We start from the raw sequence: 72,089 nt of genomic DNA on the forward strand, positions 1-72,089 counted from the left end.
TTAAGTTCTTTAATTCTTAAATTCTTAATTCTTTAATTCTTAAATTCTTTAATTCTTTAATTCTTAAATTCTTTAATTCTTAAATTCTTAAATTCTTAAATTCTTAAATTCTTAAATTCTTAATTCTTAAATTCTTAAATTCTTAAATTCTTAAATTCTTAAATTCTTAAATTCTTTAATTCTTAAATTCTTAAATTCTTAAATTCTTAAATTCTTAAATTCTTAAATTCTTAAATTCTTAAATTCTTAATTTCTTAAATTCTTAAATTCTTAAATTCTTAAATTCTTAAATTCTTAAATTCTTAAATTCTTAAATTCTTAAATTCTTAAATTCTTAATTTCTTAAATTCTTAAATTCTTTAATTCTTAAATTCTTAAATTCTTAAATTCTTAAATTCTTAAATTCTTAAATTCTTAAATTCTTAAATTCTTAAATTCAAATTCTTAAATTTTTAAATTCTTAAATTCTTTAATTCTTTAATTCTTAAATTTTTTAATTCTTAAATTCTTAAATTCTTTAATTCTTAAATTCTTAAATTAAATTCTTAAATTCTTAAATTCTTAAATTCTTAAATTCTTTAATTCTTAAATTCTTAAATTCTTTAATTCTTAAATTCTTAAATTCTTAAATTCTTAAGTTCTTAAATTCTTAAATTCTTAAATTCTTAAATTCTTTAATTCTTTTAATTCTTTAATTCTTAAATTCTTAATTCTTTAATTCTTTAATTCTTTAATTCTTTAATTCTTTAATTTCTTTAATTCTTAAATTCTTTAAATTCTTTAATTCTTTAATTCTTTAATTCTTTAATTCTTTAATTCTTTAATTCTTACTTAATTCTTTAATTCTTAAATTCTTTAATTCTTAAATTCTTTAATTCTTAAATTCTTAAATTCTTAATTCTTAAATTCTTAAATTCTTAAATTCTTAAATTCTTAAATTCTTAAATTCTTAAATTCTTAAATTCTTAAATTCTTAAATTCTTAAATTCTTAAATTCTTAAATTCTTAAATTCTTAAATTCTTAAATTCTTTAATTCTTAAATTCTTAAATTCTTAAATTCTTAAATTCTTAAATTCTTAAATTCTTAAATTCTTAAATTCTTAAATTCTTAAATTCTTAAATTCTTTAATTCTTAATTCTTAAATTCTTTAATTCTTAAATTCTTAAATTCTTAAATTCTTAAATTCTTAAATTCTTAAATTCTTAAATTCTTTAATTCTTTAATTCTTTAATTCTTAAATTCTTAAATTCTTTAATTCTTTAATTCTTTAATTCTTTAATTCTTTAATTCTTTAATTCTTAAATTCTTTAATTCTTTAATTCTTTAATTCTTTAATTCTTTAATTCTTTAATTCTTTAATTCTTTAATTCTTTAATTCTTTAATTCTTTAATTCTTTAATTCTTTAATTCTTTAATTCTTTAATTCTTTAATTCTTTAATTCTTTAATTCTTTAATTCTTTAATTCTTTAATTCTTTAATTCTTTAATTCTTTAATTCTTTAATTCTTTAATTCTTTAATTCTTTAATTCTTTAATTCTTTAATTCTTTAATTCTTTAATTCTTTAATTCTTTAATTCTTTAATTCTTTAATTCTTTAATTCTTTAATTCTTTAATTCTTTAATTCTTTAATTCTTTAATTCTTTAATTCTTTAATTCTTTAATTCTTTAATTCTTAATTCTTTAATTCTTTAATTCTTTAATTCTTTAATTCTTTAATTCTTTAATTCTTTAATTCTTTAATTCTTTAATTCTTTAATTCTTTAATTCTTTAATTCTTTAATTCTTTAATTCTTTTAATTCTTTAATTCTTTAATTCTTTAATTCTTTAATTCTTTAATTCTTTAATTCTTTAATTCTTTAATTCTTTAATTCTTTAATTCTTTAATTCTTAATTTTTAATTCTTTAATTCTTTAAATTCTTAAATTCTTAAATTCTTTAATTCTTTAATTCTTAAATTCTTAAATTCTTAAATTCTTAAATTCTTAAATTCTTAAATTCTTAAATTCTTAAATTCTTAAATTCTTAAATTCTTAAATTCTTAAATTCTTAAATTCTTAAATTCTTAATTTTTAAATTCTTTAATTCTTAAATTCTTAAATTCTTAAATTTTTAAATTCTTAAATTCTTAAATTCTTAAATTCTTAAATTCTTAAATTCTAAATTCTTAAATTCTTAAATTCTTAATTCTTAAATTCTTAAATTCTTAAATTCTTAAATTCTTAAATTCTTAAATTCTTAAATTCTTAAGTTCTTAAATTCTTAAATTCTTAAATTCTTAATTCTTAAATTCTTAAATTCTTAAATTCTTAATTCTTAAATTCTTAAATTCTTAAATTCTTAAATTCTTAAATTCTTAAATTCTTAAATTCTTAAATTCTTAAATTCTTAAATTCTTAAATTCTTAAATTCTTAAATTCTTAAATTCTTAAATTCTTAAATTCTTAATTCTTAAATTCTTAAATTCTTAAATTCTTAAATTCTTAAATTCTTAAATTCTTAAATTCTTAAATTCTTAAATTCTTAAATTCTTAAATTCTTAAATTCTTAAATTCTTAAATTCTTAAATTCTTAAATTCTTAAATTCTTAAATTCTTAAATTCTTAATTCTTTAATTCTTAAATTCTTAAATTCTTAAATTCTTAAATTCTTAAATTCTTAAATTCTTAAATTCTTAAATTCTTAAATTCTTAAATTCTTAAATTCTTAAATTCTTAAATTCTTAAATTCTTAAATTCTTAAATTCTTAAATTCTTAAATTCTTAAATTCTTAATTCTTAAATTCTTAAATTCTTAAATTCTTAAATTCTTAAATTCTTAAATTCTTAAATTCTTTAATTCTTTAATTCTTTAATTCTTAAATTCTTAAATTCTTAAATTCTTAAATTCTTAAATTCTTAAATTCTTAAATTCTTTAATTCTTAAATTCTTTAATTCTTAATTCTTTAATTCTTAAATTCTTTAATTCTTTAATTCTTTAATTCTTTAATTCTTTAATTCTTTAATTCTTTAATTCTTTAATTCTTTAATTCTTTAATTCTTTAATTCTTTAATTCTTTAATTCTTTAATTCTTTAATTCTTTAATTCTTTAATTCTTTAATTCTTTAATTCTTTAATTCTTTAATTCTTTAATTCTTTAATTCTTTAATTCTTTAATTCTTTAATTCTTTAATTCTTTAATTCTTTAATTCTTTAATTCTTTAATTCTTTAATTCTTTAATTCTTTAATTCTTTAATTCTTTAATTCTTTAATTCTTTAATTCTTTAATTCTTTAATTCTTTAATTCTTTAATTCTTTAATTCTTTAATTCTTTAATTCTTTAATTCTTTAATTCTTTAATTCTTTAATTCTTTAATTCTTTAATTCTTTAATTCTTTAATTCTTTAATTCTTTAATTCTTTAATTCTTTAATTCTTTAATTCTTTAATTCTTTAATTCTTTAATTCTTTAATTCTTTAATTCTTTAATTCTTTAATTCTTTAATTCTTTAATTCTTTAATTCTTTAATTCTTTAATTCTTTAATTCTTTAATTCTTTAATTCTTTAATTCTTTAATTCTTTAATTCTTTAATTCTTTAATTCTTTAATTCTTTAATTCTTTAATTCTTTAATTCTTTAATTCTTTAATTCTTTAATTCTTTAATTCTTTAATTCTTTAATTCTTTAATTCTTTAATTCTTTAATTCTTTAATTCTTTAATTCTTTAATTCTTTAATTCTTAAATTCTTAAATTCTTAAATTCTTTAATTCTTAAATTCTTAAATTCTTAAATTCTTAAATTCTTAAATTCTTAAATTCTTAAATTCTTAAATTCTTAAATTCTTAAATTCTTAAATTCTTAAATTCTTAAATTCTTAAATTCTTAAATTCTTAAATTCTTAAATTCTTAAATTCTTAAATTCTTAAATTCTTAAATTCTTAAATTCTTAAATTCTTAAATTCTTAAATTCTTAAATTCTTAAATTCTTAAATTCTTAAATTCTTAAATTCTTTAATTCTTTAATTCTTTAATTCTTTAATTCTTTAATTCTTTAATTCTTTAATTCTTTAATTCTTAAATTCTTAAATTCTTAAATTCTTAAATTCTTAAATTCTTAAATTCTTAAATTCTTAAATTCTTAAATTCTTAAATTCTTAAATTCTTAAATTCTTAAATTCTTAAATTCTTAAATTCTTAAATTCTTAAATTCTTAAATTCTTTAAATTCTTAAATTCTTAAATTCTTAAATTCTTAAATTCTTAAATTCTTAAATTCTTAAATTCTTAAATTCTTAAATTCTTAAATTCTTAAATTCTTAATTTAAATTCTTAAATTCTTAAATTCTTAAATTCTTAAATTCTTAAATTCTTAAATTCTTAAATTCTTAAATTCTTAAATTCTTAAATTCTTAAATTCTTAAATTCTTAAATTCTTAAATTCTTAAATTCTTAAATTCTTAAATTCTTAAATTCTTAAATTCTTAAATTCTTAAATTCTTAAATTCTTAAATTCTTAAATTCTTAAATTCTTAAATTCTTAAATTCTTAAATTCTTAAATTCTTAAATTCTTAAATTCTAATATCCTAAAATTTCAAATTCTCAATGCGAAAAGTTCTATAATTTATAATTCTAAAATTTCGATTCTTAAGTTCTAATTTGTAATATTCAAAAATTCTAAACTTATAAAATTCAAAATTCTGAAATTTAGATTCTTTAGTTCTTAAATTAAATTTAAGAACTAAAGAATCTAAATTCTCAAATTCTAAAAATGGTATGGGCTGTTCGTTTCTTGGTTGTTGTCACATTAAAGGTTGACAGAGAATATTTAGTTGAGTTCGTTGAAGAGATTTTTTATATTTATAACTTGACAGAATGCTGCAAAACAACAACATAAACCGTTTTAATTTATATTAGTAGATCTAGTAATTAACATTATTTTCGTTTTTACTTTTTTCCGTTCCCCGTTTTTTTAACTCGTTTGAATCTTACGTTGCCACGTGTGTTTCATCCCAACTGAAACGAACCTCGATTTTGATGTGCTGCCCTGGACTGCCCTCAAAACTGCCAACGACCCATCAACGATGTGTGGACACGAAATCGAACTTTATCTCATGCCTGTTCCGTTCCCGCCTGCCTGCCTGCCTGCCTGCCCGCTGATGTTGTTGTTTGCGTGTGTTTTCTGGCTTTTATTTTTGTTCTCTTTAATAAAAACTTTTTAAAATCATCGTGAAATAAAAAAAAAACAATACACGCAAACACGCTCTCCCATGACAACACACCCACAAAAAAAATGATCAAATCCCACAGCTAATCGCAAACGACCCTCAATTGTAGACAGCATTAAGATCAGGGTGGTGGCCAAGCTGGAAGACGTGACGGTGGAGCTGCAGAACGACAAGCGGTCCATCGCTGTGATGGAGGTGAGTGCGCTCTAGCGCTACCCTCTCGGAAGTTCGATTTGTAACATGCTTTCCATTGTCCCAGGTTCAAAATCTAACCAGCAGTGCCGTCGTCAAGACGTCGTACACCGAAGTCACCGTCCGTCTGCAGGACATCATTCTGACCGACACCAATCCGGCGACGATTCACACCAAGGTTAGTTAGTGGTGGAAAGATTCGCGATCCAATCTCTAAACCATTTTCTCCCGTCCCCAGATCCTCTCGATCATTGGCGACAACGCGCTCGAGGTGAAGGTCGTCCTGTTCGATCTGGAGGCCACTTCGGACTACAACTCGGACGACATGCGCATCGAGGTGACGATGGGTTGCGCCCGGATCGTGTTCCTCAACTGGTTCGTGACTTCGGTGCTCGCCTTCCTGGACAACTTCCAGGCGGCCCAGCAGCGCATCAAGGACGCCAGTGCGGCGGCGGCCGAAGCTGCCAAAAACAGTGCCGTGGAAGCGTACAGCAAAGCGACCCGCATGAAGCTGGACATCAAGGTGAAGGCGCCGATCATCGTCATTCCGGTGGACTCGCGCAGCCTCAAAGCGGTCGCGATGGATTTTGGCCACCTCAGCATCACCAACAACTTCCGGGACATTGCGACCGAGAACAGCCACGGGCCGGCCGTGATCGACGAGATGAAGATCGAGCTGAAGGACATGAAGCTGTCCAAGGTGGACGTCTGTCCGTCGGAAATGGGCAACCTGTCGCACGTGTCCAGGTACGGCTCGGAGGAGATTATCTACGGCATCGTGCCCGACCAGAGCGCGGTGCTGAGTCCGACCAGCTTTGCGTTGATCATGAAGCGGAACCTTTCCTCGGGGTGGTACCGGGAGCGACCGGATTTGGACATTTCCGGGCGGCTGAAGGCGGTTGAGGTTTGTGGAAAAGCTTAAACATAAAAAAGTCCAATTTTTAATTGTTCTTAACCTCCAGCTCAATTTTATCGCCACCGATTACAGCGTAATCATGCAAATCCTTTCGAAGAATATGACCGAAGGCCAGGACGAGTTTAAAAAGGCCGAGGTCAAGCTGGAGAAGTCACCGACGAGTCCACAAAGTAAGTAGCACCGTTTCATTTGACTGTATTTCGTTTGATGTTTTGTTTTGCCGTTTAGTGAAGGTAGTCGATGAATGAAACACAGATTTGCACAAATATTGTGTCCTAATCAACACAGAATAAGCCAAAAAAAAATTACTGTTTTGAAAAAAAAACTTCCTTTGAAAAAGTTCTTCCTAGCGTCGTGCTTCGGTGGCATCATATCAACATAATTAAATTTGAAATTATTAAATTATTATATTATTAAATTATTAAATTATTAAATTATTAAATTATTAAATTATTAAATTATTAAATTATTAAATTATTAAATTATTAAATTATTAAATTATTAAATTATTAAATTATTAAATTATTAAATTATTAAATTATTAAATTATTAAATTATTAAATTATTAAATTATCAAATTATTAAATTATTGTTATATTTTTTACTTTTAACATCAAATTCGAATTATGCTTTCCCATTTTTGTCAAATTTAAATGATTGGTTGCCTGAAAAATTACCAAATGCATTTTATCAATTTTTTACCATCGTCATTTCGACGTCGTCGTGCTATCTTGTCGCACCCGCCATTTTGACGTTCCGAGAAAAACGCGTTTTAATGTTTGACCTTGAATATTCAAAAACGAGAGCACGCAATGTAAACAATAACAAACACGTTTTGTTTGGCTCACCATTCTGTGCATTGTCCCAAAGTTTGGTTGAAGTTGGTTGCTGGAGTCCCGAGTTATAATTACAAATGTTTACGGTAGTCTAGCTTGTACGTGCGACAAACGCATCCTGACTTTCCTGACCTGAAATCCCTTTGGCCTTTTGTCGCACTTACATCAATTTTCATGGAGTGACAAGATAGCACGACAAGATTGAAACTACTTTCATAAGTAAAGTGACAAAAATGCACGGAGTTTTTTCGGTTTTAGTTGAATATCTCAGGATTGAAATCGAATTTTGGGGATCTGTGAAGGTCAAACGGTGAGGCATAGTTAGCTGCACAAAATGGCGCTCTTAACTCAATTTGGCCCAAAATGCACGTACGACAAGTTAGCACGATGGCGACGATTTGTCATCTTGAGCATAAAAATTTTAAATCACTTTAGAGTAGTTTAAGGTTCAAACTTAAGCTCGACAATCATAAATAAGAAATCGAAAATTATTTTTTTCTGGTTCGATTATTCAAAGTGTTTTTTTTTTCGATTCAAACTCAGTATTCAATGAATGAAGTCAACTTATACTTGCTCCCAGAGGTAGGAGAGAACTTATTTGACAGATGATGTTATCATAGGCGGTCTATTTGAGGCGATGCCACCCAAACACGATACGAACAGGGACATGATCGAATGTAGTCTGTTGTATGAAATGTGTGCAAGTGAAGATCTGTAAAAAACTGCCAACTTTGCAAGTTCATGCTGTTAGTTTATTTATCGACACTTTTTTATGTTTTATCTTTTGTACAACTCTAGTCTTAATTGCCAATCGATTGCTCAATTGTTAATCGAATACTATAAACATGATTTGTTTGCTTTCATTTTGTTCCTCACCATGCTGCTTATGTTTCCCCTATTTATATGCACCTGCTGCCCATAATCGCACCTGTTGAATATTGTCATCATCATTGCTCGTTACTGCCTTGTGTTGATCCTGCGTGTGCCACCTCACAATCCCAACTGTAACCTGTGTGCTTGAAAATTAAACAAATCAAAATGTAAATTGTATAGTCACTGATTATACTTGTTCCAACGCTGACAATTCTGCTACTGATGGTAAGCTATGCCGTTCGAAACCGCTAGATAGGATTGCACTTATTTCGTCAATAATAATTCAAATTGGCTTGCGTTTGCAAATTCTTACTCAAAAATGCTCTTAAGGATATGCCAATGCTGAGTTTCCAAAATGTTGCACCCATCAAAAGAATGTTTACAAAGTTGTTGGGAAATCGCTAACGCGCGAACTCCGTTATTCTTACGCAAGGTAAAACAACCTGGTCTTCCGTAGCCAAGAAAGCTACCGCAAAACCGTTCGGGTTGGACGTGGCGGAACTGCGCGCCAAGCAGGAAGCGGCCGCCCGCGAGAAGGAGGAAGCCGCCAAGCAGAAGTTCGACACGTTTCTCAAGTTTAGCTTCCAGATCGACAGCATCAACATTAAGCTGTTTACGGGTGAGTTTGGGTTCAAGCTGCCGTGAACAATTATTCATGGCATCGTGAATGATCGCGAATATTTTTTGACGTTTGCAGCTCCGGGCGAAGGCCTAGCCGGGTTCGAGATATTCTGCCTGTCATTGCAAGGCAAAAAGCTGACCGACGGGTCGCTCAACACGGCCATCATCCTGTGCGACATCCGGCTGGACGACATCCGCCCAAACAGGGAGAACATGCTGACCCGGCTGATGGAGCGGCGCTCGACGGCCGAGGCCAACATCAGCATTCTGAGCGGGCGCAGTGACGATGCGGAAACGGCCGCCCTGACGGCGCCGCTGCACTCGATGATCGACGTTACGTTCAACATGAAGGAGAACGACATGTTTGCCGACGTGAAGGTTTCGAGCTTCAATCTGATCCTGTCGGTGGACTTTTTGCTCAAGATTCAGCAGTTTTTGCAACCGGAAGAGCTGGTCGAGCAGAAGGCGCTGCAGGCGGCCGAGGAGCAGGCTCGCAGGGAGCGCAAGACCAGCACGTCGAATGGTAAGTAGGTTGAGGGGATTTGGCAAGCAGGTTGTTTTACTAAAGATGCATTTTTCTTTCAGTCCCCGCGGAGAAATCCGAACCAGGTCAGATGACGGTGATTATTAAAATCGAACAACCGGACATTATTCTGGTGGAGAAGATGGACGACATCAACTGCTACGCGTTGATTTTGAACAACGAAATTCAACTGAACGTGCGGCTGATCGGCGAGCGGCAAATCATCAAGGGTGAACTGAAGGATCTCTGTCTGTATTACGCCGAGTTCAACCCGGAGCGTCGCAACGATACGAAGCACTTTGTGATCCATCCGTGCTCGATCAGTCTAAACGGATCGACGCCCGAGGGCAAGGGACTGCATCTGGGGCTGAACACGACCAAGATCAAGATAAGCGTGTCGCCGGCCGTGATTGAACTGATCAACAACGCGCTAATGACGCTGACCGCGAACGAGCAGGTCAAGCTGGACGAAACGCAGAAGACGGTCAACTATAGCGATCTGTGGGACATCAAGGACTACAATCCGGACGATTTCTGGTTCATCAGGCCGGAAATGGCAGAGGATGCGCTGAGTTTGGAGTCGGTTTGCCGCGAGATTAAGGAGGAAAAGTGCATGGTCGAAGTGCCGTCGATTTCGTTGATCATCGAAACCGGGCTGGGCATCAACACGATCCCGATGCTGTTCATCGAGACGAACATGCAGGCGGAGGTGTCCAACTGGAGCTCGGAAATGAAGATCAACAGCTCGTTGCGGCTTAGCATGTCGTACTACAACCAAGCGCTGGCCTTGTGGGAGTATGTGATCGAACCAAACGAGGTGGAATTGCCGAATGGGAACGTTGAGCACGTTCCTTGGGAGCTGACGCTTGAGTTAGAGGTCGATCACCACGAGGATCGTTCGCGGGATCCAACGACTCGAATCAACGTCGGTTCGCGAGACAGCTTAGAGATGAGCGTTACGAAGACTTGCTTGGACGTGTTCCAGAACCTGGGTAAAGCATTTTCCGAAGCGATCAAGCGTGAAGGTATCGTCAAGACGGAGACACAAGCACCGTACATGGTTCAAAACGACACCGGCCAGGACATCAAGATCAACTTTGTGGGAAGTGATTTCGTCATTCAGGCGAGCCATTTGCAGTCGGGTCGCGAAGACGAACTGATCGCGATCGAGCAAACCGGCAGCCAGGAAGTAACGAGCTGTATCGTGATGCCAAACGGACGGCTGAATCTGGAACCGCGTGAAAAGGACAACGATCTGTCCATGGTGACAGTCATGCAGGACAACGAAAACAGCGCGACGCACAAATTCCTCAAGGTGATCGTGGGCGACACGGAGAAGGAACTGACCCTGCCCGTTTACAAATCTGACAAGCGGTACTTCCCGCTGTACCGGAAAACCGACCAAGAACCTTGGGCCATCATCTCGGAGGTCAAGATCGAACACGGCACCACTGTGGTCGTGCTGCGAGGCATCGTCCAAATCTACAACCACTTCACTGCCCCAATCTACGTGCATCAGTTCGTCGATCACGAAAAGTACCTCGTCGGAGAGGTCCGCTCCGGAGGATTCTTCAACGTCCCGCTCTACTTCCTGTACAGCGACTTCAAAGAGCTGCACTTCTCCATGAAGGGCTACCACTCGTCAGCCCAGGGCATCAGCTGGAAAGAATCCCCCAACCACACCGAACTGATCAAATCGCTCCAGTGCGATCCGATCAAAACCTTCGAACCGTTCCATATAAACGCCGTCCGCGAACGGCACGACGTCTTTCACGAGGTCACCTCGAAGCACACGATGCTGAGCGCCTGCTACGAGATCCACCTGCGGCCGCCGCTCATGCTGCGCAACGCCCTCCCAATCGGGCTGACCATTTCCGTGGCCGGTTGCTCGGTACGACGCGAACTGGACGCCGACCTGGTCACCAGCACCGAGAGCCTCTCGAACGCCTCGACGATCGTCGGCGAGGACTACCTGGACTATGGCGAGAAGCTTTTGCGGCCGGGCGAACTGCTGCATCTGCCAACGGTGAAGACGGCCGCTCGGACGGCCACCGAGACGACCTACATTGTGGCGAGGGTGAGACTTTGCTTAATCTAGAAGGGAGAACCTCAATTACAAGAGATTTCCTCCAACAGCTGGTCAACTACCTGGAGAAGGACTGGTCCTGCACGACGGAGATCCCGGCCCAACCGCCGGAGTTTGGCGTGTGGACGTTCAACGCGTACGACTCGGTGGAGGTGATGTCACTGCAGCTGGGTGTGAAGTGAGTCGTTCAAGTGTGTTTCAATGCAATGAAAAATGTATGATTTTCGAATTGATGTTAACAGGTACGAGAGCCGCACCGACGGGTTGACGCTGATTGTGTACTGTCCGTTCTGGATGCTCAACAAGACGGGACTGATGCTGAGCTATCGGGTAAGCGGGATGTTTTATTCTTCGTCTTCTTCTTCATTAATCTAGAATAGAATTGTAACTGAGCAAGCGCGCTAGCACGAGTTGATTGAGTTGAGTTGCATTTTGCGGTTTTACGAAGCAATACTTTTGTATCAAAATATTTACACACTGGTCAGTTTGGAGTTTACACCAAAATAATGCACATGAAATATCTTGTCTACTAAATAAGTTGTTTTACAAAACGTTAATATATTAAACAAAAAAAAAACAGTTCAAGTTAAATAACATGGTATAATATTTCGTAATTTGTAAATCAGTTAAAACAGCAGAATTTTTGGTTGATTTGTTTGACGAGTGTTCAGTTGTGCTATAAGACCCCGTACAACTCAGCAAACCTCGACGAAAAAAAAAATCCTCTGACGTTTGAAGATCCATTTTTTCTAATAAGGGGAAATTCTCATATGTTTGGCAGGTGGATCCGGACCTATTTCCATGTTATTTTAAGTTTTTCACTATATAAAAAAAATATTCGGCAAAACTGTTGAAACTTGCTTGCTCACTTCCTTTTGAGAAATTTATTACTTAAGCTCCGATGAAAACGTCATTAGGATGCTGTAATTGAATGTAAAATTGCTGAAAGAACTTTTCAATCTGGAGTCAAATCAATGATGCAGAAAATTTGTCGGATGTAGAGAAATTTGTACAAAAATAACTTCCGGATACTTGGCTAATCTGGCAACATTGAAATGTGGTATTATATGATAAAAATACAGAATAAGTATAACGTCATGATTCGAAATCCGGACACTTAGTAGCATATCATTTTTGCCAGCTATAGGCAAAAAATCATGTAATAAGTTAGAAATATAGAAATATCATCAGGATGTAGTATAAACAGTCAATATAAAGAGAATGCATGCAAAATATGTCTTTTCTAATAATTTTTCCTCAGAATTTCCAAATCAAAATTACTTGTTGTGCTTCGAATCCCGGACACTGATGAATGTTGATTCGAAATCCGGACACTTTTGATTCGAATTCCGGACACTCGATTTTACTTATGAATCGCACAAATTTGGGCCGAAATTTTAGTGAATGTCATTCTTTAGGTCTCAAATAAGATGTTAACATCAAAACAATTTGTATAAAAAATTGCTAGAATTTAAGAAAACCAGAACCAAAAATTTTTGCTTTGCCTTCCCGATGCTTCGGACGCCTATGAAATATTTCAGCAGAAATGTTTCACAGTTTTGGTAATCACATGATTTAATTTAATTTAATTGTTTTAGCATTGGCACAGCGTCCAAACATATTTGAAATGAAAGTTGATGTTAGAATTCATCAAACAACACAGTTTAGACAATAATCATGCGAACTTATATCCACATAATTGATAGAACAAGATGAAGTGTCCGGGTTTCGAAGCGTCCGGGAATTCGAATCATGACGTTACCGTCGGATGCCTCGTTAGACGAAGCATAACGTACCTATTGTTATTATTTCTATGCAACAACTCAAATCAATAGCTCATGTCTAGTTTGTACGATTTGTTTTTTTTTAGATTATGAGAGTTTTTTGTGTGTGAATAAACTGCTCTTATATTCAATTGACTGATATAAAAGTATTGCTTATACTAAGAATAAATGAAATTTTGTTTCATTTTCGAGAAAAACGAAAATAAGTGTCAGAGGTCACAGTGGCTCTTACGGCTTTTTGAAAACTCAACCGAGATTTGTACATATTTTGTTTTATCATTAAACATTCGCCATTTTTCGGATTTTATTTTCTATTTATAGAATTGGAAACAAATATTTAATCATTTGAAAACAGGAAAATCATTTGTTCTTAGTTCTATACTGATTCGAAATGTAGTGTTACTTCTAGAAATCATCAACTCAATTTTCATTATAAAGAAACCCCTTATATTCTACTGCTTATTTATATTCTCCAACTGTATAATTTCCGTTTTTATCTCATTCCATATTTTGCTCTCTTTCTCAAATATTTCCTCTTCGGGTATTGTGTGCAATGTTCGCGAATTTTCAACAAAACATTCCTTCCTCTTGCTCTCTCTCTCTTTCTCTCTCTCGTTATATCTCTCCCGTTCTCTGTGTGCGTGCGTATGTTGTGTGCATATTCCGTTTCATATATTACCGTTTGTATTACGTGACGCACCAACCACAACCACCAAACTTGCATTTGACGTTTTGAAAATACGAAAATCTTCGCCAAAACTCTTGACAAAAATCGCCAAAGAAATCACGCAAAACAGAGAAGAAAGAGTTGGCTGGCAAAACTACTTCGTACAAGGTATTACCACCCACCACCCTGTCAAAGTGTGTGCGTGTGTTTGTTCATTTTAGTTTACTTGTTTCTCTCTCTCTTTCTTGTTCTTGGCTGGTTCTAACCTTTTGATTGTTTAATTTTTTTTTGCTGGTTTAAGTTCTTATTTTTGTCGACGGATTTTTAGGCCGATTTTGTATTAAACTTTCACGCAGCACACAATTCTAACAAGTTCAGTGGATGGGAATGAGTGTAGTTCGTATCTTTTCGCTCCAAGTTTAAGCTTCAGCTTCTGTGTTATTCGTTACGTATCTGTTACGTGTTACTTACATGCTTTTGTACATGGTTAGTGGTAGGCGTTTTATGAAAAGTTCTTTGAAAAAGTAATAATTTTGCAATCTCATGTACGCCAGAACTCTGGAAGAAAACCAAAAAAACGCAAAGAATCAGAAAAAACAGCAAATTAAACCGCCAAACAAACCATGAATCAATACTGAAACCTTTTGCAGGTACGAAGAGCAAGAATTTGTGAGAAGCTTTCGGCGATCAGCTGTGGGTCCAGAGCGCAAAAAGTAGGTGCTATTGGGCGCGCAAAAATCCTAGATCCTAAAAAATAAACATTCATGGACATTTAGAGGACCACCTTTCCCATTGCTGTTGAACACCACCGATTATCACACATAATGGCTCAAAAGCACACGGCATTTCTGTACATACACAAATAAACAACAACTACCAACTATACAACTGCACGCAAACATTTCAAAAGGGTCTAGAAAAAGGGACATGGTATCATGGATTGCTGGTTTTGGTGGTACACATTTCATAACATTAAAAAAAATCAGGATCTAAACATGAAATACAGTGGTTTCTTTTAATTAGAGGTGGGCAAAATCGCTCTTTTTTAGGAGCCGCTCATTTTCGTTCGCTCTTTAAAAAGAGCCGCTCTTTTGAACGGCTCTTTCGCTATTTTTCAAAATATAGATAAAAAAGGATATTTTTTTAAGAATGATGTAATTTTTAAAGCTATTTCACATTGGATTTATATAAATTATAAAAAAAATAACTAAAAATGAAAAGATGCCCTTAAAAATCATAGGTCTTGGCGATCTCTATGTCAAAATTTCTACTTGAACCTTAACGTTTGAATTATTGAATTGCATCCAAACTTAAATCTAGGACTTTGAAGAAATTGCTATTAATTTTAAAATGGCGTTTTTTCTGCGAACATTAAACTTATGCTGATATTTTATTAAAAGAAAATGTTCTGTTAACTCTTTTCTACATTCTGATTTGATCGCTAATGTTTATAAACGCTGAAGTTTATTCGGGCAGGAGGAATTATTTTTTCCTAAATCTCTAAGCTATTTAGTAGATTTTTGATAATAATTTACAAGTAAAGCAAATTAAATGCTCAAATTTGTATTCGGGTAATACTTTGATGTACGATGAATACAATTAAAAGTTTCTTCGTTTTGTTTAAAAAATTCATATACTTTTGAAATTAAAAAAAAAACAGCAGGAAACTGAATTTATATGCTTGAAAACTTTTAAGCAGTGTTCAAAGATTGACAACAGTGCTATTGAGAGTCTTTCAATATATATTGAAGAGAAAGTTGCTATAGACTCCCAATGAAATATGACGATTCAGCTCTGAAAATAGCTCCTCATTAACATGCCGTTTAAATTTAGTACTTGAAAAGTACTTTTTTTCAATCATTAAAATATTTGAAATTATATTTTCAATTCTCAAAAACAACTTTTACAAATACAAATTTGTTACAAATTCAATAAATTATATTTATAACAAGTAAATTTTAAAACTTGGACCATTTTAGAACGATTCTTTCAAATGACCGGAGTTTAAAAAAGAACCGCGGTTCTTTTTTTGTGAGCCATGGTTCGTTCGCTCTTTTTAATGAAGAGCACTTTTTTAAAGTAAATAGTTCATGTGATTTGGTGCTTTTAAAATTTAAAAAATGTAAAAATGTTTTTTTTTCGTAAGTAACTTTTCAAAATGGGTTTCCATTTAATTCGAGATATTCCGGATCGTTAGCTAATTCTAGAAACAAATCAGGATAGGTATGAACTATTTTGAGAAAATATTAATTTTTCAACGATCTCTGACCAAGAGTCCGATTTGCGATGCCTTTCCGTCGGGTCGCAAGATTTTTCGCGTCCGTCGCAGTGTGTTTTTCATTTTTTTTTTCGCGTGTGTGTGTGCCTTTTCATACCATTTCAGCTCGATAAATATTGTAACTCGTCGTTTGCAATGTTAATCAGTACCTCACTAAATATCAAGCATTTCAAACTCGTAAAAACATTGCAAGATTTTTTAATTAACATTTTTTCACAAAAACTCAATTTCCCAAAATACGTATTTTTTTTTGATTTTCGAGATTTTTTGATATGTTTTAGGGGACAAAAACCCGCAACTTTTGAGCCATAGAAAACTTCTTATCTATAGCTCAAAAGTTGCGGATTGTTGTCCCCTAAAACATCTAAAAAAATCTCGAAAATAAAAAATACGTATTTTGGAAAATTGAGTTTTTGTGAAAAAAAGTTTTTGTGAAAAAAACGCACGAAAGATCGGTGAAAGAAAACTGAAAAAAATCATTATCTGGATTATCCGGCGGAACACTTATATCTTTTCGTAGATGAACAATGTTTGTCAACAAAACGTAATATATAATTTAAGTGGTGCTACCAATGAAATTCAAAACAAATCTTCTACTGGTTGATTTTCATCGAGTAGTTCTAGAGCGATTTACTTTTGCCTATTTCGTCTTTCGCGGGTGACGAAAGTTCGCAAGCCAAAACGATTTTTTCGCATTTTTTTTTTAAATTTCGTGTTTTTTTATGCATGGTTATTTTTTATAGTAAGCAATGTTCTATAAATTTATTGAGCAGACAATCAGAAGAATGGGGATTTGCTTGTAACCATCACTACTTATCGCGATTTTACGATAAAAGGGACCTAAATTACCCCTTAGGCCAAAGTTTTAGGCAAGTCAAAGGGGTGTCGAGGCAACTTTTTCCGATTTCGTGTGAGTTGGCAAAGAATGACTCACAAACAAAGTTTCATTCTAAACTAAAAATACAATTATCAAATTTGCAACAAAAAAATGCTCACACTTGGGAGAACTCAACACGTATTGTTTCCAGAAATTATTTCGGAAATTATTTTTTACTCTTGATTCTAGTAAATGTTTAGCTTATATAATTTTTAATTTTTTTGTTATATTTCCAAATTCAAGCATGCCCTTCAATATCCTCTCGGGATTGCTTTGCTTTTTTGTTAATCGTTTAATTATTTTGGCCAAAATTTCGTTATGTTTCGATATATTCGTCACTGTTTCAAAAAATAAAATAGCGTTAATTAATTGGTCATTTATGTTCTTTGTTGGTTCCGGTATAACTGTCACTGACGATTAAGTTTCTGTAATTCTCCGTACCTAACCCATCTTTGACGTTGCATCTACACATTAACCAACCTCTCATTTCCCGTCCAGCAAACGCGAAGGGAGAAAGGTGCACGTGTGCTCACCACCTCCAAAAACATGTTCGTTTTGTTCGTTATTGATTTTTGTGTGTGTTAATTTGGAACAACATTACTTCCCTCCCACCGCGGGCACACTACTTTTGTTAATAGCATTTCGATCAAATCTCTTCCTCTATTTCTATGAAATCGTGCCTCCTCTCAAATCAACCCACAATGTCTAATCTTTTTTTCACTCTCTCTCTCTCCATCTGTTGTAACGGTCAGCCCAACGACGAAAACACCAACATCCTGTACCACCCGCCCGAGTACGACGGGCCGATCCTGTTTTCGTTCCGCGAGAAGGTCTTCTTCGGCAAGAAGAAGGCCGCCATCCGGGTGGACACGGGCGAGTGGAGCGAAAAGTTCTCGCTGGACGTGGCCGGCTCGAGCGGGGTGATTGCGTGCCAGGCCAACAACATGACCTATCAGGTGAGTCCTTTGATTTGAAGGTAGGTGAGAGTTGGGATTAACGATATCCTTTGTGATTTCAGATTGGTGTTCACAACACGTTGACGCACAACTCGCTGACCAAGCAGATCGTGTTTATGCCGTACTTTATTCTGATCAACCGGGCTGATTTTGATGTGGAGGTGCAGGAACATTTGCGCCCGGGTGATCCCTGGACCAGGGTGAAGGTGGAAGACTGCGTTCCACTGTGGCCCAAGACGGAGGAGAACCGGATGTTGCGGGTTCGGGCGGTGAACAGTACGCAGATTACGGCCCCGTTCAAGTACACCGAAGTGCAGTGTACGCTGCTGCAGCTGAAGAACCGGTACGGAGGCATTAATGTGGACGTGCACGTGACGGAGGGCGCCATCTACATTACGTTTACCGGGTACCATGCGGGTGACGCTCCGGCGCTGTTGATTAACCACACTAGCGAAGAGTTTGCCTTCAAGGAGAAGGGCGATGTGAACGGGAAGATTTTGATGCCCAGTCAGATGGTTCTGCACACGTGGATCAACCCGGCTGGTGATCGGAAGATCGTCTGGGACAGTGGCTCCAAGCTGGTTTCGATCGAGAACGATCTGCGCCGGGACGACATTAGCGAGTTCAAATCGCCCACGGACAAGGACATCTTTTGGGTGTCCTTCCTCAACGGAACTCAGCGCGTTCTGCTGATAACCGACAACGCCAACATTGCGTACGAAGTGCACAGTTCCAGCCGGCTGGACCAGGTCACGCAAGAAATCAAGCTGGAAATCCACGGCGTCGGCCTGTCCCTCGTCAACAACAGCAAACAGTGCGACCTGATGTACATCGGAATCGCCAGCTCCGGCGTCATCTGGGAGGAACGCAAACGGTCCGGCCGCTTCAAGCAGATGAAAATCCAGGAAACCTACTCCATGGAAAGCTCCTTCCAGCAGTACCTCCGCGATCAGGAAATTGGCGCCTCAGCCAGCAAAAAGTACTTCCTCGAAGGAGAGAAACGCATCGAAATCGACTTCACGCGAAACATCGTCAAAAAATCAACCGAACGTGACATCCGCCGAACCTTTTACCCCGGCCTCTGGTTCGAGATCAAATCGTCCTCGCATCAGCTTCAATTCCACGCCAAAATCAACCGCATCCAGATCGACAACCAGCTCACCGACTGCATCTTCCCCGTCGTTCTCGCCCCAATCCCACCCCCGAAGAGCGTTGCGGCGACCACCGAGTTTAAGCCGTTCATCGAGATGAGCATGGTGCAGCGCATCATTCCGCACTCGAACGTGAAGCAGTTCAAGTATCTGCGCGTGCTGATGCAGGAGTTCCACGTGAAGGTGGACCTGCTGTTTATCAACGAGATCTTCGAGATGATCAGCTCAGAGACGACGGAGGCGGAAGCGAAAACGCTGTTCGCCGAAGACCTCAAGGTACAAACGCAACCGCTGCACGCCCACGTCGCCATCCAGTCCCAGGCGGAGGTGAAGAACTTTTACGACAACCTGCACCTCGGTCCGCTCAAGATCCACGTCAGCTTCTCGATGGCCGGCTCGGAGTCGAAGGCGCTGCCCGGCATCCTGTCGACGATCCTGCAGGGCGTGGGCGTCACGCTGACCGACATTAACGACGTGGTGTTCCGGTTGGCGTTCTTCGAGCGGGAGTTTCAGTTTCTGACGCAGCGCCAGCTGGTGTCTGAGTGCGTCACGCATTACAGCGGCCAGGCCGTGAAGCAGCTGTACGTGCTGGTGCTCGGACTGGACGTGATTGGGAATCCGTACGGGTTGGTCGTTGGGTTTACCAAGGGTGTGGAGGATTTGTTCTACGAGCCGTTCCAGGGGGCGATTCAGGGCCCCGGCGAGTTTGCCGAAGGTTTGGTGCTGGGCGTGAGGTCACTGTTTGGCCATACCGTTGGTGGGGCTGCCGGAGCGGTTTCCAAGTAAGTTGTGCAATTTGATTCTAATTGGGGTTTGTTTGTTGACGAATGTGTTTCCTTTGCAGAATAACGGGTGCCATGGGCAAAGGCCTGGCGGCGCTGACCTTCGACGATGACTACCAGAAGAAGCGTCGGGACGCGCTCAACAAGAAGCCGGCCTCGCTGCAGGAGGGAATCGCTCGCAGCGGCAAGGGCCTGGTGATGGGCGTGTTTGACGGAGTGACGGGTGTGTTTACGAAGCCCATCAGCGGAGCCAGAGAGGACGGCGTCGAGGGCTTCTTCAAGGGACTGGGCAAGGGTGCGGTCGGACTGGTGGCTCGGCCCATTGCCGGCGTAACGGATTTCGCCAGCGGTAGCTTCGATGCGGTCAAGCGGGCCACCGAGCTGTCGGACGAGGCGTTCCGGTTGCGGTCGCCACGGTTCCTGCACAAGGACGGCATCGTGAGGCCGTACAACCGGAAGGAAGCCGAGGGGAACAAACTGCTGAAGGAAATCGACAAGGGCAAGTTCACCGCGTCGGACACCTTCGTGTACTACGAGTCGATCGTGGACGGCAAGGACGTGGTCGTGCTGACCGACTGCCGGCTCATCTACGCCACCAAGAGTGACCTGTTTGGGGGGTGGCAGTGCGAGTGGACCCACCGCTGGACGGAACTGCTGAGCGTGTCGGTGGTGAACGACGGCGTCGAGCTGGTGCTGCGCGCCAAGGACAACAAATCCGCCCTCAAGAAGATGTTCAGCTCGTCCGGGAATCAGAAGAAGGTGCTGCTGATGCCGGTGGCCTTCCGGCGGAACCGGTTGGTCGAAGTGGCGCAGAAACTGATGAAATGAGTGCGTTTCTCTCTAGTCTAGATCATCATGAAGAGTAATTTTTACCGTTTAAATATAGAAGAATAAAACAATGAGTGCTTGAAGCATTCGACAATACACACCCACACACAGTCTACATTAAAATCGCTTAGCGAGGATAGCTTATCATCGTTTACACAAAAAAAATAGTTTTACATGCATATTCCTGGGCGTCGGATTCTTTGCGGGAGATGAAAATGGTGATATTTACCCCAGTTAGAATGTTATCATTCGTGTTTGAACTACTCGCAGTTATTCAAGTGTATATTTACAGTTTTGGCTGGTAACCTTTGTAGCCACATTTTCCCACTTAACCATCTCCACCAAAAGCATTCTTAGATATCGCAATATTTCGTACTTTTGATAAGTTTGCAGCGACGTTTTGAAATGATACTTTACACAAAAGAAGCAAATCATACAAAAAAACCCACATGAGACCAAGTAGGAAACTGCTGTGAAACGCGATGATCGACCGACCTCTCGCCGGAGTGCGACGCTGGAAGCAATCTCTTTTCTAAATTCTAATACGGTAGGAAAACACTATTGTTGCTTAGACTTTACCATCTATATTAAAATTACGAGTACAAATACCAAATCCCAGAGATAACGAAACATAAAAGAAATGATAATGATGTTTATTATTGTACCACAAACACATTCTTTTGATTCGCTCACGTGAACATTTTTCTTGCTTGTATGTGTATTTTCTACCTATATTTTTCTAAGTTTTGTTCTAACAGAAGCATGAATAAATGTATCGAAATTAACCAAGCTCTATTTGTTTACGAAAGAAAGTATCACCAAAATAATCTAACCGTAACGATCGGGGTTCGATTCCTCACCCTTTTAAAATTTTAAAATTATCAGTCGAAACAGCTATCCGATGAGCCACGGTATCAGCCATCTGCTTTATCGATAGTGTTGCGTCGCGTGCGACGTGACAAGACAACAATTTTGCATTTGCAACATTCCTGTTGGTGACTTGTTTCATTCCAAGATTTTTTCTTCCCAAAAACATCCTGAATGAAAACAACCTTGAACTCTGGTTTGGAAGGTCATTGTCATTTTGGTGTTTGATAATCTGAAATTCGAGGGGAATCGAGCAGGGATGCCAAACGCAACAATTTTGGTATACTTTACAGATTTTTGTCACACATTTTTTGAACTGCGGATGATTTTTGGCAGTTTTGGCAGAAGTTTGTCTATTCACGCACAAACTTTTGTTTTAGCCTGCCGTTTCTGCACAAACGCTAAACTCAAATGTGACGTTTATCTCACAGACATTTCCACTCCCCAAAAATGCGCTCGTGTGTGTGCATCGCTGTTTTGCTCAAATTATTTTGCACATTTTCACCGGTCGCTGCGGAATCACCCTTCGGGTTAGAAGCCCCAGTTGAGAGTTGTTTAGACCGGCAAGCGGAAGTGTGCGCGGTGCCGTCATCAAGAATGAATCTTTATCACATGGAACTGTCGCCTCCGTGCCAGTCGGTGCGGCTTCTGGCCAAAACGTTGAATGTGCCGCTAAACCTGATCCAGCTGGACCTGTTTAAGGATGAGCACCTGACGCCGGAATTTCTGAAGGCGAGTTTGAGTTATCATGCAAAGTAATCTTGTTTGCTAACAGTTTGTTTGTTCTTGCAGATTAATCCCCAGCACATGGTTCCGACCCTGGTGGACGGCGACTTTACACTGTGGGAGTCCCGCGCCATCATGACCTATCTGTATGAGAAGTATGCCACGGATGATGCGCTTTACCCGCGGGATCCGCAAAAGAGAGCTCTCATTAACCAGCGGCTCTACTTCGACATGGGAACACTGTACGAGCGTTTCGGGCTGCACTACTATCCGCAGGCCTTCGAGGAAAAACCCGTCCCGGAGGGAACCTCCAAGCAGTTCGAGGAAGCGCTCCAGTTTCTGGAGACGTTCCTCGGCCAGACGACGTACGTGGCCGGCGAGGCGCTTTCGATTGCAGATTATGCCATCCTGACCTCGATCACGACCTTCAAGGTGGCCGCCGGAGTTGATTTGGCCAAGTACGCCAACATTGAGCGCTGGTTCGGGCTCGTGTCCAAGAGTGTGCCCGGTCACGAGGAAATCTGCGTCCAGGGATCCAAGGTGTTTGCGCCGTACTTTGTCAATGTTAAGCACTAAATGGCTTGAAAATAAATCGCTGCATTTCACATAAGATTTGATTATCCAGCAGTCTATGTACTTTCTTAAATTTAGTTTTAGGGCACAGTACCAAACTTTGGGAAACACTGTAAATACAGCACAATAAAACAACGTTTAAATGGGACGAAAGGCCGTGAGAGCAGTGTCGTACCGCCCCTTTCAAATGTATCTCCAGAAATTACAATAGAGCTTTATGACGTTTCACGTACACACACTAGCGCACCATTTGATTTTGCTGTCCGGACAAAATTTAACCTCAATCTTTTTCGTGTACGTACACGCAATACATGCGCACGTAGATTACTCTATTACAAGGCAATGCAACGCGAATTTTGTATAAATAAAAAAAAACAAACTTCTCAAACTGGGTTATTTATTTGATGCGATTGTGGATCGCGGGAATCGAGTCCCTATCCTCAACTAAAGTTAGATTAGTTTTCAGAACCCGTACCCACTGAGCCACGCGACTTATAGGCTGTATTATCAGAAATGTAGCGTCGTGCAGCGTGATGCGACATAAGGTGTGTGACATTCAACAGAGCGCAGGTCCACTTTTGCAACAGGTTGCTTGGACTGGCGGTTCATTTTCTAGTTGGAGGCTTGTTTCGCGATTTTACCTGTTGACGCTTAGGGACGTGGCGTTACATCGTGCTGCCACCTGGTTTTTTTAAGCGCAAGAGTGGAAAAGTGCTGAGTCATCGTCTAAAAATAGACGGCGTCCTATCTCGCCCAGCAAAATGAAGTCGATAAAGTAGTCGGTTTCGATGAGAAAAAGTGGAAAATGTGGTCTAAAAATAGCGACGCCATCCCCCTATTGAAACAAACGAGAAAATAGAGTCTATGAAGGAATTAACACTGTCAGTTATAGCGTTTTACCTTACACTTATTTGTATAATTTAATAATTATATCGACCGTTGCATGCCGGATCGTAAGGTTCAACATTTTGTAGTCCAGAGATGGGTCTTTTGAAGTGGTCTGTTTTCCCCGTTACGCAAGAGCCTTCGTGGCGCAATCGGTTAGCGCGTTCGGCTGTTAACCGAAAGGTTGGTGGTTCGAGTCCACCCGGGGGCGGAATTCTTTTTGTTATTTTTTTGCCGATGAGGCGTCCAAAATTCACCAAAAATCACTTTTTAGCATATTTTGGATCTTAAAAATACAATGAAAACTGTTAAAGTTCCGGGTTATTATTTGACAAACATGTGAACAGTTGACGTGCATCTGACTGAAATTTTCTTTGGCAAGTTGCTAGTTGATGAAAGCTGAATTTCATTTGAATTATCAACCATTTTAAAAGCTGCACAAAAATGGCGACCTTAACTCGATTTAGCACAAAATCGGCGTGTGGCAAGAAAGTACGATCACAGCGAATTCATACCCCGGATGGTTACCACAGAAGCTGTTTGAAATTTGCCCGAATAGGGTCCTACACGGAGAAAAAAGAGTTCCCAAAATCATGACCAAGCGTTCATGAAAATGGAAACCACAAACAAAGTGTGTGTACGATTTCCAAAAACTTACTATGGGATTTGAACACTTTGCTCGTGGTTCCCATTTTCATGAACGCTTGTTCACGATTTTGGGAACTCTTTTTTCTCCGTGTAAAGCCCAGTGTCAATGTTTATGTACAACGGTAGAAAACATGATTAAAACCCATTTTTAATAACTTTTTTCATTTTAATGCAAATTAAATAAATTGACAAGACAAGGTTTATTCGATGGATCAATTATGTTTCCTTTGGAACGAGCTGTCAAGCAGGACCTTTTTGGTCAAGAAGGACTGCGATGTTAATTTCTAGAGTATTTTTTTGAAAAGTCCTACAAACTATTGTCTTTCATATGTTTCCTATTTAAAAAAAAACTCTGGATTTTTCAAAATTGATTTTAAAATCCGTTTTAAATCCTTTAAGTCGTACAAAAAATAAGCTTTATTGTTGTAAACAAAAATATCACAAATTTAAGCATAATTTTAGGACCCAATTCTTTGGTTCAACGGTTTATTATTCATTGATTTCGATAAGATCGAAAGAAATCACGAATGTTTCATATTTTAACATTGAAAATTGGACCATTACACAACTCGACATGTTTGAAGTTGATGTCAGTAAACGCCTCAGTTTCGTCTAGGTTTGATAGATTTGGGCTTCCTGAGCACGCCCCAATCGACAGAATTGAATTTTAGTGAATTCCCTGCAACTAAGTAATAGTGTAAATTTTAGTATAAATATAAGCATATAAGCAATAAGGCTTTCTAGTCACAAATTTACCAACACATTCAAAGTATGTTTACATGACAGCTGGACGTTTGTTTGCATCAGGTTTCCTATCTCTTTCTAGCAAAAGTTTTTTGTCAGGCGACTTCTAGCTGGTTTTTTTGACTGGCTGCCCGATATGTCAGACAACATACTTCGCAGGGCTGTGACAGCTACAGCTCGATCATTGTTTGCATCAGGACACTGTGACGAGGAGTTCATCATTTTTGAGTTAAATTATATTTTTTTCACTGGGCCTAGAAAGCCTTATTCTGCGCAAATTCTTTGCTACCCCCATAGATAAACGTGGGTTTATTTCATAGAATTTGTACCCAAATTTACAATTTTATTCTTTGGCAGGGAATAAACTAAAATTCAATTCTGTGGATTGGAGCTTGTTCAGGGAACCTAAATCTATCATACATTGACGAAACTGAGGCGTTTACTGACATCAACTTCAAAAATGTCGAGTTGTGTTATAGTTGCTGAGATATCGACATTAAAAAAATGGAGGGTTGCAATGCTGTTAATCGTTGAAATCAACGGCGTTATAACATCGCTATCGTTGATCGTTGATATTAACGTAATCGTAAATGGAGCCATCGTTGATTTAATCGTCAACGTCAACGGAGGCGTTGATTTAAACGGCGTTGATCAACAATACTGAATTGACCACATGACCTATGTTCCGGAACCCAGATTGAGATTGGCCAAGAGATCCAGAAAATTGGCCAAACTTTATGACAGAGCGGAGTAGAATACTGTTGGTGATCGATGAGTTTTGATCGAACCGCAATAGGGTCCTAAAGCCCTATGTAATTTTTGATTTACAACGATTTAAAACACGCTTTTAAACCATTTCTGATCATATTTTTTTTTTATTTTAGTGCAAAAAAAGTTGATTAGACAGCATTTTTTCGATGGATGTCCCCTTGGAATGAACTGTCAAGCAGGACCTTTTCTGTCAAGAAGGACCGCGAAGTTAATTTTTCAAAATTGATTTAAAAATCCATTTTAAACTCTTTGTGGTCGTACAAAGGGTCATTGTACTTAGAAAAATAAGCTTTATCGCTGTAAATAATAATATCAGCAATCTAAGCTTCATGTTAGTACCCAATTGATGCCGAAAACCGATCACAGTAGGTCATAAATATTTAGTTTACCGTAAACCGGGGTGACTTTGATAGGATTTCAATTTGTTTTTGGAATATTGTACAACAGATAAGGTTTTTCTCAAGATTTTTATTTTTAAAACATATACTGGGGTAGGTCACACAAAGCCCATGCACTATTTTGAATAAAAAGTTTTTTCAAAAGTGTTTAGAAAAATATTTACGTTGAAAATTCTTAGTTTAAATTCCGGGGTGACTTTGATAGTCATAGTTTTTCTTGTTTAAATCATATTTAAGATGTTCAAACTTTATTTGTACGTTAAATGTACCATCACTAAAGTAGATGATATAGTTTTTAAGAAAAAAAAAACAATTTTTATATTTCGTAAACTTTCGTAAGCTTTTTTACAAAAAAAAATAAATTTCAGGTAAAATAGTTAGAAAGTCGAAATTTTGCCTGAAATTAGTTAAAACTAGTTTTGTTTTTAAAATTATCGGTTTATATTGCATTTTATACTGAATTCGAATCACGAATCACAAGTTTTCAAATTTCACATGAAACTTGTTTAACTTAAATTGGCAATAAATTTGGAGATTTTTTTGAATTGTGTTTCAAAAACATATATTATTTATTATTTACAAACTTTTTTTAACCTTCTCCTAGTGAAAAAATTGTCCAAAGAATCTGGAAATGCATTCCGTTTTCCGATTCAAAATATTGTTCATTGAGAAAATCATGACACTTTGAGAAGTTCAAAATAATGACTTTCATCAACGTTTTCTTAACTATAGTTATCGAACTTTCAAATTTTTTCAAAATTTTATGAAAAGTTCTTCTTGATGTACTTTGAACACTTCCCGTACGTATTTTAATTGTACTCTTCATTTTTCGGAAAAATCGGAAACCCGTCAACCCCCGGCTATCAAAGTCACACCGTTTTACGGTACTCTTTGAATAATAGCAGGAGGCTACTTTGCACTGTCATGAAGTTTGAAATAGGATATGGAAAATTTTCTGGATCTCTTGGCCAATTTCGATACCAACAACTTTGCCAAAGACTTGGTGTCTTGATCAGAAAATTCCTTCAAAAGTTACAGATTTTCGAAAATTGACGTACCATTTTTGTATGGTCAGATGTCAATAGGGAAGGCCTCACCAAAGTTTGAGACAAATAAAAAATATAAAAATTAAAATTGTCCAAATCGGCCGATTTCGTAGAGAATTGGTCTTATGCAAGTTTCACTATCAAAAATGTATCAATAAAAGGAAAATAATTTAGTCATACATATAACAAATCTAGAGGAATTTTTAAAATGTCTATTTTTCCAAACTATGAAAATTGTGAAGCAAAGTAATCAGTACATGCACAAGATAACAGTTTCACTACTTTCTTATGCTTGCAAAATACAATCGTTTCTATATGATGTATATTAGTAATGAAATTAGAATTGTTATAATTTTTAAAATGAAATGAATATGGAAAACAAAAACATAAATATCATCTCAAAAATTCTCATTACTAGATAGGCCAACATTAGACCTCATTACCCTACACCGTCACAAAATTTGTGCTTTCGACCTGCTGTTCAAGAGCCTTCGTGGCGCAATCGGTTAGCGCGTTCGGCTGTTAACCGAAAGGTTGGTGGTTCGAGTCCACCCGGGGGCGGAATGCTTTTTATTGCTGCCTACCTCTTCTTCTGCTTGATATGAACAACTGACACACGCACACGTGTCGTTTTTCAAATTAATCACCATTTTACGATGTATCACACCGGCAACAACACGGAAGGCATATCAATCAAGCCATGAAATCAGAACATCGATCTGGATTTTATTCATCAAAGCCCACAATTGTTGACGATTAATCATCACCGCATGGTTAGCGTACGCCGGTGGGTTCTCCAAGTTTGTTTGATTATTGTTGGTTATGGTTTACCTATATATGAGTCTCTTCTCTGATAATATGTATGATACATAATTTATAGGGCTAGTGATTTTTCACGGCAAAGAAATCGAAATTACGCGGCATGCCAATTACAAAATATTGAAATTTCACGGCAATTTCACGGTACTCTAAAAACTGCTCAAAATAAACGTAAAAATGTATTCTTTTAGCAAAATTATTAATAGAAAAATGTCTAAAAGGTTAGCAGTAGTTCTAGATTAAAAATAAAACTCCCTGACACAAATTATTCATTTCAAAAACGAAGCACGTCCTGAACCTCTAATTCATCAAAACTAGAATCACTAAATTAATTGCGACAAAGATTTTTTTTTGCTTTCCTTAATTTCAGAATGGACAATTTTTAGTATTTTAATAAAGTTCAGGCAATACTTCATTGAAAGCAGTTTTTTATATTTATTGATATAATTCAAGAAAAAATATAATACATTGCAAAATGGTTAACAAATATGACATCAAAATATATTATTTTACCAATCAATCGAATTAAAATACATATTTAAAATATTTAAATAAAATTCTTCATTGTCGTTTTATATAAAACTAAATTTTACAAAAAATAAAAAAAAGCTAGTTTTTGCTTTTTTTTATCAAAAAAGTGTTGATTAATGTTCTTTTAAAATCTTTTTGGAATTGTAATGCTTGTAAAAGTCTTTCAAAAAGTTTGAATTAAAAAAATTAAGCTCGAATGCACTGAGTAGCGATTTATCGATTGAATATTTCGAATTTCGCGGCATTTCACGGTATTTCCCAAATTTCACGGACTGGAGCGAATTTCGCGGATTACGCGGCTTCCGTGAAATCGCGAAAAATCACTAGCCCTAATAATTTATGAGCTGACGATGCGGTTTTCTGATTAGCCACATCAGGTAAGTTTTTACGACTAACTTTTCAGTCTAATTAGGTATCGGTTGCAGGAAACAAATTACTAAAAACAACAGTAAATAAATTAGACATGAAAATAGGCACAAACCGAGTAACCAAAACAAAGAATGCAAAAATGACGACGACGACGTCGACACATCAAGTCGAAACAGGAAGCCAGACGACCTTTCTCGGTTGCTTCAGATTTCGATATTTGCAACCTGAGAACCACACCCCAGAGAAGTTGCAACGGTTTTGTGGCTTACCGAAACGCGCCCCCCTCGAAGGCCTTCAGAAAGGAAACGGTTAATTATACGCTGTATAAATTCTCAAGCGTCATTTAGGCTGAAATTGAACGTTTGGGGAGGTGTGAAAACGATTCAAATTTATGCGTCCTTCGTAAAAATGCACGTTGCATACCAGCAAGTGAAATTGATCGGTGTTTTTCTGTAGCTTTTATAAGTTATTATGCAAGTTGAAATGAATTTCACGAAACAATCAACTGCAAATAACTGAAAAGAAATTATTTGAAGCAATTGAGCTCATCAAAAAAAATCTACAGATAGCAGAGCGTAGTTTCGATCTACGGACCTCTGGGTTATGGGCCCAGCACGCTTCCACTGCGCCACTCTGCTTAGTGATGGTGTTAGTGATGTCACCCAGCCCGAGTTGGCAGCCCGTAACTCGTGTTGCTTCACCTAAGCGCGTGTATCAGTGATGCACTGATAAATTTCAACACAACATATAGGTAACTAGGAGTGTAGCATGCGTGTATCAAACAGTGACGTTTCAATTTTGTGACCTAATCCTACATTTCCTAAATAAATGAAATCAACTTTCAAGCCTTGCAACGCTTGCAGAACAAATCTTGAGTTTATTAAAAACCTTTTCAAAAATTTTTAGAAATGCGTTAATTGACATAAAACGAAGTCTCGTTGTTGCATGGTAGCGCTACATATATTGTTGCACGTAGTTGTTGCATGATAACTTTTTGTTGCACTCAACTGTCTCATCGCATTCGTGTGTGACAAGTTTCAAGTAATTCTTATTGGAAATGACGAGGAAAACGATTGGCTTTGGTTGCACATTTGGAAAATGTTTTCATGTGGAAGCAGAGTGGCGCAGTGGAAGCGTGCTGGGCCCATAACCCAGAGGTCCGTAGATCGAAACTACGCTCTGCTATCTAAAATATCTTTTTTGTGCACACCTAGTTCCTTTCTTGAAAACACGTAGACATTCACATTTGCCTCTTATCAAGAAAAAAAGAATATAACTTTCAAAATGTATTAAAGCTGTTAGATCATTATTTTCAAAAAAAATATATGAGATCCAGTGTATAAATAACACTAAAATAAGGTGAAATGGGAAGGCTGCGCCATTTTGACAGCACGACTCGAGTTTTTGGACTAAATCTATTGGCTCACTTAAGGATGGGTTGCATGATGGATCCCGACATAAATTTCAAATTTAAAGGCTACGTGGTTTATGCACGATCCTCATCGGTGGAATGCTATCTTCAAAATATTAGCATTCAATTTAATTGTGGAAATATTTTTGGAAAGGATTTGCTTTTATGTTTACTAATAAATATAATTTTCCATTTTATTTTTTAAATATTTTAACATGATTTTCTATATTTACGAATGGAACAACTGAATTTGAATGACTGTACAGAATTCAATAAATATTAGGGTGGCTTGATATGCAAAACATTCATTTTTGGTTTACAATCAGACCCCAAAACAACATCCTAAAATTTGGGAGTGATCTGGGCATACCCGGCTTGCCGCAAAACCCATTTTTGCCTTCCTCACCTTACTGAGGAAAGGCTATAAAATCACTCGAAAAGCGAAATTCTTAATTTGACCTCCTAGACCCACCTTCATGTATACTTATCGACTCAGAATCACATTCTGAGCAAATGTCTGTGTGTGTGGTGGGATGTTGATCAAAAAAATTTGCACTGGATTATCTCGGCACTCGCTGCACCGATTTGGACCATATTGGTCTCATTCGATCCATCTTGGGGTCCCATAAGTCGCTATTGAAAATTATAAAGTTTAGTAAAGTACTTCAAAAGTTATGCTGAAAAAACCATTCTAACAAAAGTCCAGAAGATTGTAAAAAGGGTGGTTTTTGTAAGAAACCCCGTCATGTTATACATTTTTAGAAAGGTATTTGAAAGACCTTTTCAACGAATTCAAAAGATTGAAGATCTGACAACCCTATCAAAAGTGTATCGCACTTAAGTGTTATTTATGCACTTTTTAAAGACAGGATCTCATATATTTCGATGAAAACATTGTCCGGATCTACCATGCGACCTGTCCATGGATAGGTGATCAAAAGACCTTTCTAACGAGTTCAAAAGATTGAAGATCTGACAACCCTATCAAAAGATATGCGCACTTAAGTGTTATTTATGCACTTTTTATAGACCGGATCTCATATAATTCGATGAAAACGTTGTCCGGATCTATCATGCGACCTGTCGTTGGATAGGTAATCAAAAGACCTTTCCAATGAGTTCAGTAGATTGCAGATCTGACAACCCTATCAAAAGTTATAAGCACATAAGTGCCCTGAATTTTGAAGATCTGACTACCCAATCTGATGGTATGAATAATGAATCAAGTTGATAGAACACTGAAAGGTCCACCTTTGTGTATCTATTTTGGATAGCATTACTCTCTAAATGTGAGGAAGGCAACAACCACCTAAAGGTGGATTAAGTAACGTTTTTGTTATTCGATTTTTGTAATTTGCGTTTTTCTGCCTATCGAAAAACAGATCTAAAATGTGCTCAAGACATCAGATTAGACAAGTTTAGAGAAAACTGTGCCTTTTGTCAGGAGCAAGACATTATAAACACAAGAGTTATTTTCGTAAAGGTCCTATAAGCTATTGTGTTTCATATGTTTATAGGCCACATTAAAAAAAACTCTGGATAAAGTTTTTGCAAATATTCTCAATTTAAACGCTATTAATTTTCCAATTGGCTGAACAATGAAAAATTACAACAATCAAACAACAAATATGTTGTTTTTTCATACATGATTGAAGTGCTTTGTGGAAAGCCGAGTCGGCACCGATTGCTTCCAATTTGTAGGGGGTTGTTTTGAGGCCTTATTATGATTAGAAAAAGTTGTTCTGATTAAATTGGAAATTTTTGATGATATTACAGGCAAACGACAAGCCACTCTAATAAATACACTAAAACCCCCGTTTACGCGCAGGCGTTACGCTTTTTGTTTGGTTGATTTCTCGAAAACAGTGTAATGCTTTTACATTCTTTTGAAAGCAATTTGTAGATCTGCACAAGACGTATAAATCGCTTCAAAAAGTTTGCAAAAATATTGCGTCGTTCCAGAGAAATTGACGAAATACAAAGCGTAACGCCTGAGCATAAACCGGGGTTTTAGTGTATACACTATTTGTAGAACAACACATTTTTAACAAAATAACACGCTCGATAATAACAAAGACTATTTAGAAGATCATTTCCCAGTGATTTTATAGCATTTTATCAGTGAGGAGGGCCTTAGATAATCGAGTCTAGACTTCAACTCTGTTCATATAACGTTATGATTCGAAATCCGGACTTTTAATAGCATATCATTTTTGTATTAGCTGGCAAAAAATCATGTAATAAGTTGTAAATGTATGAATATCATCATAATGTAGTATAAACAAACAATTTTAAGAGAAATCATGCAAAATGTGTATTTTCTAACAAATTTTCATCAGAATTTTATAATTAAAATGACTGGATGTGCTTCGAATTCCGGACACTGAAAGAAGCTGATTCGAATTCCGGACACTCGTTTAGCCTTCCTAACCTCACTGAGGAAAGGCTATAAAATCACTCGAAAAATAAACTTCCTTATTTGACCTCCTAGACCCACCTTCACGTGTACATATCGACTCAGAATCAAATTCTGAGCAAATGTATGTGTGTGTGGTGGGATGTTGATAAAAAAAATGTGTGCTACATTATCTCCGCACTGGCTCAACTAATTTTGTCTGTTTTGGTCTCATTCGATCCGTTTTGGGGTGCTATTGAAATTTATAAAGTTTTGTCTGGTACTTCAAAAGTTATGCTAAAAAACCATTTTACATAATTCCGGAAGATTGTAAAAAGGGTGGTTTTGGTAAGAAAACTCGTCATTCTATACACTTTTAGAAAGGTACTTAAAAGACCTTTCTAACGAGTCCAAAACATTGAAGATCTGACAACCCTATAAAAAGTTATAAGTACTTAAGTGTTATTTATACACTTTTTGAGGCCGGATCATAGATATTTTGATGAAAACGTTGTCCGGATCTATCATGCGACCCGATGTCAGATAAGCAGATAAGCAATCAAAAGACCTTTCCAACGCACTTAAAAGATTGAAGACCTGGCAACCCTATCAAAATTTATGAGCATTATACACTTTTTTGAAGTCAGATCTCAGATATTTTGATGAAAATGATGTTGCGACCCATCGTTAGATGCGTAATCAAAAGACCTTTCCAATGAGTACAATAGGTTGAAAATCTGACAACCCTGTCAAAAATATATTAATGTGAGGATGGCATCAACCACCTTAAGGTGCATTAAGTAATGTTTTTTTCTTACGAATAGCACAAATTTGGATTGAAATTTTGATGAATGGCATTCTTTAGGTCTCAAATAGGCTGTTAACATCAAAACAATCGAAACTTTGTATACACACAAAAAAATATTTCCTAATGTTACATCATTTATGATGTAACACTTTTGCACGTCATTAAACATTTAAATTTAAATGTAATTTGATGTAAATTTGCAACAAATTATACGTAAAAACATGATTTTACGTATGATTCAACCGTTTACGTCGAATCTCAAGTTTACATCAACTGTGTTTACATGTGATTCATTTTTCCGTGTCGAGTAAATTCACATATTATTTTCTGTGTATAATTTAACCAGAATTTAAAGAAATCAGAACCATAATTTTCTGCTTTGCCATCCCGGTCAACGATGCCGTTGTATCTGTAAGCCCATGCATCCAATTGAAATGTGGTCAAAGACAAACTTATTGGAAATTGGACGAGCTTTCCGGTAAAAATATTTTCGAGACTGAAAAATCAAGTCGGTCTTATAGAAATTGCTAAAAACCATCAATAACCCTATTTTTTCAACATTTTTATTTTTAAAGCCGCTGTAACTTCACAAGGATTGGACTTAGGACAATGGTCAATGTAAAGACTTTTATGTAAAATTGTCAGGAGAACAGATTCACCTATTCGTGTTTTGAAAATTTTGATGTTTAAAGCACTTTTCAAAAAAACAGTTTCAGTAAATGATTTTTGTATTTTTTTAGGTGAACTGCTCCATCCTGCATTTTTCGTGAGTCTTTTTGTAACATCTTAGGCTATTTTCACAAAAAAAAAATCGTGGGCTCACCCTCAAATTAAAAAATCTCATAAATGTGGAGTGTTTTTTCTCTCATTGTATTTTTTTTCGGAAAGCCCGTCAAATTTCCTACAAGTTTGTCTTTGACCACTTTTCGATACGATGCTACGGCTTCGAGATACAGCACTAATTAAATTACGAAATACAAAAATATTTAAAACACTTACGCCCTTCTCAAATGTCATTATCGAGTGTAACGGGCTCCATATTCACAAAAATGGCTTATATATGCCTAGGATAACATGTCTACAAAATTTCATTGAAATCGGAGAGAGTCGAAAAAAAAGTACCTACAAAATTCCTGTTTTGGGCTGGAATTGCTCATAAATGAGTTAAGAAATTAATTGTTTATAAAGAAAGTTGACTGAAAAAAAAATATCATATTATTAACCCTCTACAACTTAACCCCGCCTTTAGACGGGCTTCGATCTAAAAAATCGCCAAAAATCAATTTTCCAACCCATTTTTTGATCTTTATTGGAAAGAAGAACTCTTAAAATTACAGGGTTGGTAGTTTAACTTGTTTTATATGACTTTGCCAATATTTAAAAAAATGACATTTTTCAGGGGTCAACTTTGGCTGTGTTTTTTTTTACCAACATTTCCTATATTTTCAGTAAAATAAAGCATGCAGTACTTTTAGTACTGTGTCAGACTATTCCTCTACACATTTTTTTTTGCAATTTAAATGATGATGGTGCCACTCTATAGCAGAAAATGTGAAAAAAATGCAAAAAAATAAATAAAAATAAATGAAAAAGTGACTGTAAAAACGTGAAAAAATTAGATAGACAAAATGTAATTATATTAGGTGGTAGAATGGGCCAAATACTACTAAAAACAAACATAAACTAAACAAGATAAATGCAAATTAAAATACTAAAAATAAAACAAGAAAAACATAAAACAAGAGAAGTGAAGTTTTTCGTAGAACAAAAGTTGCTCAAAATGACCTCCTAAACACAGGAAAAATAAATATTTTCTAAAAAAAAAAATTTGGGCAGTAGAGGGTTGAACAGATTTAGTGCTTGGTGGCTTGTGGGCCGGACGCTGGGCAGCCCTGATTTAGGTGGTGATCATTTCCCAGTGATTTTATAGCATTTCCTCAGTGCGGAGGGCAAAAAATCGAATAAAATAAACTTCATAAAAAATGTATCAAACTTTGAAGATACCCGAGCAGACCCTACTGAAAATATAATTTTAAAATGGCTATAAATATGCGTAGAATCAATCATATTTTAAAAAACCATGGGTGGTTCAGAAAGGGGAAAACGTGAACTATAAGATACATGTATTGGTTTAGTTGTTTATTCAATAATTCTTTTGTAAAATTGTCGAAAAAGTAGCTAATTTTGGCCTAAACTAACATTTCAAACGGGTGTATCTCAAAATTGGGACCATTTGGAGCAATTCTGGACCCGGATTCGGATTCAGCAGACAAAATTCTACTAGGAACACATATACTCGTCTCAGAGACAAAATCTTGTTTGACTGTGTTATTGAAATGGCATACATATTGTTGTTGATGTACGGACAATTTTTGGGAAAAATCCAGCATTTGTTTTAGCAAAATGTTTTTGGCCAAAAACCTGAAAAACTTAGGTTGTTGAATATCTGATAACTAGGCTTAGTGATTTTTCACGCTCAAAAAATGCAAATTTCACGGGGACCTCAATTTCAAAACACCAAATTTCACGAAAAATTTCGCGGAACGTGAAATTTTTTAAAATAACTTTGAAAATCTTTTATTTAAATCACAGAAACAACTTTTTATGCTTTTTTTACTCTGAAAATCTTATATTTAAATCACAGAATAGTAGTTTATGCAACAAGTTGCAAAAAGAGGATTTTTTCAGCACGAGTCGTACATTTATCCAACGAGGTTCACCGAGTTGGATAAATACGAAGAGTGCTGAAAAAATCAAGTTTTGCAACGAGTTCCATACAACATTTTTTGCAATTCCAAAAAACACACACTGAGTGAAATTTCAAGTCAAACTTTCATGTATTTTGTCAATAAATCGTTTAATTCAAAAAAAAGTTGAAAAGTGATACTTTTCGAAACAAGTGCTGAAAAGTTCAACTTTTCAGCACCCATTTGAGTGCTGAAAAGTAGAACTTTTCAGCATTTATTTTGAAAAGTGTTGCTATTCGATTCTTTTATTTTTGGTACAGAAAAGTAGGCTATTTCGTCGTTCAAGAATGACAGGAAAAGTAAGTAGTTTCACGACGGAATTGCAAAAACATCTTTTTATGCTTATACATTATTCTTCAATAAACTAAAAAAAGTACCTTATTTTCAACGTGACACAAAAAATAATCTCATAATTTTCAAAAAAGTTTGCTCCTGCTATATATCTTTGAAACAAAATGTAAGGCATGCGTTTTCTAATTTACTGAACTGCTTTTTAATATTCGACTAATAAAGCTAAAATGTTTTCGCTGATTTGCTTCTGTTTTATCATTTTACATTTTTTTTAATTTCATATCAAAGCAAGATTGAACAAACTTGTTTAACCAAAATGACTAAAATAATTTGAATTTTCTGCGACAGTTAGTCCATTAACAATAATGTTTCAAGTTTTCATCTTACTTATCAAAAACATAATTTAAAATCAATAGGCAAAAATAATATAATTTGTAACGAAATCGAAATTTTCAATTCAAAATGAGAACAAAAAACAAAAAAAGGAGTATTTTTCAAAATTAAACAGGACTCAGAAAAATATCTGAAATGTTTTAAAATGTGATTTTAAAGATAAAAAATACTTTTCATTTTATTTGAATAAATCAAAGCTGTATTATTTATTCTACTCAAACAATACATTTCAAATAAAATAGCAGCTATATGTTTGAAAATATTACTAAATTTAGTTAGTTTCTAAAAAACTGAACAATTCTTCAACTGGTTCATTTCTAGAGTATTAAATAGGTCCTATAAATATATGAAATACAATAGCTTATCAGATCTCTTAAAAAAAACTTTAGATTTCAAGGTATTCAATTGAAAACTAATAATATTTACTTAAATAGTCTGTGTGGATCAAATATTTATTATTTTGTTATTTAAAGTAATGATTTGAGAAAATTGATAAATTTGACGAAGTTAAGGCCGTCTACAAAATCGTCAAAAATCACTAACTCTATATTAGTAATTAAACCAGGGTGTTCACTCGCCTAACTTTACAGTAATTCATAAGATTGTTTTTATTCCTATTTGAGTTTGATAAATTATTTTGAGAAATATCGTTACAGTTTCACACAAACTTGCAATTTCACGGGATTTCGCGGAAAAGGCCAAATTTCGCGGATTTCACGCTTTCCGCGAAATCGTGAAATTTCACTAACCCTACTGATAACCCTGAAACATTTATATTTACTCATTACTCTACAACGATCCTTTATTTCTGGATCAACTTTACGATCGACCATTGATTGCATTCTACAGGTCCGGGAATTGTGCATGGCGTCTGCACGCAACAACAACGCCACCAACAGGTTAAAATATCACCCATCATCAGCGGAGAACTCCAGCTTCCTCAGTCAGTCACCAGTAACGACATTCTTTTATCTCCGAGAAGTTGTTGGCGTAGAAGCCCGATCCCGTCCGCTGCAGTCTAGCAGCATTGTGACATTTGGCGTTCTGCGGGTGGATTATTTGCCTTGCTGAAGTTCGATGGATGTGCTGCAGAAATCTTATTTTTTATTTTGCCAAAAAGAAAAATATTTCACGATCTGCATTCAGCTTTATAAAATTATTCGATTGTTAATATTTTAAGCTGTCAAAACTTGTTTGATACTTTTTATACGGCGCAGCAGCACCAGCCCCATTCGCAAAATGTCAATTCTAATTTATTTAAATGGAGTTGCGGGCATTAAAAATCGTACAGGCATCGCCACCTCCTCCGCCGGGGTGCTGCTGGGGGGCTGGTACCCATCTGAGAGCCACCAAGTGACCAACGCCTTCAACTCCACACACAGCCTTTACTCGTTGACGCGACATTTAAGTGAATATTCTTCCTGACATGGTTGGCGATGAATCAGACAAGTGTCACGGATTGCCGGTGGGGGCGCGTCGAGACGATTCCGGATACGGACTAATGATAAATAGATTTTTAAGATATTTTTGGTTTGACCACGCGGAGAGACTGGACAAGGAAAATGTTCGTTTTGACTGATTGTTTGTTTGAGTTTAAGAAAAAATGGGCTCATTGAATTAAAAATTTATTAATGTTTAATGTTTAATGTTTAATGTTTAATGTTTAATGTTTAATGTTTAATGTTTAATGTTTAATGTTTAATGTTTAATGTTTAATGTTTAATGTTTAATGTTTAATGTTTAATGTTTAATGTTTAATGTTTAATGTTTAATGTTTAATGTTTAATGTTTAATGTTTAATGTTTAATGTTTAATGTTTAATGTTTAATGTTTAATGTTTAATGTTTAATGTTTAATGTTTAATGTTTAATGTTTAATGTTTAATGTTTAATGTTTAATGTTCAATGTTCAATGTTTAATGTTTAATGTTTAATGTTTAATGTTTAATGTTTAATGTTTAATGTTTAATGTTTAATGTTTAATGTTTAATGTTTAATGTTTAATGTTTAATGTTTAATGTTTAATGTTTAATGTTTAATGTTTAATGTTTAATGTTTAATGTTTAATGTTTAATGTTTAATGTTTAATGTTTAATGTTTAATGTTTAATGTTTAATGTTTAATGTTTAATGTTTAATGTTTAATGTTTAATGTTTAATGTTTAATGTTTAATGTTTAATGTTTAATGTTTAATGTTTAATGTTTAATGTTTAATGTTTAATGTTTAATGTTTAATGTTTAATGTTTAATGTTTAATGTTTAATGTTTAATGTTTAATGTTTAATGTTTAATGTTTAATGTTTAATGTTTAATGTTTAATGTTTAATGTTTAATGTTTAATGTTTAATGTTTAATGTTTAATGTTTAATGTTTAATGTTTAATGTTTAATGTTTAATGTTTAATGTTTAATGTTTAATGTTTAATGTTTAATGTTTAATGTTTAATGTTTAATGTTTAATGTTTAATGTTTAATGTTTAATGTTTAATGTTTAATGTTTAATGTTTAATGTTTAATGTTTAATGTTTAATGTTTAATGTTTAATGTTTAATGTTTAATGTTTAATGTTTAATGTTTAATGTTTAATGTTTAATGTTTAATGTTTAATGTTTAATGTTTAATGTTTAATGTTTAATGTTTAATGTTTAATGTTTAATGTTTAATGTTTAATGTTTAATGTTTAATGTTTAATGTTTAATGTTTAATGTTTAATGTTTAATGTTTAATGTTTAATGTTTAATGTTTAATGTTTAATGTTTAATGTTTAATGTTTAATGTTTAATGTTTAATGTTTAATGTTTAATGTTTAATGTTTAATGTTTAATGTTTAATGTTTAATGTTTAATGTTTAATGTTTAATGTTTAATGTTTAATGTTTAATGTTTAATGTTTAATGTTTAATGTTTAATGTTTAATGTTTACTCGAGAAAAAACTAGTATCAGTATAAAGCTCATCCAACCGTTTTATTTTATTCCCATTTTGGGCCGAAACGACTTGTGTTTTATCCAGCAGCCAGCCACCTTCAGAAGAGCTGCTAAATTCGGGAGCCGAAAAATAAAAACAAGCTGCTCATTTCACTTTCAGCAGCAGTTGAATAATGTTTATTGTGGCTGGTTCTTTTTTTTGTTGCTCAGCTCGTCTTGTTCGTCGACACATGTGCCAAAATAAAACGAATTACGAGCGCTGCTGGGATGCGAATCCGTCATGGATGTTGCTGGAGTGTTTTGATGATACAATAATACACATCAGAGCAAAAAAAAAAAAAAAAAGAGCTGAATAAATGCAAAAGCGTCAATAGCGAAGAAACCTGCCTCACTGTAAAGGTCAGATTGAGTTTGGTGATAATGTCAGACATTGTCGAAATATTAAGCTGTTGAGAATACTCGTTCATTAGTGGGTTTGGAAAACATACAAAAGGATTATTATCGTGGAATGTCTGTTGGATCTGGTTCATCTACTGTCTTTTAAAATACTTTTTTTTACATAACATTAAGAATTGTAAACTGTTAGGAAAATTAAGTAGACAAGCTTTAATAAAAACAACAGAAAATAATAGTAATTATTTTTATTATACAATTTTATGAGTAAGGTATACGATTTGCTCACATCAAATAAATTATAATTAAAAAAATATTGTTTAAAATTCAAAGAAATGCTCAATTTGAATAACAGAAATAACAAAAAATCTTAAAGAACGAACTCGTTAATTGTGAATAATTAAAAAAAAACTCAAAGAAAAGGTTTGAGATAAAACCGTATATTGCTTAATATAAAAAAACTTGATATGTGTTTATTTTCCTCTTAATAGATTCTTATAAAAAAGAAATAAAATTAAAAACAGCTTTTTCTCTAAACCAAAAGGTGTATTTTTAAGAATGAAGAATGATACAGATAAACTGTCTGAAAATATCATTCTCATTCTTTGCATTCGTGAATGGTCGTACGTTCTTGAATAAACGTCTGCAGCTCTTAAGCCAGTTCAAAATCTATATGTTCCCAAGGTGAGCAACACCAAGTTGGCATAGAGCTGTAAACTTTTTTGCAGCCTTTATGTTCCGAGTTCCCTGCCTCGCCGTTGAATGGATTCGCGATCGGGTTTCACGAAAGTTGGCGCAAAACGTGTCACTTTGAAACCATGCACGTTAGAGAAGCTTTGAAATTAACTGACTTCTTGATTCTGAGCTGAATTACAATATCGGACATTCAATTTTGTTTTCTATCCTGATCTTTAATTTCTTAGGATATTTTTATCATGCAATTTATTTATTCAAACCTGTTTCCAAAACCTACCTCAAAGGAATTTAAATGGCACCTGAGAATCTAGTTTTAGCAGGTTTGAACTTTTCGTTGATTGGTTTGTTGAAGCGTGAATAATGGAGCGATAAATGACTTCTTATGACGATATTAACGATTTGAGAAGAAAAAAGGAAAAAAGGCACTAGGAAATTTGCTAAAAAGAATTAGAATAAGTTAAAGGAACGGAAAATCCCACAATTTTCCAAAAAGTTCGTGCTAATCGGTTGCAATGTTTCTTGATTCATTCACTCAACACAGACATCACATTTCGCAAACGAATCTCCACGTTGCATCCAATCGATCAATCAACACCCTCACTCACTGCACCACCCTTGGACAAGACTTGCATCGACTGTGCGAGTGTAATTTCACTTTTGTTTGATAAAAATGAAATCTGAGGTAATAAACTTCTACTTTTGTTTGGCTGCCGCCGGCTATCTCATTGATGGTTGTTTCTCGTGATGTTTCCCCGCCCACCTCAAAGTACTCCCCTCAAAGGGAAGGGGGATGGGTTTCCTTTGGCCAGTTTGGCGGCCGCCGGAAATGCTCGCCTCCTGCATGCGTGGTGCTGTCTGTGATGGCTTGATGTATGAGCTTTTAAAGCTGGGCCGCATGTGGGCCGTTTTCAGCGAAACATATCCATCAGTTATTTTTGCGCTTCTATATTTTGCCCACTTGATCGTACCGTAGGAGGAGAGTGCAGTTGAGCTGGGTGGACTGCGCACAGTGAGCAGCAATTGAGAGGAGCTTTATTTGTTAATTAATGTCGATTTGATTTTGTTACTTTTATACCGACCTAATCAGTGTATTTCCAGTAAACGAAAGACGGAATCGCTTTTAAAAAATGTGTATACACAAAAAAAATATTTTGGATTTTCTCAAGAAATACCCCCTGGCTCGATTCTTTAGTCAATAATAAGTAACTGTGCCAATTTTGAGCCAAATCGGTTGTAGTTTAAGGGTCGTTTTTTATCGTCGAAGTTTATATGGGGAAAATCGCGAAAATGTATAGGGAAAAACATCGCTTCAAGAACTCGGATCGTTTGCGCCCTCCAGCAAAGTTGTAGGGAATTGAATTTACAAAAAATGTCACCCTATAGCATGATGATGATTTTGATGAGAAATTGGTCTATGTAAGAAGTGTGTATGGTGATATCCGGGAAACGGAAGCGAATTTCCGAAATAGGTTTGAAGCATCTTGTAGGGTTTGTCATGCCTCGGTTTAGCACCGTATATGGGGGCGTGCATAAATGAGGCACAGAGCTTATGGGATTTTGGTTATATGGGAGACATTGGCTATAATCCTTCGAAAATCATCCAAACGTTAAAAAACTATAATATTTTAGAATCTGGATGATGTCAGCTATCCATTGCAATTATAATTACATGAAAATTTTCGCAAAAACACCTATCATTCTTTTATTTTGAAAATGCATTTTTTTCTCGAAAAAATACTTAATACGGTACAATCAATAATATTTTTTTGTGAAGTGTTCAAAATTTTGACAAAACTACCTGTTTGTCCTGCCCAGATGATAGCTAAGCCAGTCCGATTTGCGATGTCTTTCTGTCGGCTCGCAAGATTTTTCGCGTTCGTAGTCGGTGTGCAACAACAACAAAACCTTATCATACCATTTCAGCTCGATAATCATCGTAACTCGTCGATCGCTTCGTTAATCAGTACCTTACTAAACATCAATCATTCAAAATTCGTAAAATCATCTCAAGTTAAAAGTAACCCCTTTTAATCCTTCATTTTTTAATTACAAATGATTTTGGTTCTATCTTTTCACAGCCGGATGTCAAAGATTAAACCATTTAATTTAGATTAACAACCGATAAACGGGAAATGTCTCATTCGCAGCAACCGATTACTTGCCTTGAGAATAATATATAATACCTTTCAACAAACACTACACTAACTAACATTCCCGTAATCTAGATTTACAAACTGACATGGCCGGCGCCGTTGGTGGTTAATGACTGTTACCTATTCACAACTGATCTAGCTTTAGCAATCATGCTCATGCTCATGCTCAATACTCAATTTTTTTTACAAAATTAAGTATTTCGGAGAAAAACTAAAAATTTCAGTGCTTTACAACATGGGAATTAAACATCTTCTATGATGAATCCTGACCAAACACCCTATCCTACTAACAAGTTTTCAGGTTCCTGGCGCTCGTGGGGTGTAAGCACAGAGTAAATCAGCTGCCCTAGTAGCAACCTGAGCTAACTAACATTCCCGTCCCTTAAAATCGAGATCTACAAACTGACATGGCGGGCGCCGTTGGTGGCCAATGACTGTTACCTATTCGCAACTGATCTAGTTTTAGCAATCATGGTGTTTTATCTTTTCGGCGCATTCATACATGCTGTTGATAAGGGAAACACCACGGAATCGTCGAAGCCTATGATCAGTAGTGCTGAAAGGATATTACGGTTCTGTTCAGCAACGGAGGGGCAACCATGGGTGGTCTCTCATGCTCATGCTCATGCTCATGCTTTACAACATGGGAATCAAATGATCGGGATTTTTTTTCATACATTTCGAACGTGATAACATATATTTGTAAAAAAAACTCAAGGGACCATCCACAAACCACCCGGACACTTTTTTGGAAATCTCAACCCCCATCGTGGACAATTTCCATACAAATAAAATCTTTTTTCTATGGAGCGTATAAAATCGCCAACCACCTCCCCCCCCCGAAGGTGTCCACATGGTTTATGGATGGTTCCTAAAACTTTCACAAAACTACGTATTTTCAAGAAAATGCTGAAATTTAAGTTGTTTTAACAATATGGGTATAAAATGATCGGTATTTTTTCATATATTTCGACAGTAGTAATATTTTTTGGGAAATGCTGTTTCACAAAACTACGTCTTTTTGAAAAAATACTAAAATTTTAAGAATTTTTCATACATTCGAAACATTTTTTTTGTAAATACTAAAAATTGTCACAAAACTTTGTACTTTTGAAAAAAACTGCCCAAATTTAACACATTATCGAATTGTGGGTTGTAAAATTTTTGAATTTTAAGTAGTTTTCCATTGACATTCCTCTCGCACGCCATGGCTGGAGTAGATAATTATTTCAAATCGATGACCTAGAGGGTGAAGATTTTAGATATTTTAAATTTCCCAGGATTCGAGAGTTTAATTTTGAAATTTCCCGGATATTCTCGGGACCTGTGATTTTTTTTGGCAAATCATTGATTTGGTGACATAAATATCAAAGAATTCAATCAAATTTATATCATTTTTATGAAATCTATATCATTAAGTCATAGTTAATAAACAACACAATGTATGTTTAGTTTCAAAATTGCATTTACTGCATCTACTTGTTGAACAAGCTTTTTAAATCTGCTGGTACAAGTTCAATTCAATTCAATGATTTGTTGGGATTCATAACTGTGCCGAATTATTTCTAAATTTTCAGTAAATGATTTTTCGTAAGTTTAATGAGTTTATCTGTGTCGTAGTTGGTGGTGGTATAGACATCAATTTTTCATTCGATTTTTACAAATCTCTAAAAATAGCTTAATTATCAATTTTCAAGATCTGGATGTTTGTTTTAGGACAAGTAAGAATCCTAGCATAATTTGAAAATTGTTTTTTTTTATTCTCTACTGTAAACTCAACTGGTCTGAACATAAACCCAACTGAAGTGAATATGAACAGTACACTTTCCTTAACATTATAAAAAATGCCAAAATTTTATTCAAATAAAAACAAATGAAATGTTATGGCCTTTCAAAACTGAAAATTACATAGGGTAGAGTAGTCATCAATGAGACACGGGGAACAATGATAAAATGGCTCTCACAAGTCGTAGGTTCAACCAATCAGGCTCATATTTGGGGGAAAGGTGTGTCTACTGGATACACGTCTGCCATATTAGTGGCTTTGGTTATGGACGCTCCCTTGAAAAGTAATTCATAAATGTTTGATTATGGGGTGTAAAAGTAAATTATGGACAAAAAATACTTTTTCGCTCGTAGGCTGCCATTTACACCAAAACTAATATATCTTCAAATTTCTTTCGACGTTCCATAGGGATTAAGTTGGGCTACAATGTCCTTTCATTAGATTTGGCCAAAATTTAGAATATACCCAGAATCCAGGGCTGTCTCATTGTTCCCCACTCATTTCAGCCCATGGGTCACAATGAGACACTTTGATTTTTCTTCAATAAACTTTTCAAAATCGATGGAAATCTTTCAAAACATGAATTAAAAGTGATTTTTGACATATTTATAGAGTTTAAACTTCATTTAACCAAACATACTAAGTTATTTGGTATTAATATATGGATTTTACAAAATTTCAATACTTTTTAGTGTAACTTTTGTTATTAAAAGTTTCATGTTGACAAAATTGCTCTAAAATGTTCAAGGCAAGTCACCTGCTATGGAACAATACAAAAACATGATGTTTTGCTAGAAAAATGTTGATTTTCGTAAAGTGTCTCATTGTTCCCCAGCTGTCTCATTGTTCCTGCCAAGTGCGTGTACAATGAGACAGTTGAATAACTCTGGCTGTAGAAGTCGGATCGATCTCATATTTTGGTCAACGTTAGAACACATTAAAAGAAAGATAATGCAATTAAAAGCTCATGAAAACATGCTAATGAAAAAATTAGAAAAATCGTTGAAAGTTGAAAACCAAAAGTGTCTCATTGATGACTACCCTACCCTACCTCTAAATCTGAAATAATTTTGAGCATGAGCATGGTTGACTGCCAATGAGCTGCTGTGTGTGTGTGTGGTCCAATCCAATACCCGCTAACCGGTAGCGAAATTATGGGAAAGTATAGTTTGTATCAGACTTTGTATATGCCGAATGCTGATACAACATATCTCAGTCCCGGGTATTAGGTGGTGATAGCCCTCGCGCTGCTTCCAACGACCCGTTTCAGAATGACAGAGCTCCTTGCGGTCCAATTCCGAGGTCGCTGGGCATTGTTCGGCCCCGCCTAAACATAGAAGCAAGCATCTGAAGGAAACTCGATCTATATTTAGACTTCCAATACCCTCAGGCAAATCAGGGATCAGCGCGTATTTAATAGGGACGTGGCGTTACATCGTGCTGCCACCTGGTTTTTTGAGGTGCAAGAGTGGAAAAGTGCTGAGTCATAGTCTAAAAATAGACGGCGTCCTATCTCGTCCAGCAAAATGAAGTCGATAAAGTAGTCGGTTTCGATGAGAAAAAGTGGAAAACGTGGTCTAAAAATAGCGACGCCATCCCCCTATATGAGAAGAAAGCATGTTTCAACACTACGGATCAATTCACTACTAGAGTGCAAACCTTTGATGGCCGACTGCTTAGCGTCCCAGACCACCAATCCAAAGGTGTGCGTTCGAATCCCACCTGATTCAACTTCGTTTTTGTTCATATTCAAAATTCAAATTCATGATTCCAAATTTCAAAGGTACCGACCGGGATTTGATCCCTGAACCTTCTGCTTGTGAGACAGAAGCTGTAACCATTAAGCCACGGAGCCGGTTAGGTTGACTGCCAATGAGCTGCTACTCCGTTATTGACAGATCAGCTGTTTCAGTTAAACAAAGAATCAAAAATGATCAGTGGGAGCCAACCATCCGTTCACTGTTTAACCCCTGAAGACCCCAACTTTATTAGTCAATACCGGCGCCCTCCCAAGAAGCCTGCAGTTCAACCAAAGGGATGTTAGTCCGATAGTTGAAGTTGCAGACTCATCAAGCACATAGTTTTTCCCTATATACCCGTTGACACCGCTTGAGACCGTTGAATCCACAGCATCTCCTTTAAACATCACATGATTTTTTTTGTTAGTAGGATAAGGTATTGGCTTTTCGATGCCTCCCGAGCTACGATGCTATTTGTTTATTTGTTTATTTGAATCATCCGACAACTTGTGGTCTTAATGATAAAACTTAACTTAACTAAAGACAAATCGTTGACATGGGGATGGCTATGGGGAGGACTTCTATAATAAACCCGTCGCCGAGCCCTCCGAGCTTCGATGCTATGGGAAGGTCTTTCTAATTCGCATACCAAAACACTCGCGCACAGATACTTAAATACTATATAAATGTAATTTTGCACCACGATTACCCAGACGACTTAAAACGCCAGCGTGCCTTTCGATCAACGATGATAAAGGAAGGTTTTTTTTACAGTAATTTAATCACTTTGAACACATAAACCAATTTTAATGCAACAACTCACACGACGTCGTGCCTCCCAATCAACGATGATATAGAAAGGACTTCTTAGATTATATCAATCAATTTAAAAAAAAAATAAACGAAAATTAAAGTCACCACACCATAAATTGAACAGATTTTTTTTCTGCTTACGGGCAAGCCAACCAGAGTGAAACACGAAATATTGTTTTTTTTTTCTTTTTACACACAATGACACACAATTGACCGTACATCACCACCCAACAAATTGAACTCTCCAAATCTGAAATAATCTTGAAGGAAAAAAGTCTACTTATTTTACCTTGGTTTTTTACTTCTGGGCTGTGACTGCTAGTTTTTCAACGGAAAATTTAAGCTCCCCAATTTAGTGTGTATAGAATTTAACTCTTCTGTTGTCCCGGGAGTCTCGACCAAATTTCCCGGGAATCGAAAGGATCAAAAATGGCAAAATTCCTGGGAATTCCCACTCATCACCCTCAAAATGTACCTAAAATTTTCTTTGTAGAAATGATGTTTTGGGGGCCCTTTTCAAATATTCGTGACTACAAACTGTTTTACCTAGGGATTTTTGATATTTTCAAATTTTGAGTTTTTTTTTTTCATATATTGTGATGGAGGTGCACGATCATTCACAAAGTTTCGTTTTAGATAAAGATTCAAGTATTGCGCGTCTCCTTTTGTATTCTTGAGTCATAATTTTGGTTTGACAACATTTATACAGTCCAGACTCGAATATCCGAAGTTCGATTATCCGATGGTTTGTATGGGACTTCGAAAAATCGAATGATGAACTGGATGAACAAAATTACCGCCATTTCTTAGGTTTCTTGAAATTCTAAATTACTTTAGAGTAGTATAGGGGTCATACTTAAGCTTGACAATCAAAAACAGGGCAGAGAAAAAACATATTTTTACGTGATTCGTGATTATCTGTAATGATTTTTTTCCAAGACCGTCGGATAATCGAGTCTCGACTGTATTATCTTTTTAACAAAATATATTCCAAAAATAAAGTTAGATTGTAACTTGACCACACTCGACGGTCGGTCCCAGTGTGCGATACCAAAAGATGAACGAAAACTAGCTGCACCACTGCTATAACACTCAAAGCCGATAATCGGCCTGATTAATTACCATGCAATTTACACCTGCATACATCACCACCACCAACCTCCTCCCAACCTTATTGTTGAACCACTCTAATGGTTTTCTGCCCCTCTCTCCCATGCTTTGACCGATAGGTTTCGGTCTTATCTGGCCCAAGATACCACATTTGATTTGATTCAATAAGGATCCGTTAATTTGTTTGTGGAGGTGCACTAACTGTAAGAGTATGTGTGTTCGTTTGTACTTTTCGCATGACTCGTTTTTTGAGCTGCTGAGCTGCACAGTTAAGGCCGGTGGATTTTTAGGCATTTCTGGCTTTTCATCGTTGCATTTGTGGTTTGGTGGTTGGTCCAAGATTGGCTAGAGACAGAGAGGGGAAAAATAACATTTATTGGTACAGGCAGAGAAAAATTGTGTGCAATTAGCAGCTCATTAGATACGGACATTTGCAACGGTTGGGATATTACTTGTCTTATCGGTGAATCCAGATTGCTGTTGTCTCTTTTCACCGTTTTTTTTTTTACAGAAAATGTATATCCTAAATATATATTTTTTGAACTATTAACCTGTTAAAAAAATGTACAGAAAATATATATTTATAATTACCAAAAAAACAACTGTTGTTTCTTCCATAAAACAAAATTGAATTCAAATAACCAAATTGAGATCATTAAATTCTTTTTTTTTTGACATAAGTTTGTCACTTCACGGCGTTTTTTTTTTCTCACGTCCAAACCCACTTCCAGTCACCGCCAATCAACCTGTTGCAATCCACGATGACTTTCGTGGCTCGCGAGGGACAAGATTGATGTCGCACCGGGCTCGTATTTTTGCATATCGCCCATTAGCTGCTCACCATCAGTCACCTTCCAGTTGGCACCAGCAGCAGCAGTAGCTTGGCTTGGCCACCGTTTTGGCAGAGGAACTGGCCATTTCCAGCGCCAGCATAATGTAATGATTTATTTTATTACCAACTTGGCACATGTCCACGGGGGGTTGATTTGGATATAAAAGGACTGCTTTTATGAATTGAAAAAGGACTTGTGTGACTTCTTCTATGAAATTGAACTATCTTGATCAAATTTGTGATGCGTAGTAGTTTTGCAGTGCATTTGACAACATGTCGAATTCAAGTGACACTTTTGAAATTGAAAAGGAAAAATGAAATGAATTTTGAGGTTCTTCATGCAAAACTATCAAGTAACATGTATCAGTTACAAAGTACAGAAATTCTGTTCATACTGATCACCGTTTTTTAAACGTTCACTTTTTGCAAAAAATCTTGCAAGGAGAGACCTCTTGCGTCATTTTTGCAGAGCATGATGCAGGCGGTTGCTGAAGAAGAGATCCATCGCGACGAGGCTGCGCGAGCGACTTATGGATCATTACAGCGCATGATTATGTTTTATTGGCGAGGAATGTGGTTTCTTCATGCTAAATAGCTGGGAGCCATGTAGGATTGTGATTGGCCGATCGGTCGACAGGAGATGTGCCCTAGCTCAGCGCACTGTGGCCATGTATATTGGATTGGCAAATTGGCAACAGATGGCGTTATGCATTTTTTTGCGATTGTAAAAATAGTTGAAAATGTTGTTGTGTCTTTCGCAAAAAGATCATTTTTGTTTTTAAATGAGAATAATTAATTTTATACTATTTATCAACTGGTAATGCATGTCTCAAAATTTATATTAAAAAAAAAATGTCTTAGCAAGAAATTTGGCACGAGCCTCGAGTCGATTTGGCTCGAGTTCGAGACATGATCGACTGGGGTAGTATACACATTAGGGTGTTTCAGCCAAACAAAAAAGTTCTCAGAATCAGGCAAACCGAGGTTCCCCTAGTAGAGTATACCCATAGGGACTCTCATGCCAAATATCAGCCCATTTAGTTGAGAATTGGCCTGTCCCCAGCGGTTCAAAGTTTACATGTAAATTACTATGGGATTTTTATGCTTTTCGTTCAATCGTTCCTACAGGTCTTGGGACAAGATGGATTCACTCGGAATAAAGACAGGTGTGTAGGGGATGGTCCAATGAACACATTCCAGAAGGAATTAGGCTTGTCCATTCTGTCCCCAAGGTGCGCATTGGATCGATGTCCGGTGTCTCCAGAATCATCGATTCACCCTTCAAATGTACGCATTGTCCTTAGTATGCTATGACGGCTAGGAGAAAATTACGACGCCCCATGTCAGACGGTGAACACGTGGCAGAGCATCTACTCGAGTTTTGGCTCAGAAACATTCTTTAAAGTACTAAAATTATAATTATTGTTGTTCCTGGAAGAATTTCAACTATTCTAAATAACATAAAATGATGATTTTGTGTTAATAATGCAATTGATGCCTCTCCACGTGTTCACCGTCTCATAGGGGGCGTCGTGGTTTTCACCTAGCCGTCATAGCATACTAAGGAAATGCGATGCTTTTGAAGGATGAATCGTTGGTTTTGGAGACACCGGACGTCGATCCAATGCGCACCTTGGGGACAGAATGGACAAGCCTAATTCCTTCTGGAATGTGTTCATTGGACCATCCCCTACACACCTGTCTTTATTCCGAGTGAATCCATGTTGTCCCCAGACCTGTAGGAACGATTGAACGAAAAGCATAAAAATCCCATAGTAATTTACATAAAAAAAAACGAAACTATTGGCCCTACGCCCCCCGGGGCATGGCCTTCCTCTAACGTGGGATTTCTGCTCCAGCGCCTCTGACGAGACAGGAGAAACCGGGACCGACGTTTTAATTCACCATCCGATAGAAGCTCAGTGGGTAAGGCGGGAATCGAACCCGCGTCTCATAGCATCATCGGGATCGGCAGCCGAAGCCGCTACCCCTGCGCCACGAGATGTAAACATGTAAACATGTAAACTTTGAATTGCTGGGGACAGGCCAATTCTCAACCAAATGGGCTGATATTTGGCATGAGAGTCCCTATGGGTATCCTCTACTAGGGGAACCTCGGTTTGCCTGATTCTGAGAACTTTTGGTTTTGGATGAAACACCCTAATACACATACACAATTAGCGATGCTAGTTCTTATTCAAGAATACAATTTTCCCAAAATTTCCTCGAATGCTATTTCCCAGAATTTTCATTTCCCTTAATTGCCATTGTATTAAAAAAGTCACTTTGCTTCGCTAGGAGACGGTGATTTAAGCGGATTGCAGACCGGATTTCGCCATGTGATGTGATGATTGTCTAAGCCCAAGTAGCCTAGGAATCGATCATTGAAAATAGAACAAATTCCACCTGAACCAGATACTCACCACCATGACAAGCCGCTCCCATCTTCACCACACACCAGGGACAAGGAAAGGAATTTGGAAGACTGGAAGTGTTGATGCTCCACTTTTTTAAGGGGACAAGGGAAAATCTCTACGGTGTTCTCAAGTAAGTTTCGCTTGGAGTTGAACGGTTTTTGGGAAGGTAAAAGATCTAGGATCCACTCTAAGCAGGCGTTATGACCATTGGCATAGTAAGTTTAAGGGTTATTGTTTTATTCTCAAGCCAAGCAATCGGATCCTGCTGTCGAGACAATTCCCGTGTAGTTTTTAAATCTTAATTTAACAGTCGACTGCGGAGCATATTATGAACTATGTGAAGCAAGTAAATTAAGAGCGAGTCCACGAGCAAAGCATACCCATCTCGCATCGACCTCACCAATCTGCCTGAAATTTTCAGGGGTTGTTTGTACATATAAAACTAGCAAATGTTTATTTTGATCCATTTTAACCCTTTAAAAAATAAAAGTTGAAAAAAATTAAAAAGCTGCTTTTTTCTGGTGTCATCTACACCCAAAATTCAGAGTCGAGATAATCGTTCTCTCAAAATTTATTGAGGGCTCAGTGCCAAAATCGATAGAATAATGGTACCAACTCACACCATCATAACAAATGAGTTCATTCGTTAGTTGAATCAATAAATCTCCAACAAGTGTCATACATCGACTTCTGACTTCTCCTTGGTCACCAAGCTGTGGTGGCCGAGGCAGCTAAGTCATTGGATTGGTTCGTCAAAGGTCTCTGGTTCGATTCCCGTTGTCGACACTTTTGGTTTTTTGTTTGACGGATGAACTTTTTTTGCAAATGAACCTCGAGAGAATAGTTCTATCGCCCATCTCGAGCTGTGTTCTCTGCGTCCGTGAATGGTACCACTATTCTCTCGACTCGAGACCATCATTCTCTCGGACTAGCGCTGCCAGTTTTGGGTGTAGTATCCTTGGAAACGAGCTTGATTTTCAATAAATGTGAATCGAAGTTTTTTTTGAACTTTTATTTTTTAATGGTTAAAATGGATCAAAATAAACATTTTTATGCATGTTTCTATTGTGAAATTGTCTCAGGAACACAAATATGATAAAATTATCACCAGAAAATAGGATCTAAGGGGTCCCCCGAGCAAAAATTTACAACCAAAAAAATCACTAAAAGAAAAAGTGTCAATAGAATATGTTAAACTGCCTTACCCAAAGCGTTCTCAGTCTCAGATGGTAGTCCCAGATGTCCCCTACAAGCTGCAGGTCGAACCGAGTTGATATCTGAATGGAACACTTTTTTATTTGAGTTTGAAAATTATGCTATTTTTGCATTAAAATGACAATAACTCCCTTTAGATTTAACCAATTGGGATGCTCTATCCTGCATTTTGTTGCATTTTTAAAGCCCTTTCAGATGCATTTTGAATTTTGAAAATAAATTGAATTTTGCCTAAGTTATAGCCTTTTTAGGATTTTTGACGGTTTTGAACCTTCAAACTTTGTGTCCCGATTTGCCCCACTTCCCGTTGACCTAGAGTGCTCATATTTCGGCCAGATGCTAGTTTTATATGTACAAGCAACCCATGAAAATTTCAGGCAGATTGGTGAGGTCCAAACGACGTCCCATACAAAGGGGTATGCCCTGTTCGTGGACTCGCTCTTAATAACCAAACGCCTGTACTTAAAAATAGTTACTTCCTTGAATATTATGGGCCGTAATGACTATTTACCCATCGGTTTTTTTCTTTTTAATTTAAATTATTTAGTTCAGATTTAACTTCAAGAAACCCATGCCTGGATAACCTGAATTGATCAGATGTATTGAGCATAAATCCCGATTATACTACGCACCGAAAATTTTTGTAATTTGCAAGCTGAAAATTTGAAGGGCTCTTTTGATTATTTTTTTCTAAAATAATGTGTTAAATGTTAAATTAATCAGAAACTGATGAAATTTCACTAGTTCTTTCTGTAAAAAAATTGACACAGGATCTTTCACCATTCCCGGATATAATATTACCAATCTGTGTTCCTTTGTTACAATTGATTGACCATATTTTTTTCAACGAATATTTCGATTTTTAGCATTGTTTTCGAAAAGATCGGAAAATTTCACGAATGTTTCATAATTTAACATTGTAAATCGGACCAATAGTTGCTGAGATATCGACGTTAGAAAATGGTGGGTTGTTTGGGTGAGACTTAGAAAACATCAATTAGCCTGCTTTTTAAGCCTTTGCATGGCAATATCTCAGCAACTATGGGTCGTATCAACAAAGTTCCAAAACGCAAAATATAGAGAATTTTCAGCTTTTCAAAAATATTTTTTTCAAAAGTGGGCAAACATGAGCACTAATTTAAAAAAATGAATAACTGCGATTATTTACAAAAAAGTTACCTGAAAATGGCTATAACTTGAAAACGGTGCACTTTATGAAAATTTTACTAAAGTACAGTCATCCCACATATTCGGAACGGTTTCCAGATCGGCCAATGTTCAAAAAATCATAGCAAATTGATAATTGAACTTAATGATTCGCTTTTACCTTCATTTGAAAGCTTTTCTTGCAATCTTTCGAATGCTGTATCGAACATCTGTAAATTTTAACTTTTATATGAAGTTTTTGAAGAATTACTTTGACCCTTGAAATCCACAAATTCGGAACACTGTTTTCTTACGAATGTAAACAACCTTTGGATCGCTCCAGGAGTACATATTAATTACCAAATAATGACTTCACACACTGAAACCAATGAAACTCAAGCTTAGTGATGTATTATACATGGTTTGAAAACTTTTTTTGTGAAAATATCAGTTGAATTCAGGTGTTCCACAATTGTGGGAGGCACAATAACATCCCACAATTATGAAACAGGCCATTTGGAGGCAGTGTTTTGCTGCTCTGGACAAAATAGTCTTGGAATGAAGTTTTTTGTTCAAAAAGTATGACTCTTACTAGTGAAATAGCAAGATAATGTCCAAATAAAGGTTCTAAAAATAGTAGAGTCGACAGAAAAGCTACTTTTGGCATGCTATTGACAAATTATCATAAAAGTGTTCCGAATTTGTGGGTGTTCCGAATATGTGGGATGACTGTACTTTTTGATTGCAAATTTGATTTTGCATCGAAAATGAAGTTAAAAAATTGTAGTGACGAATATTTTGATTTTTTTTTTGAAAAAATCAGTAATGATTAAAAATGCATAAATCCGTCAAAGATTTTTTGTACAACCTGGAAATTTCTGAAAAGTTGGAATTTTATGTGCCCTAAAACATATCAAAAAATAAAAAAAAATAAAAATATAGTTTTTTTTTGCAAATTAAGTTTTAGCGAAAAAAAGTTAATTAAATAATCACCAATTTTTTTACCGTGTATCATTTTTTTCAGTGTAGTCCTTATCCATACCTACAACTTTGCCCAAGACACCGAATCAATCAAAAAATTCCTTCAAAAGATACAGATTTTTGAATTTTCATATATCATTTTGTATGGACAGCAGCCAAATTTGTATGGAAATTTATATGGGCAAACTAATTATGCAAAATGGCTTCTTTGGGGATACCATAGGGACCAAAAAAGTTTCAGCCGGATTAAAAAATACAAAAATTAAAATTAAAGAAAAAAAACCGATTCCGTTGAGAACTGCTCAACTAACAAATTTGATAATGATTAGTTGTAGGTGAGATGTAGGTGTAAGGGCAGTGCGTGTCGTCGGGAACCTAGTGCATAAGATCGGTCAAGGCCCGTTCTTACACTGAAAATTGCGAATTGCGAATTGCGATTAGTTTTATTATCAAACGAAAGTATGAAAAAATATTAGTTAACTATTTTTTGAACAATTCGAAGTAAAAGTGCTTTGGTATTATTATATTTGTTTTTTTTTTTGATAATTAGAAATTACGAGAGGTGTATCGTTTATTGATCCACAGTAACCCTCCCACTGGCGATACATGAAAAGTTTTGGACAAAGTTTCAAACGAATCAATTGAAAAATTTACGAAATAAAATAATAAAACAAGAGAACGACATTAAACACACGTGTTTGATTGGACAAGGTCCATAATGACAACCACATCCTAACAATCAAAATCCCACAATCTACGGCCATGTACTCTCATCGAGATTGCGACACTTTTTTGAGCCCTCATTCATTGGTTTGAGCCATTTGTAAATTTAACGCACGTGCTAAACAACCGTGATGAATAATTGAAATCTCGTTCCGAATCGCCGCACACACATCGCCGAAAACGTGAATGATCAAACCGAATCCATTACTTTCATCACCCTTTTTAGGAGCTGGGTTGTAGTATGGCCAGTAGTATGTGGAGGTAGTTTGAAAACAAAAACCGCAACTAATCCCGGCGATTACATCATGATTCGATGTTGGTGAATTTTCGGCGCAAATGCCGAATTGGCGGTCACCAGAGTGCGGTTGTAGTGTAGGCTGGCAGGCAGCAGCTACCCAGCGACTGCAGGTGATGAGAGTAAAGTGGTCGACTGTCAATGCGTGGTGCTATGTCAAGTGCGTTTATAGTAGAGTAAGTTGGGCTGTGCTTGATCCTATGTGAAACATACTCAAACTTGAAATCGATGTAGTTGATTGCATTTAAGCAGTTCTCTGAAACTTTAAACGAGTTGTTTTTTTTTATGCAATCATTTGGAATCTTTTGAGATGTAATTGTGATATTTTCGTTTTACGATCGTTTCCATATAATACTTAAATAACTGTTTTTATCGATCATCTGTAATTTTCATATATGTTTCATTTTTGTCATTAAAACTTGGTTGGAAAGTTTCTGAGATCTCATCATTTAAATTTGGATGCTATTATGTTGGCCAGGGCTGCGGATTCTTTTTTAATGACGACGACGGTTTTTTGAGGATTTAGCGACTTCGACCCTGACTCCGATTAACTCTCCAAAAATTCGCGGTTCTGCCGACTGCGCCTCGTACTCCAGCAATAATTCCCATGCTGATTTTTTAAAAAATAGTTGTGTTTTTCGTTATACAGTGCCATCCCGTTTTTGCAATACGATTTTTTCAAATATTTACCAAAAATCAACGTCAAGAAGGCTGTTCAAGCACAAACATGACTTTTTTCTTACTGGTAAATGAGCTGTTTTATAATCAATAATATGTGTATTATTTTGTCAACTTTTTGACATTTTTTGCTGCCAAACTGTGTGTTTTCAAGTTTCAATCGGTTAGAAGAGGTTTTTCTTTTTTACGGGTGACGAAGAACTGCAGCGAGGGTGCACTCTGCGATGTCGCAGATAAATTTCCTGGCTTATTTTGAAATCCAGCAGCTCTTGCTTGTCCAGCGAATAAACATCGCTTCTTCCTTAGAAGCCACACATTTTTCATTGTTGCATCAATTTTTAATGATCGATTACAATACTCTCTACTTTTGGCGAACAGTAATTTGGTTCCACTTTGATAGTTCAAAATTGAAGCCGTTTTGCTAACCACTATTCAGCACCCAGGACATTAGATTAAAAAGCATATCTTTTAAAAAATTTGAAATGAATAAAAAAAAAGACATTAAAGAATAAAATCTAATTTGGTCAATCACAGGTAAAAGTATATTTATAATTTGAAAGTGCAATTTTTGTTCATTTCTGAAAATATCACATTTTCTTCCGTTTTCATTTCAAGTTTAAAGTCACGTTAATAAAATAAACAACAACAATTCGAAACATTGAAAATTGCATTGTTGCGAATAATAAAAATTGTGAAAAAATTTTTTCCAAGAGTCTTCTAATTACAAATTTATGTTTCGCTCCAGCGGACTAAATAGGGTGGATTCTCAGAGCATGGAGAAAATAAAATAAGAAAGATCAAATCAGCAACTTTCTGTTTGGTCCTTTTGGGGTTACAAACATCATCCCAAATTTGGGAGCGATTGGTTACTTTTCGATTCAAACCAAAAGGCCCAATGTATTTTCTGGAACTTGAAGTTTGGACCTAATTTTCAAAATAACCTATGAGTCTTGGGTTTCCTATGCAGATAGGACCTTTTGAAAATTTTATCTAGAATATCACTAAATTATTGTCTAGTTCTGGCTGTCGATGCCGAAACCCAAACGGCAAAAATCCAATTCTAATGAGAAATTGCTTTCACGAAGATTTGGCGACGATCACTAAAATGCCTTTTTTTCTCGGATTATTTGGTTCGCATAACATCCGAATTGAAACTATGGGTAGATACATTTTTCTATTTTAATAAAAAATGTAATTTAATATTTTTTTTCGAAGATGTGGAGTCAAAATTGAACCGATGAGTTTCCATTATTTTTAAACAATAATTCGCTTTAATTTTAAAAATCGCTTTTTTCTTGAAATTAGTTGTTTTGTATTTCAAAATGTTTATAGAAATATTTTCGCATTATTTTAGAGCACTTGAATGATTATGTTTTTATTCTATCATTTTAATCACCATCGATTTTTTTTTGTTCAGATTTTTTTCGATAGTATTTAAAACTTCTTTTCTCTTAAAAAAATTCTAAACAGAAGTACATTGGCAAAGATTCACATTTATAAGAAAATTACTGATGACAGAAATTTTAGAAATTAGAATTTATTGAACTTTTAATTTTTACTTCTGTTCACATTTGAATAAATAAAGGAAACCTAACCTTTGAACGATTCTCATAATATTGCAATTGTTATACTGTAGCCATCAGCTCAATCCGCTCAATCAGTCAGAGAATTTGAATGTGTATGTGTGCGAGAGAGAGAGCCATGCCAGCCAGCCAGCCTTCAGAAGGTTGTCCGTCCGCGCACTTTGTCATTGTTGCACGATCATGACAGCCGCGGCCGTTTTTGATCCTGGCTCTGGCTACTGGTTGTTGTTGTTGTTGTACCTTTCAGAAGTTGCATTGTAGTTCCAAGGAATGCCTTACATACCAATAAGCTTGCCCTGCTAATAAGGTTCGAATGTTGAAATCGAAAGTGAGCTGGTTTTGACTTTGACGATAGTTTTGTTGTTTTTTTTTTGTGTTGTTGTTGGGGGCCTGTTCCTTGAATTTCAATGAGGATCGTGGGTTTTTTGGGGGGTTTTATTCGATTTTTCCATAAATGATTCATTGTTGAATATTGTGGGCCTTGTTCTGCAATTTGTTATTTAAATGCATTGCTTTATTAAAACATACAGTAATCAAATCAAAATAAATTAAATTTCTGAAAGTTCTAAACAAGCTTAATCTAACCTGAAACGCATTTTCCTTCAGAACAAGCTATAACGGTCGCTTCGCAAAATAAATCAGCCAGACACTGAAATGCTTCTAAAGGCAATTTACACAAAAAAAAAAAAACTCAAACTCACTAAACGCGCCAAGAAACCAGTTTCTGTATGGTGGCCTGGTCGAGCACACAAACGTTTAGAAAGGGAAAAGGCCATTTTGAAACCAACCGGAGTCAGCCACCAGCAGTGATTGGTTGGTTTTTTTGCTGGGTCGTAAAAAATCACCAGAACATTGCCAGACTGAAACAAACTATATGTTTTGGTACAGATGCTTGGGTTGGTTTTGGTACGATTTTAAGGGGGTGATTTTAAAATTTGGACATTTAAGTTTCAAATAGTTATAATTTGTTTGAGAATATGGAGATCACAGAATTCTGATTAATTTTCTGCTTCTGCATTGTTGATACCAGGGGCGCCGACTAGTCCAAAATGTTGGGGGGGCACGGTTGTTTTCCGAAATCAATAGGTAAGAGTGGCGATTAGATGTTTATGTTTCTTGTATATCACGAATTAAAAAAAAAAATATTACGATGTGATACGGATTTTTTTCATCCGGAATCCATTTTTTAAGAAATATATAATTTATTAAAACGTGATTGAGAATGTTAATTGGAGGGAATTTTTCATATGTTTGGAAGGCGCATTCATTCTCATTGTCATATTCGTAGTTATTTTCTAAAAGTAACAGTCAATAATAAAAATAATCAGATATTTAGAAATTCAACAATACAAATATTCTAAAAATAAAAACAAAAGTTAAATGCAAAAATTTAGAACTTCAGAAATTTGAGAATACAAATACACTTTTAAAAAAATATCCATTTTTCAAATCTGCAATTTAGAAAAAAACAGATACACCAAATTCAATATTCCAAAATTAAAAAAAAATACAGAGAAACCTCTCTTTATTTTTGAAAGCTTCAAAGGCGTTTTTTAGATCTGAACCTTCAACCTACAAATTGCTTTTAAAAGATTGCAAAAATGTTGCGTCGTTCCAGAGAAATTTACAAATTAAAAAAACGTAACGCATCACATAAAAAGAGAAAAAAAAATAAAGAAAAAAAAATCTAGGGTTACAAAAACTCATGACTTGAAAATGTTAAGAAATCAAAAGCAGAAATTTAAACAATCAGAAATTTAGAAATAACAATAAAATTCTATGTTTAAAAAAAATCGAAAATTTCAAAAGAAGAGAATTTATGAATTAAAAAATTTAAGAATTTAAGAATTTAAGAATTTAAGAATTTAAGAATTTAAGAATTTAAGAATTTAAGAATTTAAGAATTTAAGAATTTAAGAATTTAAGAATTTAAGAATTTAAGAATTTAAGAATTTAAGAATTTAAGAATTTAAGAATTTAAGAATTTAAGAATTTAAGAATTTAAGAATTTAAGAATTTAAGAATTTAAGAATTTAAGAATTTAAGAATTTAAGAATTTAAGAATTTAAGAATTTAAGAATTTAAGAATTTAAGAATTTAAGAATTTAAGAATTTAAGAATTTAAGAATTTAAGAATTTAAGGATTTAATAATTTAAGAATATAAAGATTTAAGAATTTAGGGATTTAAGAATTTAAGAATTTAATATTCCATTTTTAAGTATTATTTTCTACTCCTGATTTTTGATATATTTTTGAGGATGCAGTTAAAATTTCTATAGCCTTTTTATTTTTTAAATCGATCATGAATTGCAGAAAGCAATACACTTGTGTTTTATGATTATAATGTGGAATTGTCTCAGATTATGTTTTAATTTGTCAGCTTCTCAGTAAATCGGTGTTCTAGTTTCCAAAAATTTACTTTTGAAACAATTGTATTTTTCAGCTAAAATTGGTATAGAACGGTTAACAAATGTATTTGAAATCTTTTCAAATCCTTTCTAAAATTACTAAAAAAAATATTGAATTCCTCAGCATTTTTGTAAATGTAAAGCAGTCATCAAATGACCATTTTGAAAAGTGTTTCAGTTTATATTCGCTAAATCCTGATCTACAATGGCAAATCGCAGAATGTTGCGTTTGAAAACTTGGTGATTGTAGATAAGGTGCTATGGAAAAAGTACATTGGTTTTGTTTTTGAAACAACATGCACAGATACAAATCTTATGAGCAAATCCGTAAAATTTATGTGGACGACATCTCTCAAATCATATACCGATGCCTCTGTGCTCTTGTACTAGATAACTGATTTTCCTAGAGAGCACAGTGGTATAGATAAAACGTTGTCGATTTAGAAAAAAAATGCATCTAAATCCAGAAAATTGTAAACGATTTTGTTCGAAAAATTTCAGCGATTTCGAAAACAACAAATGTTTTTGAGCTATTTTACGGATTCGCTTACAAGAATTCTATCCGTGTGTACAAACAATGTTCCATTTAAGTTTAAGATACTATTTTCAATTATTTCTGTGTTTTTTTACATTTGAAATAAAAATATTTTTCTTCCAAAATTTCTGGGGGGGCACAATGTATGCGCTGCCCCCTCAGCCAAATTTTAGGGGGGGCAAAAAGTACCGTGCCCCCCCAGAGTCGGCGCCCCTGGTTGATACGATCTTTGGTTGAGTATTACCATTAAACTTCTGATATACTTCTGATGGCTACAATTAGAATTTCAAAAAAAAAAAAAAAAGAGATCGGCCTATTTGTTTGAAAGTTTATAAGGGGAGTATAGATAGTATATAAAAAATACTTTATCCTAAAAAAATCACAAAAAATCAGGATCAACTCGGATCGTTTTGCACTCTTCCACAAAGTTGTAGGGAATTGAATTTCCTACGAAAATCTCACACTTGGTCAATTTTTGGTGAGACATGCGTCACATGGCAGAAAAATACTGAAACGATGTTTTTCCCAATACATTTTCGCGATTTCTCAAATATAATCTTCAACGATAAAAAGTGACCCCTTAACCTTTACCGATTTTGCTCAAAATTGGCACAGTTACTTACACTACTCGACAAAACAAAACTTGTGTCAAGGGATTGACGATATCTCATCGGTTCCTCAGAGAAAAGGCATCCCCGAATCCGATGCAATCGACAGAATTTGATTTTATGTCCACGCGGACTGACGAGAAGCTGGTAAATTTTTTAACATAAAAAAATCGAACAATTTAAAAAAAACTTGCGTCTCCTCCCAACTATATGAGCCATCTACAAAAATATGGAGGCGCCTGGTGCATAGCCATTTCCTTTAAGCACAACGGAAACAACCAATACAAATGTATAAAAAAGTTGTCAAGTTCGGGGGGTCCACAGCTAGCATTTTTTGTACGATTATAAAAATAAATATTAAAAGTTTAAAATTAAAATATTTGAAAAACATTTTTTTTAAATATATTTGTTTACTAAAATTTTATGTTTCTCAAAGGTCTATGGGTACTTCGGGATGTCCATGGTAATCCAAGGACTCCCTAGAGTTAAGATCTATGAGTCTACCGCCGTAACAAGCAAGAGGTCGTCGGATTTTGACCCCGGATTATGTGCGTATAGCATCAGTGGATATGGTAGACTACTATATGAATGTAATGGGATGTACATGGTCATCCAAGGACTCCTGGAGTTAAGATCTACGAGTCTACCGCCGTAACAAGCAAGAGGTCGTCGGATTTTGACCCCGGATCATGTGCGTATAGCACCAGTGGATATGGTAGACTACTATATGAATGTAATGGGATGTCCATGGTCATCCAAGGACTCCCTGGAGTTAAGATCTATGAGTCTACCGCCGTAACAAGCAAGAGGTCGTCGGATTTTTCACCTCAGTGGATATGGTAGACTACTATATGAATGTAATGGGATGTACATGGTCATCCAAGGACTCCCTGGAGTTAAGATCTACGAGTCTACCGCCGTAACAAGCAAGAGGTCGTCGGATTTTGACCCCGGATCATGTGCGTATAGCATCAGTGGATATGGTAGACTACTATATGAATGTAATGGGATGTACAAGGTCATCCAAGGACTCCCTGGAGTTAAGATCTATGAGTCTACCGCCGTAACAAGCAAGAGGTCGTCGGATTTTGACCCCGGGTCATGTGCGTATAGCACCAGTGGATATGGTAGACTACTATATGAATGTAATGGGATGTACATGGTCATCCAAGGACTCCCTGGAGTTAAGATCTACGAGTCTACTGCCGTAACAAGCAAGAGGTCGTCGGATTTTGACCCCGAATCATGTGAGTATAGCATCAGTGGATATGGTAGACTACTATATGAATGTAATGGGATGTACATGGTCATCCAAGGACTCCCTGGAGTTAAGATCTACGAGTCTACCGCCGTAACAAGCAAGAGGTCGTCGGATTTTGACCCCGGATCATGTGAGTATAGCATCAGTGGATATGGTAGACTACTATATGAATGTAATGGGATGTCCATGGTCATCCAAGGACTCCCTGGAGTTAAGATCTATGAGTCTACCGCCGTAACAAGCAAGAGGTCGTCGGATTTTGACCCCGGATCATGTGCGTATAGCATCAGTGGATATGGTAGACTACTATATGAATGTAATGGGATGTACATGGTCATCCAAGCACTCCCTGGAGTTAAGATCTACGAGTCTACCGCCGTAACAAGCAAGAGGTCGTCGGATTTTGACCCCGGATCATGTGCGTATAGCATCAGTGGATATGGTAGACTACTATATGAATGTAATGGGATGTACATGGTCATCCAAGGACTCCCTGGAGTTAAGATCTACGAGTCTACCGCCGTAACAAGCAAGAGGTCGTCGGATTTTGACCCCGGATCATGTGCGTATAGCATCAGTGGATATGGTAGACTACTATATGAATGTAATGGGATGTACAAGGTCATCCAAGGACTCCCTGGAGTTAAGATCTATGAGTCTACCGCCGTAACAAGCAAGAGGTCGTCGGATTTTGACCCCGGGTCATGTGCGTATAGCACCAGTGGATATGGTAGACTACTATATGAATGTAATGGGATGTACATGGTCATCCAAGGACTCCCTGGAGTTAAGATCTACGAGTCTACTGCCGTAACAAGCAAGAGGTCGTCCGATCTGACCCCGGATCATGTGCGTATAGCATCAGTGGATATGGTAGACTACTATATGAATGTAATGGGATGTACATGGTCATCCAAGGACTCCCTGGAGTTAAGATCTACGAGTCTACCGCCGTAACAAGCAAGAGGTCGTCGGATTTTGACCCCGGATCATGTGAGTATAGCATCAGTGGATATGGTAGACTACTATATGAATGTAATGGGATGTCCATGGTCATCCAAGGACTCCCTGGAGTTAAGATCTATGAGTCTACCGCCGTAACAAGCAAGAGGTCGTCGGATTTTGACCCCGGATCATGTGCGTATAGCATCAGTGGATATGGTAGACTACTATATGAATGTAATGGGATGTACATGGTCATCCAAGGACTCCTGGAGTTAAGATCTACGAGTCTACCGCCGTAACAAGCAAGAGGTCGTCGGATTTTGACCCCGGATCATGTGCGTATAGCACCAGTGGATATGGTAGACTACTATATGAATGTAATGGGATGTACATGGTCATCCAAGGACTCCCTGGAGTTAAGATCTATGAGTCTACCGCCGTAACAAGCAAGAGGTCGTCGGATTTTGACCCCGGATCATGTGCGTATAGCACCAGTGGATATGGTAGACTACTATATGAATGTAATGGGATGTCCATGGTCATCCAAGGACTCCTGGAGTTAAGATCTACGAGTCTACCGCCGTAACAAACAAGAGGTCATCGGCTTTTGACCCCGGATCATGTGCGTATAGCATCAGTGGATATGGTAGACTACTATATAAATGTGTTGGGCTCCTGGAGTTAAGATCTACGAGTTTACCGCCGTAACAAAAAAGAGGTCGCCGTTTGGCTAAAGTGGTAAGCAAGGACTTTTGTTCATCGTTCAAACTTAAATATTTCGATAACTTTACATCGATTGTAGATCTTAACTCCAGGGAGTCCTTGGATGACCATGTACATCCCATTACATTCATATAGTAGTCTACCATATCCACTGATGCTATACGCACATAATCCGGGGTCAAAATCCGACGACCTCTTGCTTGTTACGGCGGTAGACTCATAGATCTTAACTCCAGGGAGTCCTTGGATGACCATGTACATCCCATTACATTCATATAGTAGTCTACCATATCCACTGATGCTATACTCACATGATCCGGGGTCAAAATCCGACGACCTCTTGCTTGTTACGGCAGTAGACTCGTAGATCTTAACTCCAGGGAGTCCTTGGATGACCTTGTACATCCCATTACATTCATATAGTAGTCTACCATATCCACTGATGCTATACGCACATGATCCGGGGTCAAAATCCGACGACCTCTTGCTTGTTACGGCGGTAGACTCATAGATCTTAACTCCAGGGAGTCCTGGATGACCATGGACATCCCATTACATTCATATAGTAGTCTACCATATCCACTGATGCTATACTCATGATCCGGGGTCAAAATCCGACGACCTCTTGCTTGTTACGGCGGTAGACTCGTAGATCTTAACTCCAGGGAGTCCTTGGATGACCATGTACATCCCATTACATTCATATAGTAGTCTACCATATACACTGATGCTATACTCACATGATCCGGGGTCAAAATCCGACGACCTCTTGCTTGTTACGGCAGTAGACTCGTAGATCTTAACTCCAGGGAGTCCTTGGATGACCATGTACATCCCATTACATTCATATAGTAGTCTACCATATCCACTGATGCTATACGCACATGACCCGGGGTCAAAATCCGACGACCTCTTGCTTGTTACGGCGGTAGACTCGTAGATCTTAACTCCAGGGAGTCCTTGGATGACCATGTACATCCCATTACATTCATATAGTAGTCTACCATATCCACTGGTGCTATACGCACATGATCCGGGGTCAAAATCCGACGACCTCTTGCTTGTTACGGCGGTAGACTCGTAGATCTTAACTCCAGGGAGTCCTTGGATGACCATGTACATCCCATTACATTCATATAGTAGTCTACCATATCCACTGATGCTATACGCACATGATCCGGGGTCAAAATCCGACGACCTCTTGCTTGTTACGGCGGTAGACTCATAGATCTTAACTCCAGGGAGTCCTTGGATGACCATGGACATCCCATTACATTCATATAGTAGTCTACCATATCCACTGATGCTATACTCACATGATCCGGGGTCAAAATCCGACGACCTCTTGCTTGTTACGGCGGTAGACTCGTAGATCTTAACTCCAGGGAGTCCTTGGATGACCATGTACATCCCATTACATTCATATAGTAGTCTACCATATCCACTGAGGTGAAAAATCCGACGACCTCTTGCTTGTTACGGCGGTAGACTCATAGATCTTAACTCCAGGGAGTCCTTGGATGACCATGGACATCCCATTACATTCATATAGTAGTCTACCATATCCACTGGTGCTATACGCACATGATCCGGGGTCAAAATCCGACGACCTCTTGCTTGTTACGGCGGTAGACTCGTAGATCTTAACTCCAGGGAGTCCTTGGATGACCATGTACATCCCATTACATTCATATAGTAGTCTACCATATCCACTGATGCTATACGCACATAATCCGGGGTCAAAATCCGACGACCTCTTGCTTGTTACGGCGGTAGACTCATAGATCTTAACTCTAGGGAGTCCTTGGATTACCATGGACATCCCGAAGTACCCATAGACCTTTGAGAAACATAAAATTTTAGTAAACAAATATATTTAAAAAAAATGTTTTTCAAATATTTTAATTTTAAACTTTTAATATTTATTTTTATAATCGTACAAAAATGCTAGCTGTGGACCCCGAACTTGACAACTTTTTATACATTTGTATTGGTTGTTTCCGTTGTGCTTAAAGGAAATGGCTATGCACCAGGCGCCTCCATATTTTTGTAGATGGCTCATATAGTTGGGAGGAGACGCAAGTTTTTTTTAAATTGTTCGATTTTTTTATGTTAAAAAATTTACCAGCTTCTCGTCAGTCCGCGTGGACATAAAATCAAATTCTGTCGATTGCATCGGATTCGGGGATGCCTTTTCTCTGAGGAACCGATGAGATATCGTCAATCCCTTGACACAAGTTTTGTTTTGTCGAGTAGTAGTGCCTAAAGAATCGAGCCAGGGGGTATCCCTGATGTTGACTTTTTTTATTGTCACCCTAATATCAGGATCATATTTCATGATTTTCTTCCATCTTTCTACGAAAATATTTTCAAAACTTTTAAATCTCTCCAAACTGATCTAATGGGTCTACATCGTATTAGTTATAATTTATCATTTTTTCAGGATTAAGATTAAATTGGAAACTTATTTTGTGTAGAAATTATTTTATTCATTTGTATGAATTAATCTTAATGTCATTACCACTAATGAGTAAATAAACAACTTAACCTTTCAAGTGCAATATATGCGGCGCATGCACCGTCAAGGCGTGGCTTCAGGATAAATAGCTATTTCCGGTTCTCGGGAAAAGGTCACACAGTTCTCGGATTTTGCGTTAAGTTTACTCCAAAGGACCTTACTGGCCTTTGGCTAATACTTTAAATGCTGGAATTCCAGCTGGATCCACTCCGAGCTGTTCGGATAAGCACCTTCCTTAACCTTAACCTTTGACGTACCAGATGCTTCTTTTCAATGCATTTTAATTTGTTGTTGTTTACTGATGTTCGAAAATGAAACTCAAACCGATTCAAAAGTTTGAGGTCAATTTCGATAATGTTGGGAATGATATTTTATTAAAGGCATAGTTTTGTACCGTCAGTGGGGGTGACATTGGGTCTGGGGGTGAGATTGGGTCAAAGTGATTTTTTACGGATTTTACCATTTCTCATGTTCTTCTCAATGAAAATGAATTCTGTTGAAAGGGTTGTGTAGGGGACATCTTAAGATGACTTCGCTGAAAAAATCTCGTTCCTAGAACAAATCCTGTTATTTTGGCAGCTGTCTAAAGTTGGGGTACGTTTTTGGCCAAAACCCTCTCCCTATTATTGTTAGAACTGCTCATAAACTACCCAAATGTTTGAAAATCTCCACTTCAAACATTGTAGCGTGTCAATACGATTCCCTCGAACAAAAACATTGTTGGATGGCTTGTTTTTACCATGTCGTTGTATTTGAGCATCATTTTAGTTTCATTTGACCCAATGTCACCCCTCTAAGGGGTGAGATTAGGTCAATTTTCAAACAATTGACATTTAAGGTAGTGTTCATCAAAATCCACCATATTTTGGGTAAATGTTAGTAAACTATCTAAGAACAAATCTACGTTGAAAGATTTTCGATGTTATTTAAATTGTTTTTGTTATTCAGAAAATACGAGAGGTGTATCGTTTTTTGACCCATAGTCACCCCCACTGACGGTAGTTAATTCACCTTTTTTATATTCAAACAGTTTTGGAAATATTTTTAACGGTGGGATTACCATGGGTTAATCATTCTGCTTTCGCACTGTTTGCAGGTAGTTTTGCGTGGACCAAACAGGGCAAAAAAGTTGCACCTCCACAAACCGTACTCCGTTCTGAATCCACAACATACACACCACGTTCGAATCTCTATTCCTCTCTCGTGGCTGGCTGGCGAGAGATTGAAATGTCAAGGTGCTGCAATCATTGTTATTTTGTGCCGTTTTCCGCCGTCTTGCCTTCTGGAGTCAAAGTTCCGCACACAGACATTTCCTATACCCTGCGATCAGAACGCGAGCGTGGAGAAGCTGCATCTACAACCTGTTCGATACAAAAATAATCGAAAATTGATCTTCAAAGTGCGATGGACATGATTCGGGAAATCTGGTTTTGAATTCCTATTTTTGGAAAGGTTAAAACCTGCTTTTAAAGTTAAAAACGTAAAAAAAGCTGTGAAGCATTCCAATTGGTTAAATCGAAACGGAGTTATTGGCATTTAAGCACCATTTTCAAACTCAAATAAAAAGTGTTCCATCCAGATATCAACTCGATTCGTCCTGGAGCTGAGACTGATAACACTTTGGGTAAGGCAGTTTAATACATAAAATAGACACTTTTTCTTTACGTGTTTTCTTTTGACTCAGGAACACCAATTTGATAAAATTATAACCAGAAATTTGAATCTTAGGGTCCCCGCGCAAAAATTAAAAAAAAAAAAAATTGTCAATAACTCCCTTTATATTTAACCAATTGGGAAGCTTCACCCAGCGTTTTTGCCTTTTTCAAGCCCTATCATATGCATTTTTAATTTTGAAATAAAATTTAGTTTTGCCTAAGTTATAGAACTTTTAAGATTTTTGCTTTTTTTACCTTTGAACTATGTATCCCGATTTGCCCCACTTCCCCCGTTGACCTTGAGTGCTTATTACGAAGTTGACATAATAGCTGTCGGCCACACCATTGCTAGTACCAACCACTAGTTTCTTCCTTTTATCTACAAGGACTTCGCCGCCCTGGGCTCCTAAGTGTATGAAAGAATGGCACGGAGCGACGGCTCCGAATACCCATATTAACACAAAGAATTTTAGAGCGCCCGCCGCGGATTCGAACCGGCGACCTCTGGATTGTGAGTCCAGTGCGCGGTCCGATTGATCCACACGGGCGGGACAAGGAGTGCTTATTTGTTGGCTAAATGCTTGTTTTATATGTACAAACAACCCCTGAAAATTTCGGGCAGATTGGTGAGGTCGATGCGAGATGGGTATTTTTTGCTTGTGGACTCTATCTTAAAATGGTGTTTTGACCATGTCTTGACCAAAGAGCCTGTGTCTGGGAATATTCTTATCAAATTACTCGGAAAATTATACACAACATATCGAAAAATGGGCGATGTCGAACCGTACGTTTCCGAGATAGGAATTTTTGAAAATAAAAAGTGAGTTTTTCGACACGCCACGAGCAAAAACAGCAACATGAGAAAAACGAGAAAAATCAACTTTTTTAACAAAAAATGCAATATTTTTAAATTTAAGCGATGACCTTTACATGTTTGGGTATCAAAATTATCGTAATTAAAAGACGCAACTATTAAATTTAGAGTTTTCTTACACAAAAGAACTTTTAATATAGAGCAACTCTCTACGAAATCGGCCGATTTCGACCATTTTATTTATTTGTATTTTTAAATTTGACTTAAACTTTGTGGGGGCCTTCCTATGACCAAATTAGCTATTTTGCGTCATTGGTTCACTCGTACAAGTCTCCATACAATTTTGGCTGCTGTCCATACAACAATGGTATGTAAATATTCAAACAGCTGTAACTTTTGAGTGAATTTTCTGATCAAGTTGTAGGTATTGTTGAGGACTTTTGAGAAAAAATAGGTACACGGAAAAAAATTGCACATTTTTTAACAACTTTTTTCACTAAAACTAAATTTCCCAAAATACGTATTTTTTGATTTTCGAGATTTTTTATATGTTTTCGGGGATAAAAATCCGCAACTTTTGAGCCATAGAGAAACATGGTACAAAAATCTGCCGCCGAGTTATGAATTTGTGAAAAAACAGTGATTTTTGGAAAAAAATCGAAGTTTCTTTTTACATGAAACTTCGATTCGAAGTTTGACATTATTTTTTAATGCAAAATTGAATTTGCAATCAAAAAGTACTTTACAGATTTTTTGATAAAAGGCTCCGTTTTCAAGATATAGCCACCAAAAGCTTGATTTTAGCGAAATATTTGCAGTTTTTAAATTTTAAAAAATAGTGACCATAAGTGACCATTTCTAAAAATATTTTTTTGAGAAGTTCAGAAAATTTTCTATAAAATTGTCTAAGAGAAATCGAAGATTGGACCTCGGGTTGCTGAGATAGAGCCGCTTTAAGAAAAAGAAACACGAAAATTGAAGTTTTCTTAATCTCACCAAAATAACCCACCATTTTCTGTTTTTTCAAAAATTCATTACTCGGCGGCAGATTTTTTGACCATGTTTCTCTATGGCTCAAAAGTTGCGGATTTTTATCCCCTGAAACATATCAAAAAATCTCGAAAATCAAAAATATGAATTTTGGGAAATTGAGTTTTAGTGAAAAAAGCTGATTAAAAAATCTGCAAAAAAAATCCATGTACCTATTTTTTTTCTCAAAAGTCTTCAACAATACCTACAACTTTGCCGAAGACACAAAATTGATCAGAAAATTCACTCAAAAGTTACAGCTGTTTGAATATTTACATACCATTTTTGTATGGACTGCATCCAAAATTGTATGGAGACTTGTATGGATGAACCAATCACACAAAATAGCTTATTTGGTCATAGGGAAGGCCCCCACAAAGTTTGAGCCAAATCAAAAAATACAAATAAAATCCATTTCCGGTTTTGGTAGAGAATTGAGAACGACGAAAAAAAAAATAGAGTAGAACTCGAGTATAGATTGCTTCAGTTGCTGGCAATATTTTACAAGTCCTCATCTATAAATAATTGTGCGAACACTAACCATTTGAAGCGCAGTACGAGTAACGCATTTTTCAGTATTTGAATATAATGTATGATTCAATCAATAATCATGATATGTTAAGTCTAAAATTAAAATCGGTGTGATCAAGATATCATGATAAAGGAATGTATATTTTTATTGTTCATGACAGTATAACACAGATCTGCATCCAATTCTAAACATGCAACTACAAAATGTATTTGAATAGGAATGAACTGATTTAATAAGACATGCATTTCAACAAAAAATGTTTTGTTACCCATAAATTAGTTATACTAATTGTTCTGATATGATTATCACAATACTCGCAAACTCTAACTCAGATAGTTTTAGGTCAATCCCACCTGTGCTGAACCACTAAAATATACTATTCATCAGCTCATAGGTTCACAGGTTAATCCAAATCACTCACCAGAGCTTAGTGTGTGAGTGTGTGCTGTGCAGAGCTGAGCTGACCGACGACGAGAAAGGTATAAAACGAATAATAATGCGATGCCAATGAGCACAACCTTGACATAACTTTTTGCGTGTATGTAGTGCATAATAACGCGGGAACTCAGGGTTTCA

General features: G+C 36.0%; 2 protein-coding genes and 4 non-coding genes across 10 annotated transcripts; 5 read left to right on the forward strand and 1 right to left on the reverse strand.

The window, feature by feature from the left end:
- Positions 1-5,270: 5,270 nt before the first annotated feature.
- Positions 5,271-21,364, forward strand: LOC6043365 (vacuolar protein sorting-associated protein 13). 5 transcript variants are annotated; one of them, XM_038264814.1, is made up of 14 exons: positions 5,271-5,404; positions 5,469-5,579; positions 5,640-6,305; positions 6,364-6,487; positions 8,207-8,251; positions 8,460-8,645; positions 8,724-9,170; positions 9,233-11,247; positions 11,307-11,434; positions 11,499-11,586; positions 13,822-13,875; positions 17,615-17,818; positions 17,881-19,751; positions 19,814-21,364. In XM_038264814.1, exons 1-14 carry the CDS (start codon positions 5,399-5,401, stop codon positions 20,577-20,579), a joined length of 6,711 nt encoding a protein of 2,236 aa, XP_038120742.1. In that variant the 5' UTR covers positions 5,271-5,398; the 3' UTR covers positions 20,580-21,364. The 5 variants fall into 5 exon arrangements, with proteins under 5 accessions (XP_038120742.1, XP_038120741.1, XP_038120744.1 ...); XM_038264813.1 differs by lacking the exon at positions 13,822-13,875 and adding an exon at positions 14,358-14,420; XM_038264816.1 differs by lacking the exon at positions 13,822-13,875.
- A 463-nt stretch (positions 21,365-21,827) lies between these two features.
- LOC6043364 (glutathione S-transferase 4) lies at positions 21,828-22,779 on the forward strand. The gene is made up of 2 exons (XM_038264818.1): positions 21,828-22,178; positions 22,239-22,779. Exons 1-2 carry the CDS (start codon positions 21,897-21,899, stop codon positions 22,746-22,748), a joined length of 792 nt encoding a protein of 263 aa, XP_038120746.1. The 5' UTR covers positions 21,828-21,896; the 3' UTR covers positions 22,749-22,779.
- A 988-nt stretch (positions 22,780-23,767) lies between these two features.
- Positions 23,768-23,841, forward strand: Trnan-guu. Its single transcript has one exon. It is a non-coding gene; the product is annotated as a tRNA-Asn (tRNA).
- A 3,883-nt stretch (positions 23,842-27,724) lies between these two features.
- Positions 27,725-27,798, forward strand: Trnan-guu. The gene has a single exon. It is a non-coding gene; the product is annotated as a tRNA-Asn (tRNA).
- A 1,724-nt stretch (positions 27,799-29,522) lies between these two features.
- On the reverse strand, positions 29,523-29,594 carry Trnam-cau. Its single transcript has one exon. It is a non-coding gene; the product is annotated as a tRNA-Met (tRNA).
- Positions 29,595-30,069: 475 nt separating this feature from the next.
- Positions 30,070-30,141, forward strand: Trnam-cau. The gene has a single exon. It is a non-coding gene; the product is annotated as a tRNA-Met (tRNA).
- The last annotated feature ends 41,948 nt before the right edge of the window (positions 30,142-72,089 follow it).

This window comes from Culex quinquefasciatus, chromosome 3 (genome assembly GCF_015732765.1).
Source record: "Culex quinquefasciatus strain JHB chromosome 3, VPISU_Cqui_1.0_pri_paternal, whole genome shotgun sequence".
NCBI classification, from domain to species: Eukaryota; Metazoa; Arthropoda; class Insecta; order Diptera; family Culicidae; genus Culex; species Culex quinquefasciatus.

What these genes read in the sequence shown, in the direction of transcription:
- LOC6043365 (XM_038264813.1), top strand. An exon ending in CGGCGACGATTCACACCAAG is followed by an intron (nt 5,580 to 5,639) that starts GTTAGTTAGTGG and finishes TCCCGTCCCCAG; the next exon opens with ATCCTCTCGATCATTGGCGA. An exon ending in GTGGGTCCAGAGCGCAAAAA is followed by an intron (nt 14,421 to 17,614) that starts GTAGGTGCTATT and finishes TGTAACGGTCAG; the next exon opens with CCCAACGACGAAAACACCAA.
- LOC6043364 (XM_038264818.1), top strand. Translation starts at nt 21,897, where the DNA reads ATGCGCTCGTGTGTGTGCATCGCTGTTTTGCTCAAATTATTTTGCACA. An exon ending in TGACGCCGGAATTTCTGAAG is followed by an intron (nt 22,179 to 22,238) that starts GCGAGTTTGAGT and finishes TTGTTCTTGCAG; the next exon opens with ATTAATCCCCAGCACATGGT.